This window comes from Mytilus edulis, chromosome 4, assembly GCF_963676685.1.
Source record: "Mytilus edulis chromosome 4, xbMytEdul2.2, whole genome shotgun sequence".
Lineage (NCBI taxonomy): Eukaryota > Metazoa > Mollusca > Bivalvia > Mytilida > Mytilidae > Mytilus > Mytilus edulis.
This window is the reverse complement of record NC_092347.1, coordinates 14,873,545-14,945,633: the sequence shown is the minus strand read 5'-3', so window position 1 is coordinate 14,945,633 and position 72,089 is coordinate 14,873,545. Positions and strand designations below refer to the sequence as shown.

General features: G+C 32.0%; 1 protein-coding gene across 2 annotated transcripts; it reads right to left on the bottom strand.

The window, feature by feature from the left end:
* Positions 1 to 12,508: 12,508 nt before the first annotated feature.
* Positions 12,509 to 54,318, bottom strand: LOC139521699 (arg8-vasotocin receptor-like). 2 transcript variants are annotated; one of them, XM_071315233.1, is made up of 3 exons: positions 53,984 to 54,318; positions 18,189 to 18,707; positions 12,509 to 13,315 (listed from the first exon to the last, which is right to left on the bottom strand). In XM_071315233.1, exons 2-3 carry the CDS (start codon positions 18,681 to 18,683, stop codon positions 12,623 to 12,625), a joined length of 1,188 nt encoding a protein of 395 aa, XP_071171334.1. In that variant the 5' UTR covers positions 18,684 to 18,707; positions 53,984 to 54,318; the 3' UTR covers positions 12,509 to 12,622. The 2 variants fall into 2 exon arrangements, with proteins under 2 accessions (XP_071171334.1, XP_071171335.1); XM_071315234.1 differs by lacking the exon at positions 53,984 to 54,318 and adding an exon at positions 18,962 to 19,096.
* Between the last annotated feature and the right edge of the window lie 17,771 nt (positions 54,319 to 72,089).

Genomic DNA, 72,089 nt, shown 5'->3' with positions numbered 1-72,089 from the left:
TACCTAAGTATTTGTACTCGTTAACAAATTCCAACTGATTCCTGCCCACGGTGAAATTGTTTAGATTTCCCTTTCCTAAAATGAATACATTTCGACTTTTCAGTGTTAATCAATACTCGCCATCGCTTACACCATTGGTGAAGTTTATCTAAAATACATTGAAGGTCCAATTCCGATTTCGCTAATATAGCTATGTCGTCCGCATACAATAAAACTGACTATTTTCTATTATCTAAATCTATTCCTACGTTTAGATCGTTCAATTCCTTTACTTGATCATTGATAAATATTGTTTAATCGGACACAAGATTCAGAATTCTGATAGATGCTTTTTCACAGAGTTGTACAGTTTGCCATCAATGTTGTGTATGGGTAGTTTATACAGCATCATATCTCTGTCTATGAAGTCAAAACATTTTCTTAGATTAATAAACGCAATAAAGAGAGACTTATTGTTACGGACAATACTGTACAGCGTGTAAATGTGATCCTCACAAGATCGATTTTTTCTGAAGCCGTTCTGTTCATCTGCGAGTATATCCTGATTTTCTAAATAATGCGTAATTCGCTTGTTAATGAAAGCACTTTACAGTTTGCTTATACACGATAGTAGACTAACACATCTGTAGTTCATAGGCAGCCGTGTATCTGAAGAAGTATCCTTTAGTATAGGACAAATGACAGTTTTCCTCCAAATTGATGGTATAAGGCTAGTGTCCAAAATGAGCTGAAACAGCTGTAACAGTGTCTCAATCACAACAGGGAATATCAGAACACTGTATAGAATTTCATCGAAACCACTCGCAGACTTTGATTTGGCGTTCATAACGATACTGTTAACTTCATCTAAAGTAATGTTGCGGTTCAAATATTCATTCGGAACAAATAGTAGGTCCTCCATATTAGATTCTAATTGGTACTTATGAGACTTTACATATCGTAATGTTCATCATCAAACTCGTCACTGTTGCTTCCGTTGTATAAATTTTCAAAGTCTATTCGCCATTTATCAAACACCAACTGTTTATCTTTTACAATATTTTCCATTTCATCGACAATTTCAACTGGTATAGACTTAGAATTTCTCAGACTAAGGTTTCGAATTTTCTCCCAAAAGTATATATACAAAAGCTATATACACGGGTCATAATCACAGGGTTGAAACTACTAAATTCAATCATTGTCACATTGCTCCCTATTGTAGTATTTCAATCAGTACGACTTTCTAAGATGACAATACGAATACTAAAAATCTGGACTTAAAATAAGGCGTATAGGTACAGGTTTCAATTTGTTAGCGGGCATGACGTAAAACAGCGAATCAAAGAATTCAACTTTATTTATAACTATTATAGGACAATGCTGTTAATTAAAAAAAATACTCCATTTCAGGCCCTTTTGTTTTCCAAATAATTAATAAATACCAACAATTGATAAGTTCCAGGTCGACGGGTTCAAACAGAAAGATTTTGAAAGCAGAGAAAACTGTGCATCTTATAATCGGCATGACTTTATCAGATGAAAATACCAATACTAAAATAAGGCTTACGCATAGTTATATACTTTAATTCAGTCACGGACCAGCGATATCACGGGTGTGTTCTAGTATATATATATATCTGCTGTTGTCTGTTCTATGGTCGGGTTGTTGTCTCTTTGACGCATTCCCCATTTCCATTCTCAATTTTATTTACTCTAAATATCAGCACTACAATTTTAAATCTGCAAATTTGCGGAAGAAAATTTATGTTCTTCCATCGTTGTTATTCAAGCTCATGCTATTGAAATGTCGAGACACAAAGCCTGTACAGAGTACAGCGCTATAGACAACTCAGCCATCTTGACTCAGGAACATATATTGATATACTGTTTCAAGCTTAACTGAACTACAAATTCAGCATTCAGTGCTTGTCGATATCTCAATAGTATCAGTTCGAATTCCGGTGAGAAAAGAACAAAAAATTGCCTCCGCAAATTTACAGATAGTGTAACATTGTTGTGCTCATATTTAGAGTAATTATGAATATAATGTGTTTTCAGTCGTGTATCATCTTTACTGGTGATCTAGTGGATGGATCTGGCCTTGGGTTGTCACTTGTTTAGACGTACTTATATATAAATACTAACCGAATAATTAAGTAAATACATCAAATCAAAAGCAACAGTTAGCATCGTAAGTCAGCTAGACTTTACATTTGTATTCCCTACAACGCAACCTATGTATTACTGGTAAATTATTAAACCAAGGATATCGTTACCATAAATTACTGAAAACCTTTATCAAATTTTTTCATAGATATAAAGAGTTGGTTTTGAAGTTTGGATGTACCTGTAGAAAACTTATTTCAAACGGGATAGCACATCCTCATTTTTACAAAATTTTGTTAACCGTGCCCGGAAATTTAGAAATGATCCATGTAAACTTGTCGCTCCTTCAAAAAAACTTATTCTAAAAGGTTACCTATTCAACACTGTAATAAGATCATTGAATATTGTTTATTGGAATAAATATTGATTTTGTTATCAGTAGATTAAAAGCTAACTAAATTTTACTAGTATGTTATATATATACATATTCATGGATCTACAATCTGACGATACCTGTAACTTGGCATTGCACAAGATCATGTTTTTCTCTGGCTGTTTATGATGTCTTTACACTAAATTCTTTGGATGTTGGATGTGTACGGATTGATAGTTTAGTCTTAGATGCATGATTTTTTTATTAGTTGTTAGTGGCTTTGAACTAGCTGTCAGATAACTGCGAGTACTCTCAGATCTGTTCATTGTGTCTTTTTTTGTCGGGATGTATAAGTACCCGGCCACGTCCACTTATATGTTTGTCCATCTGATGAGTAAAGCCTTTTTCAACTGATTTTTATAGTTCGTTCTTATGTTGTACTGTTATACCACTGTCCCAGGTTAGGGGGAGGGTTGGGATCCCGCTAACATGTTTAACACCGCCACATTATTTATGTAAGTGCCTGTCCCAAGTCAGGAACCTGTATATTCAGTGGTTGTCGTTTGTTTATGTGTTACATATTTGTTTATCGTTCATTTTTTTTTACATAAATAAGGCCGTTAGTTTTCTCGTTTGAATTGTTTTACATTGTCTTATCGGGGCCTTTTATAGCTGACTATGCGGTATGAGCTTTGCTCATTGTTGAGGGCCGTACGGTGACCTATAGTTGTTAATGTCTGTGTCATTTTGGTCTTTTGTGGATAGTTGTCTCATTGGCAATCAAACCACATCTTCTTTTTTTTTTTTTATATATATGCGTATCTGTGCAATGCTTCAGAAAATCCCGTGTTGCTGGGTTTTTTTTGTTTTTTTTTGGAAGTGGCAAACAATTTGACAATTGTGTAAGCAACGATGGAATAATGTTCTGACACGATTTTATCACAAGGTTTTTGAAATAAATATACATGATAAGAAAAAACTCATCCAAATCAATAAGATACAGATCAAATCAGCATTCAATTCATCGTAAAATATTAGTCGGTCGACAAAAAATAAAAACTATTTGTGGCTAGGGAAAACCCTCTACAATGTGACCAGCTGCTGCTAGAATATCTGTATGAAGAACACCCAATAATTTATACAATTATGCTGATGTAATGATACATTGTGATGGAACTAACAGATTAACAAGAAATCTTATAATTGTATAGTTGCGCCGTTGTGTTTTGAGCTAGTACTCGTTAAGTTTTTCAACAGAATGATGTGAAATGCTAGATATGTTATGCTTCACGAGATCAAAATATGAAATATAATATTTACTTTCTCGGCGATGCTTTATTAATGAAGTTCATATCTGTGTAATTGATGAGGTGAAGATCGCATCAGGTGCATTTTATTAAGTCAGAGAACAACTAAATGGTTTGTTAAATGGATTTTAGAATTTATCAATTAGCAATGATAAATTATATACATAAACTGATTTCATTTTTACAATGATGCAAATTTCTGTCTGAATAGAAACACTTTTTTTTTAAAACAAAAGCAATAAAGGTTGTTTTTGTTCCTCTAAATTATTTAAAATAAGACGGCACATCAATTATTATTTCATTCATTCTGTTATCAAAGACTGTTCTTTTGATATATTGAGGAGTAATTGATCTAAACAATGTTCATTTGTGGATATTTTCGTGGTGATTGTCGATACGGTCATACATAGAGAAGGTATAGAGAAGCTGTATATTGCTTTCGAGTATTTTTTTTGTACTCATACTTCAAAATCAACCAATCAAAATGCTGGATTTCATGTTTCGAGCATGATTTTTGTGCTCCGAGCACTGAGCAAAGTTTTATGACTTCAACCCATGGTCTCTGTTTTAATGTGACGCTTGTTTTAAACTTGTTACCTGATTATTATATACTTTTCACCTAGTTGTTTCAGACTTTTACCTGGTTGTTTCAGACTTTTACCTGGTTGTTTCAGACCTTTACCTGGTCGTCTCAGACTTTTTATCTGGTTGTTTCTGACTTTTCACCTGGTTGTTTCAGACTTTTTACCTGGTTGTTTTAGACTTTTTATATATGATACCACTTATGGAAATAATCACTTTAATCACCACAGGGAAATTAAGGTGGACAATTAGCCTTTATATATTTGATCTACTTTATGTATAGGAGTCACACAAATTGGAGCTAGTAATTGGTTCAAAAGACATTAAATATATCGGTATGGTCTACAGTGTCAGGTGGTGCAACCTAATTGTTTATCCTCTATTCATATTTCGATATAGGAATGTCTTATTCAATCAGTTTTACACAGATATAAATTGTCGTCAGTAAAACACAAACGAAACTCATTGTCTTGTAAGATCAAGTGACAGTCAGTGAATATTGCAGTAATACGCATAGAATTATAAGAATTGTCATGGACTTTAAAGCTTTCACACATCTAAGCAACAAAATGAGAAATACATACGATAGTCCCTTAATTGATTCTGATCTATTTGTGTCTTGTTAGTGGCGACATTTCTACTTTGTTTTGACATAATGTATCATCAAAATGAAAAATGTATGAAATAACACTGCAAAGGGACATCCAAAGCAATTCCGATTGTGACAGAAACGACATTTATCACATAGCTAGAGGTTTCCTTAATAAAAATTTATCACGTGAAATCTTATTGCAAAAGGGCTAGTCAGTATGCCAATCATAATAAAACAAAAAACTAGGACACTTTAGTTTTAAGTTCATATTAATTATCGGAAATGAGTGTGAGGTAATTTGAAAATTAGGCTGCATGTGATAAACAAAAAAACTAGGGCACTTTAGTTTTAACTTTATTTATATAATCGGTTATTGTAGTGAGGGGATTTAAGAATTAGGCTTCATTTATTAAACAAAAATTACTAGGGCAGTCTAGTTTAGGCTTCATTTAATTGTTCGTTCAGTTGACCATAAATTATATTGTTTGATTTAAGTACAAAATATCAAAATTCCCTATAATTACTCATCAATCCACATCATTTAAAGTTTGGTGGATAGTTGTCTCAATGACAATCATACCACATCCCCTTATTTATATATTTTTATACGATATCATAGAAATATCTATACGAATTCGATCATATTCAAGAATATAATATAATGGTTTACTTTAAAAAAAAATTGTTATTTGGATGGAGAGTTGTCTCATTGGCACTCACATCACATCTTCCTATATCTAGTCTATTATAATATGTTTTTTTTTTTATAAATTTACTGTTAATTGTACATTTCTTGGACACATACTTCTTATATATATGTCGTGTACAAGTTGTGATTTTGTACAGGTTATAACATGTACAAAATTTTTGTACATGTTATAATAATTTGTATAATGCAAAAATACAAGTTATAACATGTACAAAAGTACCTCAAACATGTTATAATATGTACAAAATATTGATTAAAAATGGTTTTAACTTGTAAAAAATTTGAAAATAAAAATATGTTTCTATTATAACAACACATGCCATTAACCTCAATAATATTTTCATCATTTTTTTGTTATTGTCCATTCATGTTAGTGTGATACCTTTTTGATACAGTTAATGACCAGCTTAATAGTTTTTATAATTCCTTAATACCTTAAAGACTTTTAAAATACACATGTAGTCAATAAACATTATTCGGTATTCTTACTTGGTTGATTGATTGTTGTTTGCTTAACGTCCAGTGGCAAATATTTCATGCATATTCACGACGAGAACAAGTTCACAATAAATACAATAGGTAGGTTGTCATAATGGAGGCCATTTGGGATGATGGTCGGGGAAATTTGGACTGCCACTGGAAAATGAGAGTATATTGGATAGGGACAGAAATTTTGCCTTGCAACTGGCCACCTACGGGCCACCAAAGAGTTGTTGCAAGGGTTCTTAACGTGCAAAGAGCGAGGCACTCTCTTTACACGAGACATCGGATTTAACGTCCCCATTCTGACTTATTGTTCAGAAATGTTACCATAAGAAAGATGAGGCAATTTAGATGTTGAAATATGATAGATATATGATGGTCTATACAATAATGTTATGTTGTGTGACTATTCAATTAATGTCATTTTATGAATCCATACCTGTAACTTCTATTACAAGTTTGTTAAATCTATAGTCCCTCTCCAGAAATATTATCCATTCCATCTATTTTATAACAAATAAAGCAATGACAGTGAGGTTATCGATGCACAATTTATATGCAGTTATTAATGGATGAATTCGATGGCGTGAAAACATTGCCCTATTTAAAAAAAAAAAACATGGGTTCATTTAGTATACCGGGGAAAACACAACTTATATTCAGTTAAAAATGGCTGAATTCGACGGGGCGAAAAAATGACCTACTTTTTAAAAGCATGGGTTCATTAAGTATCACCACGAAACTCAGCTTTTTAATTTAATGACATACAACATACTGACGATTGTGAAAATGGACCAGTCAGCAAGATAAATGGTCATTTAGAAGAGCATTTCATCTAATTGTCTCGGCTGTAAAAATCATAACGCAATATTCTTTGAAACTTTGAATAGGCGGTACAACTTCCAATAACATACAATTGGATATGAATTGCCATTCAGAAATTGTAATCTCCTAGAAGTTATTCTTGCAGAGTAGTAAAGTTTTGTCAATATTCATTTGCATGATGGAATTTCAATAACTTGTCGATGAAGTTTTCAGCCGATTTAACATTAAGACGAATGGGGAAATTGTAACCTTTCGAATCTTCATTTCTTATATTTAAAATAGATTTATCAGTTAAATCAATTTTTTACGTCAATTCATCTTTCTCCATTCTGTTGCCGATTTTGTGAATTCATTTAGTATTCGAATGCTCCAGTTTATTATATTGAAAACCACAATATTTATTTTCACAAGGAACAAAAGTACATCACAGCTTCACCACGGTCTCTATAAAAAATATACAAATAAAAGAACTACATGAAAAGGGTACTTTTATATAAAATAGTTGGAAAGTATATAAAAATGTAAAGAGGTTGACATGACCTGTGAGTTTCTTTTCGTTAATTTCAAAATGTTGACCTCTAGATTACTGTTATATTTCTGTCAAATCTGATTGATTTCAAATCAAAGTAGTGATATTTGTCTAGTTAAAACAATAAATCACAGAACAATCACAAACATCGTAAAACTATTGTTTTGGCTAAATGTGTTTATCATTTTTTTTTATTAATAATTGTAAAACCAGATTAAGACGATCGAAAGTGATGTGGCACAGAATTTTGTCATCTTGAGGTCTTCAACAATAAGGAAAAACGATACCATATATAGTAAGCTGACAAAATGTGAAACATTTCAAACGAGAAAACCAACGATCTAACTTGTTTGGCTTTATATATATTTTGATATGAGCGTCACTGATGAGTCTTATGTAGATGAAACTCGAGTCTGCCGTACTAAATTATAATCCTGGTACCTTTGATAACTATTATGATAAAAACAATTCACGAAACACAAACACAAACATGACATACGGCGACCAGCGAATACCAATAAATTAAGAGGAACGGAAAGCAACATAAAGGATGTCGCGGGTTTGAGGGACTCATTTGATTTACACGGAGCATAAAAATGTGCACAAAAACAAACAAAGTGATTATATTTTTTAAGTTCTATTTTTGTTTCCATGTTAGGTCACTAATAAAGGGTTCCTGTTTGAATTATTTGACACTAGTCATTTTGGGTACCTTTATTGCTTGCTGTTCGGTGTGAACCATGGCTCCGTGTTAAAGGCCGTACTTTGAATATAAATGCTTACTTTTTATACGTTGTGACCTGGTTGGAGAGTTGTCTCATTGACACTCATGCAACGTTAAAAAAATTATCTATAATTCATCTAGAGTTTTTAAATAGCAGCCGGTGATAGTTATTATATACGTGTACATATGAGTATTGAAAACGATACACAAATGTTCATCTTTGAAACTGTTACAATAAACTCCTAGTTTAAGTATAAATGGTCAGACATTTTTATGTACATTATTTCAGGTGGCTATAGCAATAAATTAACGTGGTTTACTTTTTCAAAAGGAATTCTACATCATTCTACTTTAAAACATCATAAAAGTATATATTTAATAGCTACGCGTTATAAAGTGACGATTATGGAACGAAAAGGATCTTATATGAATAATTAATGAGAAGGAAAACTTGACACACTGTCAGATAATGGAAAGATAAAGCAGGATAAACATCTGTTCAGACATTATCACCTAAATGTACTTCTCATCAGTGCAACTTTAAAAAAAAGTCTTCAGTTCCCCCAGAAAATCATAGTATGGCAACTTCATTTGTAAATTTTGTGGTGGTATAACATTTATGAAAATGGAAACAAATTTAAAATACATGTATCACCAAACTAAAATGGATCAAAACTGCAGTTTTGGTAGATTTTCTCTATATTTAGACGCTTTGTCATTTTCAAACAATTAAGGGCATATACATTGCTTTTCTGAAGTTCAGGCATAATCTTGTCATCATTGATAATTATTGCAGAATGGTTACTTACACCACGAACCTATATATTATATATCCTGTTTCCAGCTGGATGTTGGATGAGTACTGATTGATAATTTAGTCTTTGATGAACTATTTTTTTATTAGTTGGTATTGACTTTGAACTAGCTGCCAGCAACTGAGAGTACTCTCAAATCTGTACTTAGTGTCTTTTTAGTTGTTGAGATGTCCCCGTCCACGTCCACTCTATATTTTGGTTATAATATGTATTTCTATTTGTATCCATCTGATGAGTTAACACTTTTTAACTGATATTTTTAGTTCATTCTTAGTTATGTTGTACTGTTACACAACTGTCCAAGGTTTAGGGGAGGTTCTGGACCCCGCCACATACTGTATGTATGTGCCTGTCTCAAGTCAGGAGCCTGTAATTCAGTGGTTGTCGTTTGTTGCTGTGTTACATGTTTGTTTTTGTTCATGTTTTTAGTACTATACTTAGGCCGGTCCACGATGAGTATCATCAGCTCAATGTTTGTTTTGTTCATGTTTTCAGTACTTTACTTAGGCCGGTCCACGATGAGTATCATCAGCTCAGTGTTTGTGTTTGTTCATGTTTTTAGTACTATACTTAGGCCGGTCCACGATGAGTATCATCAGCTCAGTGTTTGTGTTTGTTCATGTTTTTAGTACTTTACTTAGGCCGGTCCACGATGAGTATCATCAGCTCAGTGTTTGTGTTTGTTCATGTTTTTAGTACTATACTTAGGCCGGTTCACGATGAGTATCATCAGCTCAGTAATTGCTACTTTGTTATTTACATGCTTAATGGCACACCATTCTAAAATTCTCTGTTGACTAATTTAGAAATTATTAAGAAACTAATGTTTCAACTCCCACAGGCAGCATTCAACTTGGATATATTTAGGTCTTTACTTATATCCAACCTTTGTACATCCTTATTAAGATGCAATATCTAAGGGGCAATATTTCTAAATTTTCTTTAACTTGTGAAATGATTTTGTAAGCATTAGTACTTTTTCAATGGTGGTATTTCTGTGTTTATAAAGTAGTAGTAACCACAAAAAAGTCGGTCATGATAGTCACTTGTTTATATGAAGCTTTTGCAGTTGCGAGATTTATAAAGTATTGTATCTTAGTTTTCTGGAACCGATTCGATAAGACTGTTCAGCTCATAATCAGTAATTCGATTCTGATTTCAATGCTATTTTGATAAATTAGGAAACAACGTACCAAAAAAACCCGCCTTTTTCACAAAATATTGTTCTGGGCTTGGAGCAGCTACAAATAGAATGTGGCGAGTTCAAACATTCTGGATTTAAGCGCTAATAAACGTTCATTGGACGGTGGTGTAACAATATATCACAAACACACACTACAGAAATCAGTTGGAAAGGGTTCAGTTCTCCTCAGATTTAGTTAATTCTTAACAGATCTGGTAGAAATATTTATCCAATTAATAATGACAATGCATTGAATGGAATATAAACATAAGCATAGCGTAACTAAACTGTCTAAAGCATGCTACATCCCCTCTTTAAAAGGTTATCCGCATTTTAAAAATCTTTTTATTCCTTCAAATAGCTGATACTTGATAGTTCATTCCTATTAATTGTTTAAAGTTGAGTTTGTTGATGCAAATTCTCTTTTACTCATTTGTTAGGTTTTTGTACAGTACTAGTATTCAATTTGTATCTTTTGGTCATATAATCTAAACGCATTTAAGTGCTTATTCACACCAGTGGCTTTCATGTTTTTTTGTTTTGTTAGATCGTTTCTGGAGCAGGTTAATCCAGAAAAGCAATTCTGACAAACCAAATTTCCAGCACTGGGACCGCTGCTTGTCCATGATGAGTACCATCAGCTCAGTGATTGCTACTTTTTTATATCATGATTTATGACATAGCTTTCTTAAATTCTCCGTTTTGAAATATTTAAGAAACTAATGTTTCAACTCCCTCAGGCAACCTTGAACTTCGATTGAATTGAGTATTCTTATATATCCCTTTTGGTCAAAAGGCTCCAAGTTATCCAAGCTTTGTACATCCTTATATAGATACAATATCTATACGGGGGAAATACATGGTAACCTGTGTAATCCGACACACTTGGGGGAGGGGGAGGGCAGACAAATGTCGGATTCAGCAGGGTTTCGGAATACTCATGTTTTTCTGCAAGAATAGGCATATTTTAGGACCATGCAAATGTGTCGGTTAAAGCAGGATGTTGGACCACTCAGGTGACGGTCTAGGCAGGTTACACTGTATTTCTAAAACAACTTTAAATTATGAAATGTTTTTGTATTTTTAACTTTCGCATTTCTGTGTTTGGTATTCATAAAGTAGTTTTTATGACAACAAAATATCGGTGATGATAGCCACTTTTTTAATTGAAGCATTTGAAGTTGCGAGATTTATACAGTGTTTTGGTTTCTAGAACCGAGTCGATAAGACTGCTAGTCCACGAGTGAATCCTCAGCTTTTTAATCAGTGATTCGGTTCAGATTTCAATTCTTCTTTGATAATTTTGGAAACTACGGACTAAGAATCGTTAGAATCCTCTCAGACAAAGTTGATCGTAGGTGAATTAAGATATTCTAGAATGCCAATTAACTTTTGATTCATGTAAAGCATCAATGCGATTTCTGTTCATTCAAATGAATATAAAGAGATATGCGATATAGTTCTGTGAGACAGCATCCCAACGAAAAAAAGAACTAAAGACATCAAGACATGTATAATATTGATTCAATGTTTGAAACCATGCACTTGCAGTGTTTGATGTGTTTGAGCTTTTGATTTTGCCATTTGATAAGGGACTTTCCTTTTTGAATTTTCCTCGGAGTTCAGTATTTTTGTTATTTTACATTTTGCTATAAAAAACCTGAAAGAACCTCCGACTTTATGAGGGGTATTAACAGTCAATCCACCAAGCTTTAGTTTCGTAGCTTCATTTAAAGTGGTCAACAAGAAATGTATCATTACTACATATATTAATTGAATCTCGCATGGGGACATAAAGATGTCTGTTCAAGTTGATTTTATCTATTTCGTGTCCTAAACATAAACACTATCCCCCCTTATTTATTTTGAAATTAGGACTGAGTGACCTACCAATGTCTGTAGAATAGGAATAATGCACCGTTTTTGTGGACTGTAAATGTACTTGTAAAAAATCCTTAAAAGTGCAAATTGTTCTAGTCAAGAATATGCATGTCTGAAGTATTTGCAACTGAATGTTAAGCAACCCATCAATTATCTATAACTGTCAGATGTTTCATTTATTGTAAACAAATACAACAAATGATCCACGTGACTTAATAACGCAGTACATACAATATGAGCTGATGAGAAAGTACATGATCTTTCTACTTGACGATCTTGATGATGAAGTTTCAATGGTGGACATCTATCCAGTGTAATTCAAATATTTCTCCTGATCGATTAAAGTTTAACATGACTAAGGGTTCAATTAAATAGTCTGTGAGTAGCAGCACCTATGTATGATTAATGAGTCTTGAATTTCAACACAAAATATATTTATTAAAATTAAATTTCACAGAAGTACATACATTTGATAACACCTTTACTAACGATGAATACATTACGATAACTAGCGTGTAAATGATGTACATTTCATCGAATGTTTGACAGTTCAACGTGATTATCTTTAATGGAGGACCATTTATAGTTGACAGATGCAGTTTTTGAGTCGTGAAAAGATCTCGTGCTAGTTGTTGAATACACGCAAGTTTTCTGTGTCCCAATGCCATCTGAAGGACCTCTCCTCAAATCACTCATTTTACAATTAGTGTTGAAAAGTAAGAAGACGTATGGATTCGCAGTTGAGTTAGCAACAGCTAAAGATCCTAACAGTCCATAAACAAGAGGTGATATGACACAATGATCCCCGTATGACATAATCATCTCGGCTATAAAGTACGGTAATCCACAAACAGCATAAACCGCTACTATAACAAATGTCATTTTCAGAGTTTTAACTTTTGCCTTTGGTAGTGAGCTTGACTGTGTACTTTGTAAATGAATTTTGCCAGGTTTTATTGCTTGTCTAGATTTTCTACCTTCTCTTGCTTTTCGAGCAATTTTTAAAAATATTCTTGTATAGCAAAATATTAAAATAACGAAAGGAATTACGAATACTATGATACCAATATAAGTAAGAAAAGCCTGTCGATGTGACTTTGGCGTTGTCCGAAATATATTTTCACATTGACTCCGGTCACCGTGCTCTACTAATCGAAACACGTAAAACATTGGCAACGAGGCTACAACTGCTACTGTCCATGCACAGCCAGACATTTTCCAAACCTGAAAAGAAATGAATATTATTTTATTATAAAGTTAAAATGGCCACTTGTCTATAAACTATTTTGAAGTGCAATGATTATTGGCTGTGTTTTCCTAGAGACAGTTCTTAATACAGCATGCATGTTTACGGACACATTCGATTGAAGTAATCTTCATTTTGTAAACTTGTTTGAAGAGTACAGTGCAATCGAAGGAAGACTTTTTATATGAATTACGATTTCCCACTGGGTTAAGAGGCTGTTAAAAACTATTTTACCATTGAGATCTTAGACAATAAAAGCAATACTTGTACGTCGTCTCTTTGTTAAAAAAGTCCTAACCACTGATTTTTCTCAAAAGCTATCTGTCTGGGTTAGACTTTAATTCAATAAGACAGTCATTGGAAAGAAATATTTTTAATTTATAAGATGGACGTAGAAAACGTTCATTACCTTTCTTCAAAACCTGTCACTTCGATTTTATAATTGATGAATCTATTTTTACCGAGTCTGGTAAGTTTGTTTGGTATGTTGCGATCTTACACATATGTACGTATTGCTTTCATCTGGTAATCAACGATTTACTCCGCTAGCTATGTTTGAATTTACTAGGGTCTTGAAAACGTTTAACAATAGGAAACGTTCCGGTTTGTTATGAATACGGAAGAATTACATAACTAGTTCTTATCACAGACACATCAAATCGGTTATTTTTGCGTTTGAAATTGTTTGATTTAAATCATTTATTGGAAAAGCTGTTTTCTTATCCGATGTTCTGACAGATTTTTCAAGAAATAAACACGGAACAAGCTCATCATCTACCAACAATTTCCTGACTTCAAGTTTTTAATCAATTACTATATTGAACTCGTAATGGTAATAAATCTCTTAAATACAGACTTATTATGTAGTTGACTTCCTTCGTATTAAACCATCGAATTATGTAACCAGGATGAGAAGACATTTATTGCATTGATATAGTAGTTGCATTATTTTTATTGCGTGATGATACTCTAGCCATATTAGGTTCGTGTCACTTAATTGGAACCTATGTCACCACACCCCGAATGTTTCTTAATGTAATTTATGTTCAAATTACATAGATTCATTTCGAGTTCATTTATTGTAGGAAAAATAAAGTTAATGCATCGTTTATTCAGGAAATGAACTTGGGCTCAAATTTGGTCAATTACCTGATTGTTCGTTATCAGGTGACGTAGACATGGTCACATGATTAATTACATTGTAAGTTTATACAATGGTAGAACATATGTTTGGACCCATACTGAAGTATTATGGCATGGAGAATCAATTGAAATCTTTCTGTTGTCTAATATAATGAAGTATCTAAACAAAAAAGATCTTTGATGCATCTTAATTAAGTAAGATCAAATAAACATCACGTAACGATGCAATCATCTTATACCATGTGGATTTGAGAGTACAAGAGGAGATGTAAATTAAGACATTCAGCTAACACAAACTTCAGTATGTGATCAGAATGGTAAACGTACATTTTACACTACTATTGTCAGATAAAACAGTTAGTGAAAAGATGGAAGCAAGAATAGAATAGAATAGAAAACGACAAGAAGTAAACATAAAATATACGATGAAATATCATGAGGGTCGAGTTCACAAGCAATAGTCATTTCCATAATACAAAAGTAAAATCACAAAATACTGAGTTCCGAAAAGGAAAGTTTTTAATCAAATGGCGAAATCAAAAGCTCAAACACATCAAACAAATGGATACCAACTGTCATATTCCTGACTTGGTACAAGAATTATCTTATGTAGGAAATGGTGGATTAAACCTGGTTTCAAAGTTAGCCAATCTTCTCAAAAGGGAGCTCCTGGTAATTTACAACTCTTTCAGTTGATCTCCTCGTAAATAGTAGTTCAATCCAGACAGCAAGCACACTTTCCACATCGTCATGTTATAAAATGATAAATAAATTTTATGTCAATGACACACACACATGGTACCTGAATTATTTGTTATTTTATTTCAATTTTCAGATATGTCTGAATTTAACCGTCAAATTTTAGTATACATTGGATTTATATTGAACAAATCAATATGCACAAAAATCATACAACTGATTTATTTAAACAAATACTACAGTCTAAAAGTGTCGGATCATTTTGTTTGGAAATAGTACTTGTTGCTTTTATCTGTTGTCTACCAAAAAAATGTTTTAAGCAACGCATGTGCTCATAATATTTGAATTTTGCCAAATAATGCTCCTAACATTTTCTTACTTTTCTGAAGATCTAAAGCAACTCTCTTATTCGTCATTTATATAACGTCTCATTCAGTCAATTGTGTAACGATATAGTGTGTGTTGGTTGTCGGTCCTTTGTCCAGAAAACAGTGTTTTTAATTTCAAACTTTCAGAGTTCATCACATAATTTGATTTAATTGAGATAATTGAGAATTACCAAATTGTTATGAATATGGTAAAGCACCTAGAGGAGAAGATAGACTTTTATCAATCTGCGAAAGTGTAATGCCTTTTCTACATGTTTTTCTTACAGACTAATCAACGGAAGTAACTGCAAGACGGATGCCTAGAGTGGAGCAGAAACTGCTGACTCTTCTGGAGCAATCGAGCATGGGGTTTCTGTTGTTAGTTTTCTGAGTTTTGTATGATGGATTTATGTTTGACTTTTTTGCCAAAACATCTTGATAAAAAGAGAACAAAAATTGTCTAAACTTTTAAGCAAATATTATTTCGTATTATTGAAATTAAACTCATTAGTGTTCTAAGATTATACAAATGCGGAACTAACATAGCGAAAAATATTTCAGAGCCATTATTTTCGTAATTAGAGCTAATATCTCGCATTTATTCTACATCAAAAATAAAGAGTTCGAATTTATGCCTGCTGACAGTGATTTAAAAGTTGGATAATTCAAAGGAGGTTACATTAACCTCCTTGATAATTGGAATACATAAGTAGAAAAAGTCCCGTGAATAAAATCCTAATAGTTTTAATATAACGTACAAATTAAAGTATGGAGACTTCGACAAAGTAGTTAGCAAAAAGAAGGCAAAGATTATTTATAATTGAAAGTCATATCAATCCATACGATATCAACTCACCCACAATGTCAGGTCCAAAGCAATTTTGTAAATTTAAAAATATAGAGTGTGGGTAATAAAATATAGCCACCAAAGGTTAAAGGACACATAACTAATTAAAAGAAAAATGTAAATTCAACAATGAAAGATAAAGGGCAGAAAACAACCCAAAAACCTGATACAAACGATATGAGTCGTCAAAAAGTGTGTATAGAGACCCACAGAGAACAGGTTGTGAAATCAAAATGCTATACATAAGTAAAATGCAAAAATATAACATCTAAAATATATACAACTCTTTCCCTTTCTTATTCCTTGTCGAGCAAAATATTTAATTCTTAAAATTTAAGCCTTTAAAACATCTAGTAGATTTCGCTAAGACTTTAGGGTGTTTTGATGAAGTAAATGACGTTTATAACAAAAAGTATTAAAAAAAAACCACAAGTAAACACGATTAAGAATTTAATTATCACTCTGTGCCGACACAATGTGTAAAACTCTATGATTCGAAACACAAAAAAGATTATAGCCCCTGCCGTTTGAAACCATCTTTGGCATACAATTTAGGAATGTATGCTTTTCAAAGTTCTTCACCTTAATAATTGATTTGAAAGTCCAAAAAGTAGCCATTTAAAAAGTCTTAAATAGACATAACGTGTGTCTGGGGTACTAAATTGTTTTTTACTACCACTGTGACATGTTTTATCGTCAACACTCAGTCTGTTTTGACATGAACGTTCATTAACACAGTAATTTCTGTGAAAACAAAGATACCAAGGGGACTGTTACATAGAAGTGAAACTGACAACACAGTTCAAATGAACGAAAGACGATATACGAGTATACCACATAGAACACAGAACAAAAAGGAATTAAAATATAAAACCCACCAAATTTGGGGGTAATCTCAGGTGCTCCAGAAAAGCAAGCATCCTCTTTTACTAGTGACAACCGTGATGTTGCCCCTGGTAAGTAAATTCGGTGGAAAATTGTAACTTTAATGATCTTAAGATTTAAAAATAAATAAAAAATCTATGGACTGTGTGCCCCTAGATAAAGCTAATATCTGTAGCCTTATTTGGACTTTTTTGTGATTTTTACTTAACTCTTTTGTATTGAGCGTCGCTGGTGAGTCATATACAGACGGCACGTGAGTATTGCATACCTAATTGTACAACGAGACCCGTGTGCATGTTTGGTATCTTTGATGAATTATCATTTCATGGTTTCATATTGAGTTTAAATTTTACCGGATAGCATCCGGAAATATTTCACCATCATTATTAATCAATTATTTAAAAAAAAAAAGAGAAAAAAAACCCGATGATTTTTTTAAATTGTCACACAAGAAAAGGTCTGACAGTAAGTTTGTAGATGGAAACATAAATTTACAGTCTAACTGGATTGTATTAAGTCCGGCTTATTAGAAGGATAAATAAAGTATGTATTTGAGATTTTGTATGTTTTATCAGATCTATATTTATACATTTCTATTGCAAATTTAGCAAATAAAGTATATATATGTACATGTATGCTAAAAGAATGAAACCAAGATTCATACTATCAGTAATCTTTTCATAGCAATAGCATAATACGTATAAAAGCGACGAACTAATACAGGTCCGAGAATGTTTCTACTGTCGGTAAAAGCATGCACTCACTCAAGAATTTTCGTATTTCGTATTGTGAATTTGTTGTGATTTATTTGTCTCTTTTTATGAATTATTGGCGGCAATTACAATTTGTTTGATAAAACAAAGTAATTTAAAAGGGGCAACTTATTTTTATATGAGGTAATCTACTTACGGATATTTTTTTGAGCGGAGCCCTGATAGCTAGATGACGGTCAATAGCTATCACAACTACAACGTTGGTGCTAGCCATCATCGTGAAACTTTGTAGAAACTTGATAAATTTACACATAAAGGCACCGGCATGCCATTCTCTCTGATCCTGATATTCCCAGATTAACTGTGGTAATATAGCCAGCAGAACAACCATCAAATCGGCAACTGTCAAGTTCAGTATGAAACTATTCACCCGTGACAGACTATTCATCCGTCTGTTCAGACGTCTATTGTTCCACATCCATAACAACACAAAAATTCCTCCTAATGTTCCAATGATTATCATTACATATAAGGATGCACGTCGTATAGTTTCATCATATTTCTTATCATGAACATTTTCACAAACGTTAGTAGATTTGTTACTTGGTTCTGTAGTGTTAAACATGTCTACTTGAGGAGTCAATGTTGAATAATTGGTAATGTTATACTGATATGTTGTAGATATGTCCATTTTGCTTCATACACCTTGAGCGTACTGAAAAATAACAAATGGATTGTGAATGGCTATGCGTGAATCGAATGCTGAAGAAAACATTGACAAAATGAACAACATGCACTCAAGTCAATACGTATTACTGTCACTGAATACTGGCAAAGAAAATATGTTTTACAAAATTGATTTATTTATTTGATCACCTAGAAAATCATTCTTTTAAATGTTCATTCAAAAATAACATAACTTCTTAAAACATCTTAATTTTTGGCAACAGCTTTTGAATTAGTCCATACTTGACTGACTGCAGACAGCAATCTCTACACTGGTTGTTCCTGTTCAACAAAGAGAAGCGTAATGAATCTACGGTAACTAACACAGATTACTTCAAAAATTGACAAGTCTTTTAATTACATTTTCATTTTCCCAAATAAAACGCATTAATGATGTACAGAACAATTATATCAAACGAATTTATTTTCAAGTATAATGACATCATAACATAGTTAATTAATAGCTTTTCTTGTTAAAATGATTGGTCGGCACACGTGTCAAACTCAGATATAGTTTTTCTGTTATTGATACAATGTTTTCTGGACATTAATCATACTTTCGTCAGAAGCTCGTGTAATTATAGCCCATTACAGTGTCAGAAAACTTTAAACAAAACAGAAAGTGAAAGAGGATATCAGACAACTTGGTAAAGAATTTAAAGCAAACCAACTCTTATAACTGACGCTCTTGAAATACTTTTATACGTACTTAGCTACAATGGTAATAGGTATGGATGTTTGATACATGTCCAATTTTAGTATTGCCATGGGTCCCAATTCGAACTTATGTAAACAGTTCACCTATATTATGATTCATCGATTGTTTACGCCAGATTATATTACTTACGTATTTAATTTAGCTAGTTTAAAAAAAGTAAAATCACAAAAATACTAAACTTGAGGAAAATTCACAACGGAAAGTTCCTAATCAAATGGCACAACCAAAGCTCAAACACATAAAACGAATAGAAATCAACTGTCATATTCCTAACTTGGTATATGCAATTTTTGTTTTATGTAGAACATGGATTACACCCGGCTTTGTAGCTAGTTAAACCGGTCACTTGAAAGTAGTGGAACATGTATTTGCGAAGAAATATAAAGAATACAATTTATCAAAAATACGTTCCAAATTAGTGTAATATATTTGCGAAGAAATATAAAGAATACAATTTAGCAAAATTAGGTTTAAAATTAGTGTAATATATCTGCGAAGAAATATAAAGTCGACAATTTAGCATATTTGATAAGTTCGAAATAAGTGGAACATATATTTGCGAAGACATACATGATAGTATACAATTAAAACAGTACATTCCCTCATTATTCTTAAATGGTTATGAAAACTTTATCACTTCCAGTAGATTAGTAATATGTTGTATTGTATAAATGGCAATATGAGAATATGCTTTATAGATATTTAATTAAATTCCAATTTTACAAAGAGAGAGAGGCGGAAGACACCAAAGAAGGGATATTCAAATTTACAAGTTTAAAAGTCATTGACAAACTTACAACGTCATAGCAAAATGAAACAACCATCACAAACAATACCAGGCCTAATAATGTTTACTAAAAGGTGTTGACTATTATAAGTGATTTATTTCATTTATCAGTTTTGGTTATTCCATCATCAACACGCTCATAGAATCGTAAACAAATATACAAAACATTGTCATCAACACCATAGAAATCAAATTATTATGTTAATTCTATTGTCTCGAGAAATTTTCAGTTCTTCGGGATCAAAATATAACAGTAACGATAAACAAAGTAATCATTAAGCCATTACCCTGTGGGAAAAATGATAAACTAGTTACCATTGTACTTTATACATAATATTAGATTCATCATTCAAACCATACATCACTTCCATTAATGGTTTCAATGTAGACTTCTAGTACTGAAAATTGAGAAAATTGATATACATGCTCCATATTGCTTTGGAAAATAGAACATCAACAAGACTAGTTTCAATATATCATTTACATATTGGAAACAAAGAAGGGAAACTCATTTATTTTATATTTCGGAGCTGTAATTACAAAGTTGATAGACTATTTGCATTTTGTGACTATAGGTATTGCAAGTATGTTAATGAAAAGTGAGAGAATACCTTACGTCAAGCCTTTACGCAAATATCTAAGAGGAAGTAAAAAGAAATAAATATGAATGCTTATGTCTGTACAGTCTGATGTTAAAAAGTAAAATCACAAAAATACTGAACTTAGAGGAAAATCAATTCGGAAAGTCCATAATCACATGGCAAAATCAAATAACAAAACGCATAAAAAAAGTGTAGTGTGTTTATTTGTTAATTAGGGGACGACCATTTGATATTTTGGAAGGGGAGGGGGGAGGCAGGAGGATTTGTTTTTGATCGGTTATTTATTTTTGTAAACTATGAGGACAGGTTATCTATTTTTTGCACTATTGAAGCAAAAATTTTCATTTTCATTAAAGCAAGGACTGATTATTTATTTTCACAACTACATTATAATATTCGAAAACATACAATTTTAAAATTATTTGTTTATTATAAATAATACATGTACATGTATAGTCAAGTCATTATGTACCATTTAATCAGACTTAATAATTATGCATATGCATGTATTGTATACTTACAGGGTATTAAAGTTTGGTTGTGTCTAGGCATTTTTAAAAGTATTGCGAAACATGTTTCGCCGAGCGAAACAAAAAGCGTTTTGGAGCTACTGAAGGCCCAAGAAGCTATTTAACAAATGATGAAAAATCATGCTTTCTGGATGTTTCCCCAGTCCCTTTCTTAATCTGAGAATGAAAGTTCTGTTTTAATAAACTTTTGACAATATTTTGGTCTCAAAGCAAAATGCATAGATTCAGTGTAAGACTTAAGTTTCTAGGGACAACATCAAAAGACAAATATGCATGATGAAGCAAACATTTAATTCACATAGTTAAGTCTGTGGCTTTTTTTAAAACTCCCAATGTAGTTTATAACAAAATTACTAAATTACAAAAGGAATGCAACACTAACAGAATACAGAAGGGCAATCAATGAAAAAAAGACAAATAAACATTATTCCCGAAAAATCAGGGGCTACGTCTGAGGGAGAACAGAACTCGCCATGAACACAATTTGATATGGAGACAAGCGTTTGGTTTTAAAATTCCCTGCATGAGGCATTTTCAAACTACCACAGAACAAACCATTTATTTTTGTGATTATCAAGACTGAGTTATTTATTTTCAAAATCCTCCTCCCCCAGCATATTAAATGGTCGTCCCCTTAGTAGATTTTTGATACTTTTTGACTTTTCAATTCAAGGATCCACTAAAACCATATCATAGTTAATACCTTCTCATTTGACCATGTATCCAGTACTTTGGTTCGAATTATGTGAAAGTTTACATCATGATTGTATATATTTATTTTCTAAATATGGGCCCTTTATAGCTTGCTGTTCGGTGTAAGCCAAGGCTCCGTGTTGAAGACCGTACTTTGACCTATAATGGTTTACTTTTATAAATTTTGACTTGGATGAAGGGTAGTCTCATTGGCACTCATACCACATCTTATTATATCTAATCATGTTAAAATGTTAAAACATTTCTTTACAGTTTTCTTAGGCAAAGTTTACCGTAGACGTAGTTGGGTCTTCGGCGTAGGCCCTTTTCTATTTAACGCTTCCTTACGCTATAGCTTGCTGCCTAATCACTTGATAAGTTGACCTATGAACGTTCTTAATGAGATTTACTCGAAAGTTTCACATGTGGTGCTGCTTACCCTTCCAGAACACATGATATCACCCCCGTTTTTTTTAAATTAACGGTTTGAAAATTAAAGTAAGAATTATTCGAAATACTAAGGATTTTCTTGTCACAGGCATATATTACCTTAGCCGTATTTGGCACAACTTTTTTCTTCAATGCTCTTCAATTTTATGCTTGTTTAGCTTTTTAACTATTTTGATCTGAGCGTCACCGATGAGTCTTATGTAAACGAACGCGCGTCTGGCGTATCAAAATCATAAGCCTGGTACCTTTGATAACTCTTTGGTAACATATCTTGGGTCAGTTGTGCATATGACTATTTTTATTAGATATAAACTGTTTAGAATATGGCTTATTTCAATGGGTCTTCGTCTTTTGTTAATTTTCTTGGCCATTGACTGCGCCAATTTTAACATAGCGAATTGATAGAAAATGAGTTTTAGTACAGTAATAGCAAATAAAAACCGTTTTTTAGAGCAGAGACGATGAATTGAAAGTTGCAAACGTTGATTGTTCCATAATATAAATCAGATTTCAGTAAAAACATCAAATTGTGAGATGCACTCGTAAAAAAATGAAACTCGACAATCGTTGAGGCGTATTTCAGTAGCTATTATTCATGTAGATGTTTCAGCAATCCATCTATTTGAAAGTAGTATTTAGACATTTTCATTTATGATTTATCTGTTCACTAGGATATTTTGAAAAATTCAATTTAGACGCAGAGTCAGTTATATAGTGTAAATGTAACCTAATCTCCCACCCCTCCTCCATATCTGATTTCAATGTCATTTTCAAGCTCATATCGGCTGTGTAATGTATTGTTATATCTTGACCTTTATTTTCTGGATGAAATATCGCGTATTTATTTTGTGATAAATGTAAATGTTGGCGGCATATTAGACTATTCGTTATTAGTTTGTCTTCAAATTGAGTTTTGATTTAAAGAACGTCTATTTTATCTTAGTAATATAAATTACACACTAAATGAAAACTATTTAAAATATTTGCTGCTTTCGATTTTTCAGTCTTCAACTTGTGTCTCTCTTGAAACTAAAAAAACATGTTCAAGTTTATTTTTCATTTTAAAATGGAGGATAATTGCATTTTGCAAAAGACCCTCTTCAAAGTATCAGCGTTTTTTTGTATTGAGTAGTACAACAAAGCCGTAACGACGTCAGATAAGTTTTATTTAAATCCATTCGGATGTCTTGTTTTCATCTTATTCAACCACTTTGTCAATTTGATTCAGACTATATAATACAGTTATATATATATATGTATATTTATGAAGAAACTTTCCCTTTACAACGGGGGCACTTGCGGACACAAATGCGTCTAACAACATATGCAATGAATATATACAGACAAGTAAACAATATTCATAAAACATTTTCAGACTTAAAATTGATACATTGTAAAATAAAACATCATCTTTACATAAGAAAAATAAATATTATGTACAGCATAAAAAAATATGAACTAAACTAAAAGTAACGTAATTGTCTCTTAGAGTAGTACATTTCACTGAACATTTTTTTATTAAACTGTCCAAAGTTTTACTTATGTAGAGATCAAGCTGATAAAAGCAATCACCAACCAGTATTTGTCTTTTATCGTAGGACGATAACTCTGTGAAGCAGAGGCTTGGGAAAGTAAAACTTAGATATTCATTTATATCAGTTATGTATTTATTACGGATTGAGGAGAAGCCAGAACACTCTAATAGGAAATGTTCAATAGGCTCTTCAGAGTTAAATAAACACAGTTAAGATCCTTTGAAAGTTATCACTTTGTTCCGATTATATTTACGCCTTCTGCGTCAATATACTGATGTTAATTTGAGATTTGAGTTTACAAATGATGAATAAGGAGACAAAACAAAAATGAAATAATTTCTGTTAATTATGTTATTTTGTCATAGTTATTTACATAAATAAATATCCTTGTTTTATTTCATATTTTATATTTATGGAAGGTTTGTGTTAGTGTCAAAAAGCACAGTATGAGCGAGTGCGCACTTGAAAGTGCCGTAGGTTGCATTTTGGTATTGTTCCAGTATTTGATGGCTTTACAAAATAAAGAAAATTTGAAGCAATCTCTATGAAAATAAGGAGATGTGGTATGACTAACAATGAGACAACTATCAACCAGAGTTCAAATGAAGTGGATGTAAGCAGGTATAGTTTGTTGGGTTTTAGCTGCCTGTAGAAATCTTGATGAACATATGTGGTTTTGGACTGACGTTTAAAAAACATTTATATATTGATTTTGAAAGCTTCTGTTTAAGAGTGTTTTATTCAGGTTTCCAGGATATCAGAGCAATTAAAATTATTCTAGATTCAAAATTGGCATAAGAGAGAAGATACAATATGAACATCCACGAGAAATCCTGTTCATTTCTTTTAGATAAAGGCAACAGTAGTATACCGCTGTTCAAAATTCATAAATCGATTTGAAAAAAACAAATCCGGGTTACATGCTAAAACTGAGGAAAACATATCAACTATAAGAGGAGAAGTACGACACAACAGAAACACAACACTAAAATGTAACACACATAGAAACGAACTATAATATAACAATGGCCATTTTCCTGACTTGGCACAGGACGTTTTAAGAAAAATGGTGGTTTAAACCTGGTTTTGTGGCTAGCATAACCTCTCGCTGTTATGGCAATTTTTATTATAACATTACAACTACAACATTACATGACAGGACTACAATAGAAATTAATGGGAGAATATATAGGACAGGGAAAAACACAAAAGTTAGCTATCAAAAGATATAGTTTAATACGCCAGACGTGCAATACGTCCACACAGTGACGCTCAGTTGAAAAAAGTTCGAAAGCCAAAACAAGTACAAAGTTGAAGAGCATTGAGGACCAAAAGTTCTAAAAAGTTGTGCCTAAAACGGATAAGGGTTTCTGCCTGGGATAAGAACATTCTTATCATTTAAAATAATTCATACTTTTGCAAACAGTAAATTTATAAAAATGACTATAAAATAGATAAACATGATAACACCGAAGTGCTGACTAACTACAGAATAAAAATAATACATAAAACAACCTAGAGCATGCACGATCGCATATCAAAATAAACTGAAACGCAAACTACCTACAGTACTTATCATACTGTCATCGTGTCTAAAAAGAAACAGTGCGCATCCAGCAAACGACAGACACAGCGAATACATCTGTATGTTTTATAGAAATTTAAAGGTACAATCACGAACAATTAAAAGAAGAGTTTACCCTACATTCATGTGACTTCAATTAGAAAATAATAGTTGCAAAGTTTAAAAATAACACGCAAACGGAAACATGACATCTCTAGTACAAAAAGAGGGACGAAAGATACCAAAGGGACAGTCAAACTCATAAATCTAAAACAAACTGACAACGCCATGGCTAAAAATAAAAAAGACAAACAGAAAAACAATAGTACACACGACACAACATAGAAAACTAAAGAATAAACAACACGAACCCCACCAAAAACTAGGGGTGATCTCAGGTGCTCCGGACAAGTGCGTATACCCACACGCAGCAAGATTGTTCTTCTAGCAGACACCATACCATCAATAAGGCGAGTATATTTTGTATGCGAATAATATATCTACCTCGTCAATAGTTATCTTTCATTATATCTCGTTTGTTTTGTTTTTTAGAAATCTTGACTAGTCATTGATAGTGTCTTTGAGTTTTAAAAACAAATATTTTAGACACAGTGCGATTAGCGATTATGGTTTTGCTATTGTTTCTATAGTCAAGAAACACGTTAATCTGTATCCCACCTTTACTACTAGTAAGACTTATTAGATGATTAATGAACTTTGGTTGGTTTCTGTGTAAATATCATATAATATATACCTGCATGCGGATTGTCCTTAGTGTTATGTTTCGCAGACAATATTTTTTCTTCTTTTCCTATTTCTTTTGACTAGAGACTTGTCGGCCACTCTTTGATTAAAGATTAGTGTTGCCTTTCTGAGAAAAAAAAATATATACCCCCTCACGTTTACTCTCCATGAAAAACATAAAGACAGTTTTAATTATTTGCGTTTTATCATACTTTCTGTATGAACATCAAATCTAATAAATCTATCCACTTCTTCATACGTGTTATTTATATACTTTACATGTGCATATTTAGATTGTGTTACTTAAAATGTTGCATCAAAATTCCTTTATCAAAACTGATTTTGTACGCTCAAACAATTGTCGTCACGACAAAAATAATCTCTACGACTCAAAGACGCTTCATTATCAAATCAAATATCTGTCTCCGAAAATAAATAAGTCGATAGACAAACTTCGGCAAACAGATGTTGACATATTATTTTATAAACATAATTAGCGGTCATACGACTATTTTTGTTATTTCTTTAGGATCTAAATATTATTCTTAAAACCATTTTTGTTCCATTAACTAATTGTTTTTACGACGAGAAATGTTCTAGATGACCATAAGACGCTTCTTTATCAAATTAATTAATAACTTTCTTTTCTCGAAAATTTAACTTTAGTACAGAGATACTTTTATACAAACAAAATATCCTTCAGCAAACGCTATATTTAGTGGTCATGCTGTCATTTTATTTTATTGTTATTCTTAGTTTGTTTCTGTCCTTGACTATAAAAACGCATCAAAGATACGAGGTATATAACTAGGTACGCCAGACGGAGTTTAAGGTAAAGTTTTTTTTTAGATTTCGTTAGAGATGCAGATAAACTTAAGGTTCGTAATTATATCTTAGCGATACGGTCTTTGACTATATAAACGCACCAATGATACAAAACTTATCTGTACCGAAATAATTCGGTACGCCAAACGGATGTTTCGTCTACATCAGAAGCATCAGTAGCGCTCAAATAAATAACAACATGTTGCATAAGTCAGAAATTAGAGCAATATTTTCTCCGATTTCGTCTGGAGAAATAGAAAAAAGCTAAGAATTTTATATTACCGGCTAATCTTAGCGCTAATACAATCTGACAGGTTATTGACATATAGTTAACTTGGATTTTTGAAGCGTCTGATTGTCCATTGTAGTCAAAGTCTTTCCTGCATACAATAAAATATATAAGATTTTTTTCTCTGGGCCTTATAGTGTTTCGTCATGTTCTAGATTTAATAAAAAAAAAATACAATAACCATAAGACCTTGTATTCAATAGACAAATCATTTTCACAATTTTTTCAATTAAGGTATACAAATGAACTGATTTCTATGGAAGGTCAATACCAACTGTTTTTGTCATGTCACTTTCTTCCGAGCTTTATCATGAAATGAAGGAAAATTGACTGTCTTTATAGGATTATGATGATCTTAGATATATATTCGCTATACATTTATTATATTGAACCATCGTATAGAATGAATACCAAGTTGATATAGAAATGAAATACTTAATTAAGTGTTTCCTGAATCGCACAAAATAGGTCGGTTAATGACAATTTCATAGATACAAAAATATCGTATTCATGTATCAGAGTGAATAACTAAATCTTTCATGTCACACAAATTGCAGTTCTTTCTTCTTTGTACTAAGCATTAAATGTAGAAAATCGGTTTTAATCCAGTAAGAGGTATTCAAAAACACACACAAGATAATTGAAATAAGTACAAGTAAAACGAAACAAAACACATAAAAATTAACTTTTTCAAAGTATCTTTCGAATTAGAATGAGATGAAACGTCTAAAGAATCCTTACATATTCTTTAAAATGATCAAATACAACATGTAAGTGCATACCTCGTTAGTGGTGATCTTATAGGTCAGCACTTAATGGTTTTTTATTTGGGGTATTAGGCAGATGACAGATATTCGTTCGTTTGGTGTAGAGCTTGACGTGTCGATTTTGAAGACTAGATTTCTATTGGATAATTGTATCGTTCGTTTGTTGTCTCATTGACGTATGTATACATCATATCTTATTTCATTGATATACATGATTACTAAATATATATTTCACAGACAAACAGCACCAAAAACCTATAATAAAAGAAATTTAATATATACTACCTTGATCTAATGACAAAACTATATAAAGTAGAAAAGAACAAGGAATCACTTTGATTGAAGAAGAGGCTGTGTCGTTTTGGCTTCAAACTTTGTTTATATATATCGAACATTAAAGATCTAAAGATAATACTTGTTCAACTTTACTGACCACCCAAAACATCAAAAATAGTTTGTTGGTGTAGTACTAATTTACCCCTATTAAGCAATCTGCCAAAAATGTTAATACAAAATTGATTACAAATGATGAATTGAAAAAATTATCAAAACAATATTATTTACCCCTGCATTAATCAATAACACTTCAGAAACTTATGTGTCATTATTAGTTTAAGGGTCAAAACCATTTGTATTCCAACATCAATATGTTTTCTAAATGAGTTAAATGTGTTGGCACCTTTTCGTCTTATACAAAGGAAATGATATTTGAATAAATGTTTGTTAAAGATGTCAGTGACATCGTTATGTGGAACAGAACATATATTTTACATTATAACACTTGCAAATCTGAATATAACCCGATTATGTTATAGGAGGGCGATATCACTTATTTCGCTGTGCTTAATCACTAATGGTCACTATGCGATTTTGATAGGTTCCTAATGCAGATATTTAGCTTTCAAATTATACATTCAGTATTCGATATGATCAATCTGTGAATGGTGAGTGAATCGGACAAATATAAGACACAAAACAATCACATCGTCTAAATAAAAACCAACTTTAATGTTGCAACTTAGAACTAACATTTATATGGTTTACCACAATATCAGATAAAACTGAACTATCTTTTATTTGGTACGCTTAGAACGATTTTTTGGTAATCATTGATTGTAAAGAATTGAAAGCAGATGGAGAAATACAAGCAATAGAATAAAACTTTAGATAGTCAACACAAGTGATCGTACTCTATGAAAATTAATACCTGTGTTAACACAGTATTGGTTACAATTTTGAAATTTTAAAAGGTATCAAATTAAAAGATTTGAGCATGAGGTGTAGACAAATGTCAGGTGAAAAATGTTACCAGGGAATCTAGTAGAAAGACCGATTTCACTGTGAATTCGGGTTCCCAAAATAAAAACCACCCTTATACAGGAACAAAATGTAAACGATGATTTGTTTTTTTTTTCTTGGAAATAACAGTGACATAATTAACCGTAAGCCGAAATTTTGACAGGCGAAAATATCGAAAATTTAAACGTACTGTTGCGTAATGGAGGATTCTAGTTAAACATCTAATTTGCGAAATAAAAAGTATCAATTGAAGAAGCCAAGCGATGCCAAAATCAACAGATATTGCCGCCCTTGTCATTAAAAGAAAACATTATTTGATTAAACCTTAGCTTTATTACTTTGCAGTATTGTTCATTTAATTTCTTTGATGCTATTTATTACAAAAGTTCCAATATGCTGCAGTGCTTAATATCGAACAGTGTATTATGGTTTTAAATTTAATTTGAAGAAATGGTGTTTTTAATTAAAGAGTTATTACAAAATTTTAAACGAAGTGAACCAAATGATTTTAAATCAATAGAAAGGTACTTGTTATTAAGTAACTGACATGCACACAAAACATCTCATAAAAACTATAGATAAATTGTATGAAAAACATGAAGTGAAGCTAACAATAATCTCTAATCAAATGGCAAAATCAATACCTCAAACACATCAAACGAATGGATAACAACTGTCATGACCCTTCCCGTAGAAATTTACATTCAGTTGATATATTTAGATGATTAACATTAGCATCGTTAACAAGTCATTTGTTCGACCCCTCAGAAAACATTCCTATGGTTTTAGTTAATGTGTATATTGCTAATAATAAGACACTTTTTGGTTTTCACGAAATGATAACGATAATTTACAGTCTTACAAGTTGTCCGATGTCTACCAACTAGCGTCAAGATATTTAATTATTACAAGTTGGAAGTCGAGGATGAACTTAAAAATTAGGTTTATATTTGATAAAAGTTTCATAAAGCCATTTAAGATGTTTTCAATTACTCATTTTTGTAATTATAATGGTATGGTTGTGATACGAAAAGCCCGTCTTTTAAACAAAGAAAACAAGATAAGACATATTAACATTTGTAAGGATTTTAAAATCAGACTTGAACACAACTCCTTGTTTATTGAAGAAAAAATAATTACCCACATTTATTTTCATTTCTATATAATGAAGCCACATAGTGATTCGATGGTTTCTACCGTTTTAAACAGATTTTGTTTAATTTAAAAGTTAATCAGATTTTTGTAAGAATAATTAGTTTTTGTCTGAAATGGATCACCATTGAGGTTAAAGCTTGCGAATGCCAATGATAAAACTAAATTATTCAACAATAAAAAAAAAATTCCGTATGTGTTAGTTTTCAGAACTATTTTTGATGTCATGTCATGATTGATCTGTAGCAATATATCCTTTTTAGTAATTACGTTTGTGATGATAGGCACGGTTTTGCCTGCTTGCTAAAATATCTATGTACTTCCGTATTGATAGTTATATTTATGGATCATGCACCAGAAAATGTCAAATTCTTTGCTGTATAAATATTACATGTTATCTACTGTTGATCAAAACTGATTATATATATGTCACTCATTCCTAAATAACACCTTTTATACATGGCATAATGTCGAAAACAGCCATTTATGTATTCAATTATTTAACAAAAAACATAATGGAAAGATGCGCCTACAGAGAAATGTGATCATCCAAAAAAGAACTTTCTTTCCAAGAAGTTTAATTACTAAAGAGAAAATACATTACAGGGCTGACAATTGTCCCTGTTTATTCTGGTATCAATTGACATTCAGCAGAAATGTACTTTTAGATTTCTAATAAATGTTCACAAGTGTGATTATATTCTCTAATGAAAATTTAAGTACTTTCTTTTTTTCCGGAACTCCTACGATGGTATAGCTTACTGGATATTAATGTGTCCGACATTTCAATTTATCAGTTTAATACATGTGTGTATGGGTATGTTCCGTTAGAGACATATAATATTGTTTTATATGGTTCTGTAAAAGAAAACGTTATATCAATACGTCTTAACAAGATATAGTGAACACAGAAATGTATGTTGTAAAAGACAGAATATGTTTTGTATACTGTTGTTTGTCTTTGGGTCTTCTTGTTTACCATGAAGTTTTCAGTTTTTTTTTACTTGTGAGTTTGAATATGCCTTTGGTATCTTTCGCCACTCTCAATGTTATACATTATGTATGAATTATGATTGATATTTCCATTAATCCCTAAGTTTTATGCAATTCTCCATTTTAAGAATTATTATCATCGAATGTTAAGTATCGATTTAACGAGCAAAACTTAACTTGTCAAGTATAAGTCTAACATGTTAAACAATCTATTTGAAGTCTACTAACTTGTCAAGTATAAGTCTAACATGTTAAAAAATCTATTTGAAGTCTACACAACACTCCTATTTGTTTGGAACCAACAAGATACAAGGTCACATATAATTGGAAGAATGTAAACGAAACTCGCTTTAAATACTTCTAAACCCAATTATAACTATTGAACATGTGGAGTAATGAGACAATTGAATTTGTCTCGCTCTATATTATGTGCAAATTAAGCAGTAATTGAATGTCAACATAACTTTACTTCAAACTGTTCCTGATGAAGGGTAATCCAAAAAGCACTTTTACAGCACGAAATTATGTATGTAAATTATACTTGGATTAAGAGCAGCTGCCTGATATGATATGAGCGTCACTGACGAGTCTTATGCAGACGAAACACGCGCCTGGCGTATCAAATTAAAAGCCCGGTACCTTTGATAACTATATTTATGACAAATTAATAAACGAAAAAAAAAAACGTGATTTATTTTCATTGGTAATTCGTTTGATCGGGCTTTTGATTTTGCCATTTGGTGAGATAATTTCCGATTTGAATTTTTCATTGGAATTCGGAATTTTTGTTGTTTTACTTTTATTTTATCATCCCGCACAGCAAATAATGAAAATTAATTTAATATTGCAGTGTAGAAGGGTGACTATAAACATGATGCGATATGATTATAGAAAGCCACTCGCCCTGCTCGTGTAAATTTATAGATAGTTCCGGATGTGGCATATTGAAGGGCAAAACTTGTGTTCTAATTCAATTGCAGTCATTTTCTTATTTATCAAAAGTCGATACACTCGTCATTCATCGAGAACAATTTATTCTGCAGGATTCCCCTTTTGCATTTAACGTTAAACAACAACAATAGATAAATTCTATCATTTTCACATATTAGCGAGATGTAGGGTCAAACCCATTAAAACATTTACGTTGGAAGGTAATTACAAAGTGATGTAAACGCAAATGTAAGAACGCTTGTTTACGAAGTTTCTTTTCCATTACACATTTGACAGTTGTATATAATTGTTCCTTTATCCACTGCTTTCTCAAAAGTTGCTAAGACAGGGCTATGAATCAATCAAATTAAGGTCATCACTCAAGAAATTTTACGGTCGCCATGATGAGCTGATTGGCCATTATGACAAAAGTGTGTCAGAAATCATATCTTATATTCTTCCTCATTCATGATAACCTTCCTTCATTACCGGACTGAACAAAGAAATAACACGACGGGTGCCGTAAACGGTGCAGGAAATGCTTACCCTTCCGGAGCACTTGATTTCACTCCCGGTTTTTAGTGGAGTTCGTGTTGTTTCTTAATTATTATTTATAACTGTTGATGTAAATGTCCTATGGTTTTTGTGAGTTTTTGTTTACTCCTTGGTTTTGATTGTTATTGTCTTTTGTTCATATTAAATCATTACTGTTTTTGCTGAAGTTTAATTTTGTTTTTCTTACGTTCGCAAGTAAAAATTGTACTTTTAAAGAATTTGTCCATGATAATGTGTGCAACTTATTCAAATGAGGTACCTGTTTTTCCTATTTCTTCGTTTTGACGACGTTCTATTTATGTCTGACAGAAAGGATTAAAGAATAATACAGTCTCGTTAATACTTTTATTCCTAGACAATCCTTCAAATGTACTCATACATATATATCTTATTTATATATAATGCAACACTCCTGTTAATGAAATCATTCTTCCTATTAATCTTTGTTTAATACAATTAGCTTGAAATAAATACATTGCAACTTGAAATCCAGAAAGATAAATACCATATGGAAATACATGTGTTTCAAAATCAAAGAAATAAATAAGTATTTTAATTGAGATACAAAACAATTAGAGTTCATTTGATATATTGTAAACATCCTGCTGATATGAAAAATAAATCTTCATTAGCGAATACTGAACGACGTGTTATTCGCTTATTGGTATCGTTTTCTATCTAAAAATTCAATTTAGTTAAACATTCGATGAATAGATGATTTTTCGATGTCGACATTAAATGATAAATGCACTTTCGTTTTGAATAAATGATTTTTTTCTGAACTACCAATAAAAAGCCTTTCAAACTTTTTTGAAAATTTTTAACCACGCATCAATTTAACTCTCATTGCTTTAAAGTACATGTACCGCAATGGTAGCGATTTACGCTTTCAAAGTTTGTATTATTAGTATTGTAAAAATGAATTGTAACTCTCTATAGCAATAAAGTACATTCACTGGCCTCGAAATTTATGACGAGCATGTTCTTCTACAATGTTTCCTTGGAACTTTCCACTTTTAGAGGTTTGATGCTTACTAGAAAGTTTTTAACCAATAGTTTTAAGTGGTAAAGTTGAAATTATACGATATCTTTACGGAATAGATTGACCGTTATGACATATTTGTTCTTCAGAAGACGATAGTAATGGTACAATTGTCGTAGCCACAACCCCGTCCCCTTTTTCTAGAATGTTACCTACCTAATTAGACTTGACAAATATATATCAAATCACTAAATATGCGTGTAACTAATACTTTATATAGAATTGAGTGTGTTAAATTTATAATCCATTTATTTTGTTTAGAAGACCTAATTTATGTATTACTGAAAAATTATTACACCAGGGTTTTCGATATCACAAACTAGTCAAAACATTTACTAAATTTTATCATCGGTATAAAGACATCATTCGTAAATATAGCTCAACATGCAGACTTCTAATACGTTCAGGTATTTCACATCCATTTTTTTATGGTAATATTCTTTATAAAGCACAAAGGTGTCAGTATTCACCTCAGAAATTTACAAAACCTTTGAATAGACTTATTAAGAAGGGATATAATTACGATACTGTTGTCAAGTCATTAAAGATTGCATATTTTGGCGTTAATATTGAGTCACTGATAAGGTCTTTGCATCGGAACTAAACACATTTATTCTAAAAACAGTTGTTGGCATGACACGGGTTATGTTCTTTTCATATATGTTATGATGGTATGATACTAAACCCCTAACAGGAAGGATTGTGCCTGATGTTCATATGATGAAATCATAATCTTTCAGTCAGTTTAATTGAAGTCTGGAGCTGACATGTCAGTTAACTGCTAGTAGTCTGTTGTTATTTATGTATTATTGTCATTTTGTTTATTTTCTTTGGTTACATCTTCTGACATCAGACTCGGATTTCTCTTGGACTGAATTTTAATGTGCGTTTTGTTATGCGTTTACTTTACTACATTGGTTAGAGGTATAGGGGGAGGGTTGAGATCTCACAAACATGTTTAACCCCGCCGCATTTATGCGCCTGTCCCAAGTCAGGAGCCTCTGGCCTTTGTTAGTCTTGTATTATTTTAATTTTAGTTTCTTGTGTACAATTTGGAAATTAGTATGGCGTTCATTATCACTGGACTAGTATATATTTGTTTATGGGCCAGCTGAGGGACGCCTCCGGGTGCGGGAATTTCTCGCTACATTGAAGACCTGTTGGTGACCCTCTGCTGTTGTTTTTTATTTGGTCGGGTTGTTGTCTCTTTGACACATTCCCCATTTCCATTCTCAATTTTATTTTTTACAGAGTTTGTCTTTAGTGCCGTGTGGAGGCAGTAGAGTGCCTCCCCGTGCTTCAGGTTTATGCTCTTATAATATACTAGATTATGGAGTGTGTGTCCGAGCGAGAACTGCTCTAATTCATTACTTTAGGATATTTATCAAAAAGTAGTATTTCAATATTCAGCCCCATTCTACTATTTAATACTGATAGCGTTTGACATTTTTAGCCGAACAAATTTATCCATTTTATATAACTTCAATTATTGTATGCTGGTTCATATTCTGGACGCCAATCTTTGCTCCTTTATTATATAATTCACTAACAAAACAATTATGAAACTTAGAAATGGAAAATTACTAAATACTAAACTTGTTCAAAGGGTATCCACACGTCTCAATCTTCAAAATCGGTTATCTAAAAATACTACCATCGCTAACATTTTTAACAATAAAAATCGTAGTTACCCTTCTATCGATAAGTGTCATGCCAAAAAATGACTTACATGTCCCCGTCTTTCCACCAACAATACGGTAAGGTCCACGTTTAATGGTCGCACATTTTCTTTAAATTTTGAAACTGATATAACTTGAAAAACAAACAGTATAATTTATTTACTCACATGAAACAAACCGGGGTGTGGTATTCAGTACGTAGGAGAAACTGGACGATATTTATCTAAACGCACTCAAGAACATCTGTATCGTTTTAAAAGACCCAATAAATTCAAAAGTATCATTTACCAACACCTTAAGAAGCACAACCATCCTTTTAAATATTTAGCAGTTCAACCTTTAGAAGTAGTAAATAAGCAGCCTGGTGAATCGCATTCAAAGTTTGTAAGATCACGGAAAATAATTGAATTAAATTGGATTAAAAAATTACAGACAGTTTACCCTCTCGGTCTAAATGATAATATCATGGGAATTGGTAATATATCTAGAACCAATTCCGTTAATATTTTGGATATAGTTTCTAAAACTGTTCGTAAAAAACGTTCTCACGGTCGTAGAACAAATCGCAATCAAAGAAAATTTCGGGCCAATCATACCAATATTTCGGACCTAATTTCTATTTCAAAAAACAACGGCAGACATTATCTGTTAACAAAACTCTGTTCGTTGCCGGTTAATAAGTTAAATAAAATTTTGGAGGATTGCAACACAATTTCATATAGCAGTCCTAAGTATGAAATTGTTCAAATTATTATGGCATATTGTTATTCTAAATTATTTCCCAAAATTGATCGCCCTGAAGATCATAAAAAACATTTTATTAAAATTAAGTATGTCAATAAAGGCTTTGATTTTGTAAATATTGCCGGTATATTTAACGACCATTCTGTTAAAGAACAAATTCCTGGATATTTTGACAATACTGAGCTACCTCTTATTTGTTATATTTACAAGAAATCTACCCGGAAATTTGTGTTTAATTATAGTCAATTGTGTAAAGATGTTAATATCAGTGAAAATACACCTACTTCGTGTAATTGCAGTAATTCCGAATATATTTATGGACCCATTTCCCATGTTATAACAGGAGATCTTAACATCGTTCAAGACCGAGAGTTAAAATCATTCCTCAGTAAAGGACCTAAATATCGCCCCCCGTCAATTATTAATTGGAATGAGTGTCGTAATATCATCCACGACTCACTCCATACTTACTGTATAAAATGGATAAAACGGGAAAAAGCTGACAAACAATCTTTGGACTCTTTTTTTAATTCAGTAATGAAGATAGTTGATATACGTATTCAACATTTTAAAGAACATTTTACTATAAACAATAACCACAATAAACCTATTTCTCGTATCAAACATAAACTAAAAGAACTAGCCAAGGAATTTGTTTTTGTCCCGGCAGATAAAGCTGCTAATAATATTATTATTGTTTGACGTAAATTTTACATTGAGGTTCTGAAAAAGGAAATCACCAATTCACCAACATTCCAACTGACTCTATTTTCAGAAAACGAAATCTGTAGCATACATAAACTTTTAGCCACTGCTTTACAAGCAGAGCCAAATACAATGAAAGTCCCAACTATGTATTGGCTTCCGAAGCTACACAAAACCCCTTACAAATATAGATTTATTTCGTCTTCAAGCCATTGTTCAACTACTAAATTGTCTATTCTTCTTAACAGCACACTTGGTACAATTAAAAACCTGATAATAAATTGTTCAAATAAGGCCTTCGAAAATAGTGGAATAAATTACTTTTGGAGTGTCAAGAACTCGTTGGAAGTACTTGATAAATTGCATGCTTATATTGGTGATTTTGAATCTGTTCAAAGTTTTGATTTTTCTACCCTGTATACCACATTGCCTCACATTCTCATTAAGAAAAAATTCACACACCTAATTAAATGGGCATTCAAAAAATCAGAATGTGAATATATATGTTCAAACTCTTTTAGATCATTTTTTAGTAGCAATAAACAAAAAAAACTATGTTAATTGGACATGCTTTGATACTATATATGCCCTTGAATTTTTACTAGATAACATTTTTGTTCGCTTTGGGGTTTCCGTATATCGTCAGATTATCGGAATTCCAATGGGGACTAACTGTGCACCACTTATTGCGGACCTGTTTTTGTATTGTTATGAGTTACAATTTATGACAAAAATAAGCAAAGACCCATCGAAACAACATCTGATAAACAAATTTAATAATACTTTTAGATATTTGGATGATATTTTGGCTCTCAATAATGACGACTTCCGTATGTATATTAATGAAATTTATCCTGTTGAACTTACTTTAAATAAAGCTAATACTAACAATGACCACTGCCCTTTTCTCGATCTTGATATCTATATCACTAATGGAAAGCTGAATACTAAAATTTATGATAAAAGGGATGATTTTTCATTTCCTATCGTTAATTATCCGTTTTTAGATGGTGACGTTCCCTTGTCACCATCTTACGGTGTTTATATATCTCAACTTGTACGATTCGCTCGTGTATGTAACACTGTTTTAGATTTTAACGAGAGAAATTTATGTATTCCTAAAAAATTATTACACCAGGGTTTTCGATATCACAAACTAGTCAAAACATTTACTAAATTTTATCATCGGTATAAAGACATCATTCGTAAATATAGCTCAACATGCAGACTTCTAATACGTTCAGGTATTTCACATCCAATTTTTTATGGTAATATTCTTTATAAAGCACAAAGGTGTCAGTATTCACCTCAGAAACTTACAAAACCTTTGAATAGACTTATTAAGAAGGGATATAATTACGATACTGTTGTCAAGTCATTAAAGATTGCATATTTTGGCGTTAATATTGAGTCACTGATAAGGTCTTTGCATCGGAACTAAACACATTTATTCTAAAAACAGTTGTTGGCATGACACGGGTTATGTTCTTTTCATATATGTTATGATGGTATGATACTAAACCCCTAACAGGAAGGATTGTGCCTGATGTTCATATGATGAAATCATAATCTTTCAGTCAGTTTAATTGAAGTCTGGAGCTGGCATGTCAGTTAACTGCTAGTAGTCTGTTGTTATTTATGTATTATTGTCATTTTGTTTATTTTCTTTGGTTACATCTTCTGACATCAGACTCGGATTTCTCTTTAACTGAATTTTAATGTGCGTTTTGTTATGCGTTTACTTTACTACATTGGTTAGAGGTATAGGGGGAGGGTTGAGATCTCACAAACATGTTTAATCCCGCCGCATTTATGCGCCTGTCCCAAGTCAGGAGCCTCTGGCCTTTGTTAGTCTTGTATTATTTTAATTTTAGTTTCTTGTGTACAATTTGGAAATTAGTATGGCGTTCATTATCACTGGACTAGTATATATTTGTTTATGGGCCAGCTGAGGGACGCCTCCGGGTGCGGGAATTTCTCGCTACATTGAAGACCTGTTGGTGACCCTCTGCTGTTGTTTTTTATTTGGTCGGGTTGTTGTCTCTTTGACACATTCCCCATTTCCATTCTCAATTTTACTTTATATCAATAAACGTTTGTTTAATACCTATTTCAAAGGCAACACTAGCATTTTCTAGAATCTTTTCTAGCATCGTATGAGTGAAATATAAATGGCTGAAAATCAGGGATATGTTTTTAACCAATGTTTTTATACTTATATAATAGCTTGTAAAGAATTCATGTATGGTTGAACTAGCTAACATAAAAAAAACTCAACTTGTATGTGGCCACTCATCTGAAAAGAGGTACAATATATAATGATCTATATATTATGTAAAAATAATCTGAAAGAGAACAGTAAAATCGCATACAGTTTTTGCTCTCGGTGTATTTATGTGCAAGTGGTGGTATGTGAAATGAACAAAATTTATACACCATATTGTTTTTCTTTAAAGAAAAAAACAATTAATTGAAATAAAGCCTGCATAAATGATGACGTATTTCATTACTTTGAATAACAGACAAAATGTTCCGAATAGATCTATAAACAAGAGGAAATGGTAGTTAACCGAGGTTCTTAACTCGATAAGGTTAATATTGCGTGATATAGGTAACCGTATGTAAGGAAACTGATTGTCTAGATAACTTATACTTTTTTACAGGATCACATGAGATTTCGTTATGACCAATTGACCTGTCGTGCAAAAGTAATCTGAAATTAAATCCAGTGATAAATTTAAGTTGATGTTATAAGTCTTGTAATTAATGTATAGACAACATGTTTTATGGCAGTTTAAATGGAGTAGTTTCCGTAAAGCATCCGAAATTGAAAGAATTTAAAGACGTAATAGGAAATTTTCCTTCTTATTTATCATCATGAATCTAAGATGGAGATAACTCGAATTTAACATGCAATTTAAAAACCAAAGGAAAGGAAATAAGGCCATCAGCAGCAATAACACTGTAATGTATTTCACTACCATTTATCACTGTATTAACTTCGTGTCGCAGTTTTTTTAGGTTTATTACACCTAATATGTCTCCTTCCTGTGGAATGCACTTTCAAGGGTTGTCATATTAAGAAAGAAAATATACCAAATTGGTTTTTCATCTGAATTGTTATGTACGGAATTGACCGGATTTGTTTTAGGTAGGCAACTGATATGAATCAAAGAAACTTAGAGTACTGAAAAAAAATATAATCACAAACGTCTGATAATTATAAAATAATGAACACAATGTTTTTTAAAACGTTTGCTTCCCTTTCATTGGTTGAAAAGAACTTGTTATTTCATATTTATGACTTTATATAATTGCTCACCATCAAAGAGAGTCGGGGGTAATTTTGTAGTATAGAGAATTTTCTGGTTTGATTTATTTCATTAAGACAGATCTAAATTGATAAATGGGAGAAACAGACACGAGGTATAGAAACGATTTAATCAAAATTACATACAGCTGTGTTGGGATTATATACGATATTATTTACTTTACTTTTTATTTCATTTTCTATTTGTGATTTTACAACTAAACATCCAGAATCTTTACTTATGACTTGTGATCGAAGGTCATATCAGAACAGCAATGTTGAATTTTAGAATGATAAAAAATGTTTACGTACTTACTATACTATACACGCTTTCTAACAAACAGTATCAATATTCCATTATAAAAAACACACCATACCTCCTTATTCTAATGATGTAAGTATACCGTGAAAGTATTTTTAATCGTGGTTAACAATTTTCGTGGTTTTAGTAAAAGTTACATGTATACGTGTGTTCATTATTTCGTAGATTTTAGTGTTCTGAAGACGAAAACATCGAGTGAAGCATTTGAAAGCACCAGAAACGAGGATTGTTTTATAATGATTGGTGGACATTTCAGTCTAGTTTATTGTTATACATGTGTGGCATTTTTCTTTGTTTATAATCTTATTCTATATAGATGGTATGATACACCGATGCATTTTAAGATTTCTTCATACAATTAAAACAGGACAAAAAATCAATAAACTCATCAAAGATACCAGCTAGGATTGAAATGCTATATTTGCCCCGGACGCGAGTTTCGTCTACAAAAAAACTCGCTCGAATAAATAAACGTTAAAAAGGCCAAATAAAGTACGAAGTTGAAGAGCATTGACGACAAAAAAATCCTAAAGAAATGCCAAATACAGCTAAGGTAATCTCTCCCTGAGGTAGAAAAGCCTTAATATTTAGAAAATTCAATGAATTCAAACAGTTTATTTATAATGATGAACATATCAATGATAACTCAAGTCAACACAGAAGTGCTGACTACTGGGCAGGTGATACCATCGGTGAATTAAAACTCTACCAGCAGTGGCATCATGTCACCTAGACTGAATTTAACAAATTAGACATTTCAAGGATCAATTATGTTTTAATGACGGACGAGCTCCCAAACTATACAAGATAATTTAAATCGTTTCTCAAGTTGTTTATGAAGACTGACAGGCAAACATCCGAAAACAAACCTAAATTAAATATCTATCACTAACAGAATCGCAATATCAGGAAATGTGCTCATTAAACTTTCGAAGGAATTAAAAACAAAACTGTCGCAAAGGAGTCGACACTTAGTTACGTTTCGAAACGATAATATATTATGTCCAAAAACAAGATTTAAAGTCAATTACACGTTTTTGATAATTTCTTTGTTTATGTATGTTGTTGTTCGAAAAAGTGCAACCTTCAAATATACATTGTAAATTTTATCTGTAAAGAATTAAATTAAGCGTGGAGTAATTTCAGACCATGTGACACTTTGTGCCGCCTAATCTGTAGTTAACATGGTATTTACGGAAGTTTTTCCTACACAACATTTAATGAAACTATTGCATGCAATTAGATGATCGGCGCTCAGACAATCTTGGTGCTACAGAACTATATGACTATTATTAACATTTCTAATTACAAGCACTTAACGAAAAAAAAAACTTCGAAGGTTTTACTTTCAATTTTCTTTGAAACACCTACGTTAACACTACAGATTTATTCCGCATGCATTTTATTCAAACTGCTTCTGTCTAACAATTCAAAGCATAAGGAGTTATATTAAATTAATAAGGGCAATTAGGATTTTATTTTAGTGAACATTTCCACTAATCTGATATCCAGCTGATTGCAATCTCCTAGTGATAAATAAATTTGTGAAATTTTTTCACGTTCTAGAAGAAAAATCATAAATTCCATTAGAAAACAATTATAGATTTTTAAGATAAATACATCTGCAAGTACAATTAATCAAATCAGTTTTGAATTATTTATTGACACCAGCACATGGAGTAGTGACCTATAAACAATATGTAGTAGTACGAGTGCAATGATTTCAAACTTGAAAAGGTAATTCGAAATGAAGTTAATAGAATCTTCTGAAGATGAAGAACTATACGACAGGAGATATTAATATTTGAAAATAGCACACCAGGGACTTTAAAAGACCAGGAACATAGACAATATTGGCTGTAAAAAGGGAAACATCAACTTGACAAGAAATTAGTATAATGTTAACTGTATAATAATAGGATTTTATTATCAAAATAGTTTGACAAGTACTGTCAACGTCTTTGTAAATTGTCTACGGTCGGTTCCCAATTAGAATTATGTCAGACAAAAGGAAAGAAGAAGCTATCCGATGAACTTGTTTGCAGCTTCATCGCTGTGGGGCAGAATCTGCTTCCCGGAAACGCTCGGTTTCTGGTGAGGTTCCGTTAAGTGATTTGTGAATAGTTGTTTATCCTTTCGATTGATTTTTCTTTTGGTCATGGGGTTATTTGTCAGTTTTTTTTTTAAAGATTTCTCCCTTTGTATCATCTTCATTTTTCAAGCAAATAAACTCATCATAGATCAAAAGAATGTATAATGTAACAGATTTATTCAAAGTTCATTTTTTTAATGAAGTTAAAAGAATGATTAAAAATTTAGATGCAAGATATTTGTATATTTACATTAATATATGTGCGTAGAAAAGTAAGAATGATAATTCCCTCCATTTTCTTTTCACCTTAAATCTACCAATCTGTCAGCATTTCATGCCATAAGTAATACTGACAATGCTCCCCTGTCCTAGAAATAAAATACAAATACAAATCGTTGCGAACCTAACAAACTTGATCTTCCCTTCTACACCAACAAAGGTAACAACGCTAAAGAATCGTCCCGAGGTCGTGTACAGAAAGTGTAACGCCAAAAATATATCTGAGAACAAAGTTTTTTTAGATGACCATAACATTTCAACAAGACACAATGTTAAAATATTTATAGTCTAAATCAATTTTTTTTTTTTTAAATAAGACTCATTCTACCATCGATTTATGAGTTTGACTGTCCCTCTGGTATCTTTCGTCCCTCTTTTTTTTTTAACAATGTTGAAGAATACAATTAATCACTTCTGAAAATTGTGAAACCTAAATGTTTTTTCAAATATTTTCGAGCTATTTAACAAAATATGCTTGACTTTCGAATAACTTCCTTGGAGGCATTATTATGCATAACTCTCATTTTATTTTAAGAGGCAGACTAATATTAATTCCGTAACGATACACAATAGACATTCACATCATTAGACTGAACAATTAAATCTAATCATCCATAGAACATTTTGTTATATTTTTGTTTCAGCATATTCACTTTCTTGCAAATTCAATGTTAACTTCTATTGAAATAACACTCTGGTTTTCTGAAAACCTTGTACATGTACGATATAGTAAAAAGTATGTCCAGCAGGAGGCCGTATGGCGTCAAATCGTTGCTTTGATCTCTGTGCATATATGTTTATTGGTGAAATATTAGCGATCGCAGCAGATCTCCACATTTGTATTTATGTAGTGAGTAGCATATCTATCAAAATTTATAAACATAAAATCATGACGGAGTAAATTTGGGTTCAAAATGGTCTAACTACCTTTTTCTATCGCCAAAACTTTGATTTATCCATTTTTTGGGAATAAGTTTTAGAAAAACAATTACATTATATAAGTCCTCTGTATATGGTTTTGATTCTATTTGGTAAAATTGATGGCATGACACTGACACAGATTTCGTCTTTATATACTTCTTTCGAATTTAATTACAATTTAAAAAAAAACCATTGCTAATTATGAAAATGGTTAAAATCTGCTATTGCATCAATAAACTTGTACTATAAATTTACGTATATATATATATTTTTTTTTCTTCGCAGAGACGGACAGCCACTAATAATTATTACTTTACAATGTTTCCCTTTTATACTTTACTAGAACACACCCGCGAAATCGCGGGCATTCAGAGCGTAGTTTAAAGTATGTAAAGTGTTGTTGGAAGAATTTTGTAAAATATTGAATGACTGGAGAATTTCAGCAAAAGTATCATAAGTCATAGGTTATTGGGGACAGGAAAATGCTTTTTTTTTTTATCCCTCCTCCTTGATTTCTAAAATTCCCAATTTTTGGTTTTCTATCAATTTCAATATGAACATACATTTAGTATGTTATGAACATTTAAGTAAGGAACCTGTAATTCAGTGGTTGTCGTTTGTTTATGTACGTGTTACATATTTGTTTTTCGTTCATTTTTTGTACATAAATATGGCCGCTAGTTTTCTCGTTTGAATTGTTTTACATCGTCATTTCGGGGCCTTTTAAAGCTGAATATGCGGTATGGGATTTGCTCGTTGTTGAAGGCCGTACGGTGACCTATAGTTGTTAATTTCTGTGTCATTTTGGTCTCTTGTGGAGAGTTGTCTCAACATGGCAATCATACCACATCTTTTTCTGTTGTTAAATGATAATAAATGAATTTTGTAAAAGATTTAATGACTGGAGAATTTCAGAAAAGGTATCAAAAGTTCACATGAAAAATCTTATCTGTATATTATGAACATTCATTACTATATAAATAAAGTGTATTTACTTTAACTTCCAAGTTTACTAAGGCAGCAACCATTTGATTTTCTGGGGGGGGGGGGCTATGGGTTTTTTTGGAAAAAAAAGTTTGTTTCCAGTTTTTGGAGAAACAAATAATTTGTTTTTGATTCTGAGAAAAAAATTGTTTGTTTCACCCTCAGCTGCCACTATATGTAATGTCTGTAATGCTAAAATTGAAAGAAAAATTTGTTTTCGACTTGTCGCGAAAAAAATAGATTGTTTTTCGCCACAGGCGAAAAAAAAAGTTTGTACAGAAAAAAAACCCATAGCCCCCCAGAAAATCAAATGGTTGCTGCCTAATCGAGTATACAGACCCCTCCATTTAATAAACTCTGTGACCGCCGTGGATAGTAATTTTGAAAATGATAGCAGATAGAATTAAAATACACTATATGTATGTTCAAAGTATACAGAAAAAAGAATTAAAATACACTTTATTCGTAGTATATGTATGTTCAAAGTATAAAGAAAAACGCAAACCGGAAGTCTAATCTGACTTAAAATTTCGTCCAATGACGGGACAATATCCGGATGCCTTTTTTCTCTTTTTTCTCCCAAAATAACTCAATCTGAATAATCATATAAATGGATGACAAATGGGACTATGCACTGTACCTATAGGACACAGAGCTGTGTTGATTAATTTATTGTGGAAAGAAGAGAAGCGACACCAAAAATGAGGTCTTCTCGTTTAATCGTAGTATATGTATGTTCAAAGTATAAAGAAAAACGCAAACCGGAAGTCTAATCTGACTTAAAATTTCGTCCAATGACGGGACAATATCCGGATGCCTTTTTTCTCTTTTTTCTCCCAAAATAACTCAATTTGAATAATCATATAAATGGATGACAAATGGGACTATGCACTGTACCTATAGGACATAGAGCCGTGTTGATTAATTTATTGTGGAAAGAAGAGAAGCGACACCAAAAATGAGGTCTTCTCGTTTAATAGTATAGATTTCATTAATTCATTTAAAATTTCTCTCTATGTTTATTATTTGGTTGATTTTATATATAAAATTCAAACCCAATAGAGAAGTAGAAAAATATATCTATTCTAAAGCAGAAACATATAATTACTATTAACTTTTTATTTACAGTATAACTACTCCTATATATTCGTTCAAAGTTTAATTATTCGGGTCAATATAATGAATTTTAAAACTGGACACAAACCGGCTTATAATTGCATGTTTGTCAGACTCTATCTCAATGTAAATTTTTGACATTTAATGGTAAATGATCAAGTTTCCTGATCAACAAGTGCAAAATCCAGAGCTATAGACTTGGTGATGGTCACTTAGGAAACAAAATCGCCTTTACATGAAATACGGTTTGACCAATATCCGTATGTTTTTATTGATTTTGTAGTTTTGATCTAAATATAAAAAAGAAGATGTGGTATGATTGCCGATGAAACAACTATCCACAAGAGACTAAATGACACACACAGAAATTAACAACTATATGTCACCCTTCCTACTTTGATATTACTTATAAACCACCTTCCCCCAACAGACTGGATGTAATTATGTGCATACCAGGCTATTTATTGCTTATTTCGAGCAAAAGTATTATCCTCGTATGTGGTTAATCATTATAACCCCTCCCCCACACATACTAGTTGTAATACTGTGCATGCTGTAGGTTATTTATTGCAATATGCTCTAAAAGCTATGTTGAAAGTTAAAATTTATAATACATCGGACTTCTGAACTATGAATAATTAAAACCACACACGAATACAACCGACGGACGTACACAAATATCATATCTTATGACTCTTTTTTGTTTAGCCAATTGTATGAGTAACGTAGTTTTTTATATATATATAGATTATGGCATTGTCAGTTTATTTTCGATTTATGAGTTTGACTGTCCCTTTGGTATCTTTCGTCCCTCTTTTATGAAAACAATATATCTTCAAGTATGGATTATGTAGAACATTACGAAAATACATATAATAAACTACTATTTGGCACTTTAAAAAATAGATCATTATTATTAAGTATTTGTACTCTTTTTGTGATTCTACATGGAGTTATATATCCACATTAAGGCAGGCGAAATGACAAAAGTAGAACCCGAGTACGCAGATAGAGGAGTTGGAATCATTGGTGTCAAGTACATGTATAAGCATAGTTTTTCCAATGAAATTTAAGTCGCAGGACCCGGATGTTAATCTCTTGACGGAATTTCACCTAGAACTTCCTTAATTAAAGATATATTCAAACGATCCCTTTTACTTTTTTGGCATCAACCAATTCGAATAAAAATTATTTTAATAAATGGAGGCATGTGGTATATGTCATTGAGAGATGCATAGTGTTTAACATGCGATTTTAATAATAGAAAACCAGGCGCGGATTCAGAGGGGGGGGGGGGGGGTTCCGGGGGGTTGGAACCCCCCTTTTTTTGGACGATCAATGCGATGATTTGAATGGGGACATGTAGTTGGAACCCCCCCCCCCCCCCCTTTGTCCTGGGTTAGGAACCCCCCTTTTTAAAATGGCTGGATCCGCTCCTGAAAACAGTCTTAACAATTACCAACCAGTATAAAAACAAATGCGAAAACAACAAATCATTTAACAAGAAAACATTTTACTTCAATGACAGAACAATATTAAGACCACGACAATCGATACTAAAATAATAGGTTTTTTATTTGTATAAAAGTCCATAAAACTCGAACCTTTCGAGTGCCAATAGGTTTTGCACTTCTTAAATTTTCTTATAAAGATGATGTATTAGTACTATATAGAGCACTTATAACTCTTACTTTATCATACTCGAACCTGTATCATTAGCAAAACGTTAATCAATTCTTGTTGTCTCCTTTCTGCTGTTATTTTCGACATCAAGTAATGTCGCAAATTAAACTAAGTGACTTTTATTTGTTGGGTAGTAATCTTATTCTTATTTTTGTCTTTGATGTTCTTTTCACAGAACCACAGGCGTTTAATATAATTGTATTGTAAGCATATAAATGACAATGTTCATTCTGGAAACTTAGCAGTTAATTTAACGAATTCCAAAACCATTTTGACCGAGACAGACCTCATTATATGATATATATTTCAATAAAACAAGAAAACAGTTTTAAGAGAATAAGTTAATGGCAATAAAGAGACATCCTTTCTACATTAGAATTCCATTTAGAATAAGAATGGTCAATTATTGGCCGCTTCATTTCCAGTGGCTAATATTTCATGAATTTCATGTCGTTTTGATATGTCAACAAATGTGTTCCTTGAAACGAGTGAAAAATTAGGAAGGGCTTAGAAACCAAAAATACAAAAAGTAAAGTAAAAGCCGGATTAACGTTACACCAGCAATATTGACGACAATATTAATAGATGGGACCAATATAATAGCTGAAATATGTGGATCATTAGTTTTGTAAGATGTTATAAATATATATAAAAGACTCCGAAATACTAAGGATTTTCTTATCCTAGGCATAGATTACCTTCCCGTATTTGGCACAACTTTTCAGGATTTTGGGTCCTCAATGCTCTTCAACTTTGTACTTGTTTTGGCTTTCTAGCTGTTTTGATCTGGGCATCACTGTTCAGTCTTTTTTAAAACGAAACGCGCGTCTGACGTATATAATTATAAGCCTGGTACCTTTGATTCTTTCATGCTAGCAAATATTCAATATTTATAAAATGTATATAGCATTTCAGTTGCATGCTTTCTGCATGGCATCACAGACAACCTCCCGACGTCAATTAATCACCCAAAACAAATTACATCAGTGGTAATGGGAGGTAAGCACATTAGCCTTTATTTGTAATTAGATTAGGCTACTGTTTAATTAAATATAATTGTTTTATCAGTCACATATATCTGTTTTGCATGTTTATCAATTATCTGCTTTTACAAATGAACCATTCAAATCTCATTGCTAAACTGTATCTCTAAAAATAAAGATAAATAATTTGCTTTTAGCTTTGACAAGTATTGTAATACGGACACGAAATGATGAAACACCGATAACACATATGACAGCACAGTGTACTTTAAGTGGAGGATAATTAATATTTTGTAAATTGCTCTAGCGAAGACACCGAAATATAAACGACAAGCCTCAAATCAACTGTTACATGCAACTTGTTTCTCAGATATTGAACTTACTCGTCATAAATGATTGTTCCATTTTCCGTTTTTTTTTTATAACATATGTATCCTAGCTGTTTATGTTGTTCTATAAAAAGAACAAATAATAATATGTAACAAAAGTGCAGCTTCATGACAATTCACTCTAGAATGTAAACATAACTTCAAAAGTTTATGTCTGTAATCAACGTTTACAATGCACTAAAAAGAACAAGCAAAAAGTGTACTTTACAAGACAGTACACTACGTTAATAATTTTCCACCCCCCCCCCCCCCAAAAAAAAAAAACAACAAAAAAAACCCAAACCAACAACATGAAATTTATTTCCTTCAAAACATGAAAATAATGTATTTTTGGTCTATTTAATTTGAAATAAGCAAAAGTTTTCTACAGTTGCGTTGCACTTTGTGTCTTTGATTCCCCAAATAAGGAAAATATTAAAGGGATAAAAAAAAGTCATTGATCGTTAACTCTTTCAAAGTCATCTGAACTTTCTAAGCACGTACTATTAGTAAGGAGAAACAAGCATATAAAGATCAAAATAATTGTTTGTCTAACTGCTATATATATCTAATTAAACTATTCCTATACATTGAGTGGATCAATTTTCTGGAATAACTCTATATGTTTGTCAACGGCTAAAAGATAAATATTTTGTGAAAATGTCTAAATTAAAGTTCCATTTAGTCTGCTGGGTACCCACTTATTTCAGTTAAAGCATTGTGTTATCAGAATCACGTTACCCTGCTGGAACCTGTATTCTGTATTCTTGTTGTTTTTTTTTTTATCGTTCAGACATATTTATCATTAGATATAATTCTGTAAAACAATCAAACCTTACTTAACTAGGAAGTGTTGTGTATACTCATATAAAAGCTAATCTGACAGCAAATTAAACATTTTTCTAATCGATGTTCCGTACGGACCTCTTGTCCATCCCTTGCCGAAGTCATTAATTAACAACCATATAATAAAGAATGACAGACAATCGCTGAAATGGACAATCAAATAATTAATCTTACAAACAAGCTAAAACATAGCTTAACCTTTCATATCTTACCAGATTAATATGCCAATAAATTGCAAATACTGACACGTGCACATTTAAAATGCAACGGAATACAAAAATACATCAGACTGAGTACATGATCTGAAAACAATCTTTGTAAAGGTTTGATTCGTTACTATGAAACATTAATTATTACCAAGATGTATTGAAAATAAAACGTGCAACAATCTACGTATATAAATTAACAAGATATGTAAAATATTTTGAACAGAAAAGGTCGTTAAATACAATGTACTGTTATCACGAAAAGTACTGAACTATCTCAAAGTTTTGATTTCTATAAATAATCGATATAAAAAAATAATTCGATGTTAAAGAGGATACATTAAATATAATGTATCTGACATGTGCATATCACAGAAAAGTGTACTAAAAGAACCAGCTTTCGTGTATCTTTACATTTTAACTTACAAAAGATTGTAATAGACGACTGTACGGCACATGAGATGATAATGTTTTATCTTACACGAAAATTTAATTCCTTTTAAGATTTGTGTCATATGCATCATGATAACTCCTACAACATGGTATTCACATCACTTACAGTTAATTCAATAAAGTAATTCGATATCCAGAGCTTTTGTCCAAATACATTTCTCACACTTCTATACAAAAGAAAATGCCATTTTGAGAAATCAGTCCATAGATATGAACGTATAAAGGTTATCAGTTTAGTATTGTAGAGGAAGAATTTCAATAGTGACTTTCTCTGTACTAACACTGATTTCATATGAAATAGATAACTAAGCAAGTTATTTTCTATTCACTGTAAAAGTTATGCTCAAACTGCGGATACACTTATAATTTTATCCGAAAAAAATATCACGAAACTTGCTTTTAGTTTCTACGATAACACATAGTTTTATTTCTTTTATCTTTTAGCTAGATGAGTGAGTGTTGTAGGCTTTTTGCAATCTTGTTGTTTTCTCCTCTTATCCTATTACAATCGTACAATATATAAATGCTACCCCTATTTGTTTTTAAATATATTATGATGGTATGGAATTGTATTGGTTTTAATGCCGAATCTGAGAAGGGGGAATAAGGCGACACTGTTTTTATATGTAATTATGGGTTAATTAAGAGAAGATGTCATTATTTGAATTGATATTTCAATAACGAAAAAGAAATTTTAATTTGACAAATTCCAGTTCCAGTTTAATCAGTTTAATCATGCTGAAATTGAAATCAGAATAAATTCATCATATATAATCTAAAGAACTAAGATTTTTCAAGTTTTTAATGAAAAGGACATTACGTCTGTTAAACAGCCTTCATATTGTCATTAGGGCCACGGATGCTCGATTTAATAGTCCAATTCAGTTATAAACTGTTCCATAAATTTTCTCTGTTCACTGAGCAATGTGGCTGAAAATCTGAATTCGTTTAGTTAATGTAGCATATAACATATGAAATGTTCGAAATAACTTTTACTGTTCTTTAGGAACAGTATTCTGTAGAAGATATTTATAGTCGATTACCAAAATAGAATCAAAGAATTGGTTAAGCGAACTTTGTTGTATATCCCATGCGGGCCCGTGATAAAATAGTTAATTTAGATATACTATTTTATTTGAATAGAATCTGTAGGACGGCACTGATCATTTTTAGATTTATATGCTCATATCATAAACAATAAACAAAATAGTGATCAGAATAAAAAGAAAAAAGTTACAAAAGCAATTTCCCAAAAATTACAAAGTTGGCATTTATGGTATTTGATTAAGGAGTAGGTTCACGAAGGGCAAAAAATGGCCATAAAATTACCATGGTTAATGTTTTTAAGTAATCAGCATACACATAAAAAAAATACAATCAATCAGTCATTTGGATGTCATTGTGATGTCATAACTATGTACTTCTTTACATGTATTATGTTAGGTAAGAATATTTTTTAAAAAGTCCTCTTTTCCTCGAATGAGACCTTCCGAATTTGAACGGGTTTGTGCTTACATGAGAAATACGACGGACACCATATTAAGCAGGATCCACTTACCCTTTCGGAGGACCTGGTGGGGTTCGTGTTGACCAGTCTATCGTTATCTGTTTGTCTTCTGGTCGTTTTTTCTTATTTCTATGTCAGTTTGATTACGACATATGAACTATAACATGACGTACATGATGTGCAATTACGATTTTTATCTAAAGAGTTCTAATCGACAGAGTTTTAATATATGGCCTTTTCTGTGGTTTATATCTTTGTGATTGTACAAAATGTATGATAATCTTTGTGTTTACTTTATTTCCTTATTTTACAAGATATTGATAATGATACAGTCGCCTTTATGTATTTTTAGAAATTATTTCTTTTAATCTTGGGATGTAAAAAGGCGCACACGAAAATGATATTGAAACCAAAGGATATAAAACGTACCCAATTTGTCAATTAAAATATAATCGGTCGTACAGATTTGTTTCGGAAAGAATCTGACGCATACTTATAACTAAAATTGTTATATACAATAACGGCAAATTAGCTTCCTTCATATGTTAATGTTAACACGTACTTGCTGTCTATGCAAGCATAATGTACTACAGAGCCTTGCAGTGTCTAGACTTTCTGTTAATCTGAGATATGTTGATAAAATTTGAAGTGTAAATACCATCATATTTGTATAGATCAATGACGGGCAGATAGTCTTCTAACGCTCATTTCTTGTTGACCGCATAGTTTATTAGACAGATTATATTGGACTCATTACCACGAATCAAGATTAGAATTTCCTATAAAAAAAAAACCGTGGCCCATGGCTTATTTAACTTTTATGTATACATACATATGAGTGTAGACTTGTTTGCGATTGAAAATTAAATTTTAATCTTAAAAACACATTTTACATTTATGATATGTACTCGATGAAAAACATGGAAAGAGGTAGATAAAAAGTTAATAAAATTTGAAATATTGCAGCTCGCAAATATACAACTTTAATCATCAGTAAACAGTCTAGGTGTCATTACCACATTGAACATATATATTTGCACATTAAAAAATCATCGAAAACGTGTCACTTGTCGTTATATATCTGATATTCGTAGTACCAGTATTACAGAGTTGTGAATATAGCGATGGTTAAATGAACTCATCATAGATTCAAGCCTACCAATACATACGTAAGACGCGCATTATGTCCATAAAAGACGCATCATACGACGCTGAAATCAAATGAGTTTAAAAAGCCAAAAAAGTATGAAGTTGAAGGGCTATAAGGACCTGACATTCTGAAAGGTTTTGCCAAATACAGATACAGTTTGTCAATTTATTCCCGGGTTTGAAAATTAGAAGTATTTGAAAAATTTAAAGTTTTGTAAACAGTAAATTCAAAAGTATGAACACATTAATGATAACACAGAAGTACTGACTACTGGCCTGGCAAATAGAAAGATAGAAACATCGATATTTTAACTCGTGACGAAAATAAATTTATAAAAATAAAAAAAATAAGAAACATGCGTCTACTCGATTAATATATAATGTTTATCATGAAAGTTATATATGAAAATAAAGTTGACATCTGTTGATATTTAAAGACTTACCTCTAACTCTGTAGTTGCAAAAACTTTTCACTTTTATCGATAATAAATGGTAAACATTTGTTTATTTTGCACTGATGTCCATTTCATAACCTCTAATTAAAGTAGGAAACCTCTTGATGTAATTTCTTTATCGATGTCATTGCTCCGTTCAACAAATAAAAGTTTCCCAATGCTTTCACAGATATCCAATCAAATCGTTTCCTTGGAGCTGTTGATTACTCCATTTTAACAATGTCATAACTTATTTAATATTCATAGTTTATAAGTATACAATATATAATTATCGGAAAAGAAAGATCTGAGAAATTATAGTTAATGCTGAAGCTGTAGTATCGTGTACTGTCAGATTGGTAATTATTGGAAACAAGAAAAACGATGTCAAGTCAAATATTACAGTCAATGTTGTTTATACAACAGGGATCAAAACTTAATACCTCAAATAACCCAATGTCTCATACTAATTATTCTATATGTTTGTTATACGCCAGCCAGTAAAATTAATTATAATTATCTTGATATTATTACATGGGGAACTATGTCCATGGTTAATAACTACCTGATAATACAAGATAGGTTTTAGTTTATTTTAATTACAAAAATATATTAATAAAATCAAAGGAAGAAACAAAAGGATGAAACTTTACCAGTTTTATTGGAATGTTTAATGCAATGCAGAAACACATGTGTAGCAAGAAAGTTGTATTAAATCAAACAGACGATGAAAATTGCGATATCTGTCTAAAGGATGGAACTAAATGCATAAATGCAAACTAATTAAACATGCAGACATCTTTTGAATATAAAAATACTTCAACTATAAAAGAAAATGGTTACAATCATACCTTGCAGCTTTGTTTGAAAAATTGTGATTTTTTTTCTACTTCCTTAAACTACATATTGTAGGCTTCATTCACTTACAAATTTTATGTTAATCGCTTGTTTAATCTCTAAGGTTTTACAGATTTCTTGCTAAATTAGAGCGAAAAAGATATAAGTAGAAATTATTGATATCATTTGAATCTTTACTTCTGTTGATAATCAAATGAAAAGTTAAATGACAAAAATCCCGAACTCCAACGAAAATTAGAAATGGAAAGTCTGTTATCAAATGGCAAAATTTAAGCGTAAACACATAAAACGAGTTATATTCCTGACATGGTACTGGCATTTTCTTTTTATAGAAAATGGGGAATTAAACCTGGTTTCATGTCTCCGAAATCGGACATTTCAACCGACCTGTAAATATCCCTTTTGTGTGAAGCTATATAGAATAAGGGGAGTTTTGAAAGCTATGAAAGAGTGTAATCCAGTACCAAAATTTAAGATTAAAACTCATTCAGTATTATCCATGGCTATCACTCTGTTCTGTAAATATTTTGAAAGTCGTCCTTGCCACGGCTATTTGTTTACAACAGTGCAGCCAGATTTCAAATGATCAATCGGTAGAGCAACATTTATAAAAAAGGGGCAAGACGCATAATTGTTCTCTTTAATGCGGTTGTATCGATGTGTCTTTTTTTCACTTTTAGTTTTCATTTATCAGCAACCTTTTGTTATTTGATAAAAATTGTATCATGAGTTATTATTATTTACTAATGAGTTTTCTTTTGAGTGAGTGTCTATAAATTTATCTGTCATTATTAAAAATTACAGTTGAAATCTCATACAACCTACGATAGATTTAAGTGTGATTTAACCATGAATATGCTGAAATACTGTGTTGGCTTGTTTGTCAATTCTTATGTTGAAGATGTCAATAGTGTAGTGTTAAGATTGATTCTGCTAAACTTAAGTGTGATTCAATCTAGTCGAATCACACAGATATAATCAATTAAATTCATCATACTAACTTCCAACCAATCATATTAGACAATCCTGCAAACCATGTCTAATGGAGTTCAATGTACCCAACTGACTCCAATGATCTCTATAGTAGAACAACAACAGTTGACTAAATTGCACTTCCTTTGTATGAGCAGTACAGTGAAACCAACACATGCTTATTTGTTTTAAAGTTCAAGACCATTTGTTTTAAAGTTCAAGACCAATTGCCTCAATTGATTCAATTAATCTCAATGATACATTAAGTTGAACTGATATCATTATTGTCTTGTTAAATCAGTCAAAGGAACACATTTCTTTAGTTCAATTTATTTTTTAAAATTAATTGTACTCCTCCGTTAAGTCAGTGAAACTTTACCAGCTGTATTGATAGTGTAATATGTCATTAAACAAACGGGATTCTAAATGTGTACCTTTTGCACATTGATAAACTACTGTTGCCTTTCATATGACAACAAAGTGCAATTGATTTAAATGACCTAATGCATAAATATACCACCACCCTTTATGGCGTTTAGTGTGTCGAGTAGTCCTTTATTGTCTATGTTTTGTTTTGTAAACTACATTTTTGTCGTATTTAGTGTTTTGCTTTTTTCAGTTATTGATTGACGTTTTTAAAAAGTAAAATAACAAAAGTACCAAAATTCCAAACTGAAAGTGCCTTATCAAATAGCAATATCAAAAGCTAAAATTAATGGAAAACACCTGCAATATTCCTGACTTGGTACATGCATGTTGTTCTTCCCTTTAATATAATAACCTCTTCCTTATATGCCTTATTTGGTTTGTTACCATTCTCTTTTATATCTGAGTTATTTGATTCAATTGATCTGCATCGTACACTTGTATCCATTTAGATAAATTAAGACAATTCCAGTCCAATCATTCAATTAACCTTTCTCACCTGGTTTGGTATACAAGTATTTCATTTGACTTTATAGATTCAATTAACCTAATTGTACCGCCCATGTCATGTCAATCCAACCAGTCGATATTTCACATCTGTCCAATCATTCAATTAACCAACCTTTTTTTCACCTTCAGCTCTTTTGATAGATTTCAATTGACTTCATTGATTCAATTGGTTTAATTGTACCGCCCATGTCATGTCAATTACGCCAGCGTTGTCTTACACTCTGCTCATTTATTCATTCAGTTAACTAATGTTTCTCACCTTGTTTGATAGAAGTCATGTGCCTTTATTTATTTCATTGACTTTATTGTACCGCGTATACCATCAATCTAAACAGCCGATTCATTCTGCCAACCTTTCAATCTTTCATTTACTAAGTTTTTGTCCTCCTTGGTTTGATATTTTACATTTGACTTAATTGTATCGCCCATATCATGTCAATTAAATAAAGGCAACAGTAGTATACCGCTGTTCAAAACTCATAAATCCATGGACAAAAAACAAAATCGGGGTAACAAACTAAAACCGAGGGAAACGCATTAAATATTAATAATTAATAATTAATCCAGCCGAATCTTTTAATTTGTTCAACCGTTCAATTAAGTAACCTTTCCCACATGGATTTGTAGATTTCATTTGACTTCTTTGATTCAATTGAACCAATTGTACCGCCCATGAAACGACAATTGAACCAGCCGATTCTTAACATATGTACATTCATTCAGTTAACTTATCTTTCTCACTATGTTTGATAGATATCATTTGACTTCATTTATTCAATTGACCTTACTGTACCGCCAATAACATTAATTTAAACAGCCGTTTCCTTCAGCTAATTTGTCAAATCATTCAATTACTGAACTTTTTTCACATTTGACTTGTTTCGCCCATATCGTGTCAATTAAACCAACTGATCCTATGAAGTTTTCCAATCATTCAATTACCAAACTTTTCTCACCTGGTTTGATAGATTTCAATTGACTTCATTGATTCAATTGGTTTAATTGTACCGCCCATGTCATGTCAATTACGCCAGCGTTGTCTTACACTATGCTCATTTATTCATTCAGTTAACTAATGTTTCTCACCTGGTTTGATAGATTTCATGTGACTTTATTTATTTCATTGACTTTATTGTACCGCGTATACCATTAATTTAAACAGCCGATTCCTTCTGCCAATTTTTCAATCATTCAATTACTAAATTTTTGTCCTCCTTGGTTTGATATTTTACATTTGACTTAATTGTATCGCCCATATCATGTCAACTAATCCAGCCGAATCTTTTAATTTGTTCAACCGTTCAATTAAGTAACCTTTCCCACATGGATTTGTAGATTTCATTTGACTTCTTTGATTCAATTGAACCAATTGTACCGCCCATGACACGACAATTGAACCAGCCGATTCTTAACATATGTACATTTATTCAGTTAACTTATCTTTCTCACCTGGTTTGGTATCATTTGACTTCATTTATTCAATTGACCTTACTGTACCGCCAATAACATTAATTTATACAGCCGTTTCCTTCAGCTAATTTGTCAAATCATTCAATTATTATTATTTTTTACATTTGACCTGTTTCGCCCATATCGTGTCATTTAAACCAACTGATCCTAGGAAGTTTTCCAATCATTCAATTACCAAACTTTCCTACCTGGTTTGAAATATTTCATTTGACTTCATTGATTCCACTGACTGAATTGTACCGCATATGTCGTGTCAATTAAACCATCCAATTCTTTCCATTTGTCCATGCATTCACATACTTTTCTTACCTGGTTTTTATAGATTTCAATTGAATCCATTGATTCAATTGTATCTCCGTCAATGAAACCATTTGATTTGACCGGTTCTACTGTAAACGAAGATTGCATACTATTATGATACGAATGGTTTGACAATAGTTTCAACCAACTTAATCGACAACTTCATTGATCTGCTTCATTGAAATCAGTGAGACAAACCAACTCTCCTTACTTTATTTGACCAAGTTTAATTGATACAACTGATCTCCTACATTAAATAAAGGAGTAGGTCCGGTGAGGACCGATTTTGGCCTCAAATTTCAGGTTCATCTGACGAAAGATTTTGACCACTTTTTAAACACTTAAGTGTCTATTTTATTTGAATTAATTAGTTTATGTGAAAGATTTTAACATATTTAGTCATTAAAAACGATCCGATTCAAGCTCAAATATGAAAAATCTACCTAATATGCCGAAAAATGTCACTTTTCAGATGGTTTTTGGTAAAAATGAAAGTGGCCGCATCCGTGTTCATCCTAAACCTTTATATATTTTATGTATTATCATAAAATACAACTTACATTTCAATATTAAGGATGAACACAAATGCGGCCACTTTCGTTTTACACAAAAACCGTCTAAAATTTAACTAAAATGCTAGAAATATGAGGATTTCAGTAATTTAGCATGACTTAATGGTGCTAGTACCGGATATATGTGCATTGTATTGTCAAAAACAGCCCATATTTATGTAGCAGAAGCATTCTACTGTCCAATAAATAACTAAAGGTTTACATTTTAACAATATATTTAAGGGCCAAAAAGGGGTCTTACTGAACCTACTCATTTGTTTTCCTCAATTGTATTTGCCATGTCAAATCAGTCAAACCGGCAAATCAATCTTATTCAGTTTACTAGCTTGACTTCTTATTTCAGTTGAAGTATTTGATACTGAAAAAAGTTTGGTCAGTTTGCTTAAACATTCAATGTCTTATGATATTATGAAAATCGTAACATATCTATTTGATTGATCAGCCTCCTTCGAATAAGAACTAATGTTTCTTACTTGCAATGTGTATCAATAAACTGCACTCCTCGTTTCAAGTCAGTCGGATAAGGTAATCCTTAATTACAGTTTGTTTTTTTTTACTTGGGACAGGCTCATAAATTATATGGAGGGGTTAACACATGCATTAAACTTCTACTATTTATCTCTTATACCTGAACAGTTGTTTTATTACGTTACATAAGAACAAACTATAAAGGCCAGTTATATGGCTTAACTCAATAAGATCAATACTAAACATAAAACAATGGGCACATTATAAAAGAAACATTTTTATTAAGTTGTAGCAAATACCTTTTTTGTTTAGATTCCTCATTTGCGGTTAGCTGATTCCTCATTAATGAATGTTGTCAAAACAAATATTTACATCGATAAGATTCGTTAATGTTAAATGTGCCTTGTCATTTATTTTTTATGCTTCAGTATAGTTTAATTAATTTGGAAATATTTACATTGATAGCAAATGTGTATAAAAAGTATTTACACAAATACCAACTACAAAGTTTATTGAAAAAGTCCACAAACAAAAGCAACATTAGTATACAGCTGTTCAAATGTCATATATCGATTGAGAAAAAAACAAATCCGGGTTACAAGCTTAAACCGACGGAAACACATCAACTATAAGAGAAAAACAAAGAAACAACAGAACACTGAAGTACAACAAAAACAAACGACAATGCAACATACACAGAAACGAACTATTAGATAACAATTGCCATGTTTCTGACTTGGTACAGGACTTTAAAAAAAATGAAGGGTAAAACCTAACAACAAAACAGTTCGACTATAGCATCCAAAAAAACAACTGTCAAACTGAAATGTTACAGGACCTTTCTGAAGAAAATGGTAGTTAGTATCTATACCTAGCTTATTCTCCAACATGTTTGACAGTTGTTTATGGTTCCGTTATATTGAAAAAACTGAGTGACCAACCTTAACAGACAAACAATAATTGTGATATTGGGATCCAGCACCCAAAACCTTGTTATCGTAAAGTGGTTTTACTAAAACTGCATATGTAATAAGAAAGATGTCTAAACTGTATGAATTGGTATTGATGACTTAAGTGCAAAATAACGTCATAAGTACTCGTCGTTGGATTATACAATAATGCCGCGTTGCGTTAACGTTCTCTTCTGTGCGTTATTTCCAACATTCTCCGGCCCACGAAAAGTGAAAAATTAAAACTTGTTAAAATGATAATCATGAAATTAACTTTAAAGTCCATAGTTAAAATTAAAAACTTTTACCACAGTTTGTTATATATAATTATAATACGGTGTCACATTTATTTCGCGTTCTTTTTTCTTGTAAGTTTCTCCCTGTAATCCAATTCCTGATATGATTCAAGCCGTTTGAACTGAGATATTGATTTTTCTATTCCTTGTAAATCATCGTAAAAGTATTTGTTTTTGTTAGTGTCTCTTGTCCACATTAAAGCTGATTTGTCTGTTTCATTTACTGTCAACGGACAGCGGTTCTTTGTTTTGTCCTTGAAGTGTCTATAATAGTATTCCTCTCTGTTTTATCCTCGGTAGTGTGTGTCTCTTCTGTTTCTCCTAAAGTAGTACGAAAGAGTGTTTCGTCGATCGAACTGGTTCTTTTGAGTGGTCCCGGGAGTAGGTATCCCAGTTTGGACTTAACTGCTGTTGGTCCCTCGCCCCTAATGATCTCATCCTCGACAACATCCCTGTATTGGTCAGCTCCAACAAGCAGTCCTATTTCAAATTATGTTTCCTGAGTTACGACGTGTGTTAATCTTAAGTCTTGCAAATACGGCAACTTTTTGGAAGTTTCAATGTTAGTCTTGAATGGTGCGGCGATGTTAGGTACAATCAAAACATCGACTGGTATTTCATGACCATATATAGTTTGTATCTTTACTGTTGCTGTGTTTAGCTGTTCGATAGAGTTGTTCTCATTATCGTCTCCGAATCTCGATAGTGTAATTGCTTCACTTCCTGCGGTTTTTAACTCCTATTTCTCTGCTAAATGTCTTGTAATAAATGACCTTGTGGCGCCTTCGTCAAAAAGGATATTTGCATCAATCGTTTGTTCTTTGTAGCTTAGTGGTGCTATTGCCGTCTTTAAAAAAACATTTGGGCGATCACAATTTAAAGTTGAATATAAAACTGTTGTCTCAGCTTCCTCTGCGTTGTGTGTTTGTACTGTACATGTACTACTTGTAGTTGCAGTTTCTTTATCGTGGTCTTTGTTGCATAGGCTTGTGTGGTGACGTCTTTTACATTTCTTGCAGTTTGATATTGATTTACAATCTGCAACACTGTGTCGCCCTTAACAATTAAAGCATAGTCTTTCCTTTTATACAATTGTCATGCGGTCGTTTGGATCCGTATATTTAGTACATTCTGACGAATAGTGTGGTTCTTGCAGTATGCACAGCTTATGGTATGACATTTCTGTGTTGAATTGGTTGAATTGTTTTTTGGCAAGATTTTACGTGATTTTGTATTTGTGTAAAACGTAGCTGTAGCTCTCGGACTCTCACTTGTTTCTGTACTTTTACCAGACTCTAAAATGGCAAGCTCCTTAAAGACAGATCTCCTAAGATCACCGAGAAACCAATCTTATGAACCGTGCTCACGTGTTAAGTTTTTTCTTATTTCACCAGGCATTTTGTTGAGTATGACAGGTACTAATAACGAGCCGTACGAGTCTTGAGCGTGTCCAAGAGATTCTAGTCCACGTAATATGTATGTTTCTGTTCTGTCATAGTAACTTCTTAGTTGTTAAAGCGTGTTCTTTGGTGCGGGTATGTCTAATAGTGCCTGCATGTACGATTGAATTATCTTATGCTTTTGTCCGAATCTTTCATGAATGAGTTTTATAGCTTTGTTGTAGTTTGTGTGTGTAAGAGCAAATACGGCAATGGTATATGACGCTTCTTCTTCTAGTTAAGATTTTAGGTAGTTGAACTTTTGAACTTCGGTTTTTGTGTTGTTGTTGTGAATTGCGGAATCAAAAGAATCCCAAAAGGATCGCCATGCAAGAACGTTTCCATCAAATGTAGGTAAATTAATTTCGGTAGTTTATAAAAGTTGCTGCTATTGAAGCTTGAATTTGAACGTAAAGACGTGAAATTGGGGCCAGTATTTTGTGAGTCATCTCTTATGTTATATACGGGGCCAATATTTTGAATGGGTTGCAGTGTCTCATTGTGCGGCGAAAAACTTCTAGTGGCTGCATTTTGACTAGATGTTTGAACGTGAATAGATTTACGAAATTTACGTATGTTCGTGTCTAAATTAAATTTATACTCATCTGTGTCAAGTATCTCTTGCTCTATATCCTCCTCGTGTACACTATCTAAAATTTGTTTATCCAAATCCTTCAGAATATCTTGCTTTTCCTTTAATGTATCCAGAATAGTTTCCAATTCATCCTCTTCCAGTTTTTCTTCTGTTTCACTTCTCTCCTCAAATCTTCTTAAAATCCTAGAAACTGGGCGTCTGTGTCCAGCTCGTAAAGATTTCAGCTTTGAAGTCATCTTCTTCTGGTCACGGTACCAATATCGTTAAGTGGTTTTACTAAAACTGCATATGTAATAAGAAAGACGTCTAAACTGTATGAATTTGTATTGATGACTAAAGTACAAGATGACGTCATAAGTACACGACGTTGGATTATACAATAATGCCACGTTATGTTAACGTTCTCTTCTGTGAGTTATTTCCAACACTTGTAAACGTACCTTACAGACAAACAAGCACAACTAACTTAAAAACTCATACAATCTTAGAAATAATTCAGACAAAGATGCTTACAATAAAAGTTCTAGAAGTTGCTAGCATATATGTAATTGTGTAACATACTTTCATATACACTTTCCCAATACATGTATATTGAAGCTACTGTATTGAATGGCTTCGGTACTAACAAGATTGATAACTCACCTTTGACGTAAATCATTCGTTGGTAACACGGTCCAAAATTTGGTCTTTTAGTGACATAGCTCTTTAAGAGCTTTTGAACTTATATATCATTGGCTTTCAAATGTTGGTTTTAAGTGCGAGTTAGCATGTCTGACGAGGTTCATAAGAAAAAAGAATCGAACGTAACCAATTTATAAATTGTATTTTTTTTTTATTCAGCTGTTTAATAAAGAAAACTGGCTGTGAAATAAAAACAGTATATGTTTGAAGTCTATACATATCACATCTAAAACAGAAAAAAAGCCAAATCACAAAAATACTGAACTCCGAGGAAAATTCAAATCAGAAAGTCCCTAATCTAATGGCAAGATCAAAGGATAAAAGGATTTTTTGGTAAAAGTTTTTTTAATAACATTGTGCAATTTAAATGCATTTTTTGTGATGTCTTTCAATCAGTAGGGTTTCTTACCTCTTATTGTCCATATTGTTCAACACAAAACAAACATTCATTTTCTTTACATCGATGTATATAGCTATTTCAAATACGCATTTAGAATTGTTGTTCTGTTAAAGTTTATATCGACAATGAAATTGCTGATACCGTGATATATTCTATAGTTTGTTTGCTTCCGGTTTTTTAAAACCTTAACGACATCTAAAATGTCCTATCTTAATTATTGTACAGAGTTTGAAAAAAATATTGCGTTAGAAATATTTACAACTTGTAGCAAAACAACATTATAAAATTAATTGTGTAAAAAACGTCCTTAATTATCAAATATCACGAGAAAATATCAAGGTGAGAAATGTAACCTTTAGAAATACAACGTTAATATAATGTTATAGCTGAAGCATTTTGTACATGCATCGACTATAAAAAAAACCATGCACAAAACTTGTAATATAATGTTCATGGAATATTGTATACCAAAAGAAGAAGAAGATAAGCATGTGACTATGGCACATAGGTTTATTAAAACCTCTGTCATTTATTAAACGGTATCATTTTCTGTGATGTACGGCTCCTGACAACACAAGTATAACCTGTCTATGAAATTAAATTAATACAAGTTAGTTTTAAATAAAAAAAAAAACTTATTCATTTACTTACTTGTGACTCTTTGAAAATACTGTCATTACTTGATCAGACGCCTCAGCAAAATGTTTGCTATACTCTCATGGTACTATCAATGGAAGTCCCTAAAACAGCAAGCACATTATCAAGATCTATTTGTGTCTAAACTATGAGGGCATATCTTTCTTATCCTTGCAACCATTTAACTTTCATTGCAACATCACTGTAAAATCGATAAAAACAAAAAACTTTTTGGTTTCGGAGCTTTATTTTTTACATATTTAAATGGATAACTTACCAGTTTCCTGTTTTGTTTCAAATGATAGTCGCAGTATCTTCTTAATCAGCTAATGGATCATAAATTGATAATACTTCCGCTATACACGACGACGTATAAGGTCTGTTGGTAATTTGACATTAGTTATGATAAAAGTGGGACGAAAGACACTGTCCCAGTCAAACTCATAAATCTAAAACAAACTGACAACGCCATGGCTAAAAATGAAAAAGACAAACAAACAACAGCACATATGACACAACATAGAAAACTAAAGAATAAACAACACGAACCCCACCAACAAACTAGGAGTGATCTCAGGTGATCCGGAAGGGTAAGCAGATCCTGCTCCACATGCTGCACCCGTCGTGTTGCTTATGTGATAACAAATTCGGTAGGTTACATTCATGAAAAGGAAGGGGATTGAAGTTACGACGTAAGGAACATATCCGATATCATTTGTGAAACGGTTATTCCATAACGGTCAACCAACTCGTGATGGCGTCCGTAAAATTTACGAAGGGATGATTTCAACTTCACCATTTAGAACTCTTGGTTAAATAGCTTCCTTGTGAGCAGCAACCCTCTATCAAGAAAATCATGATAGGAAATGCAAGCACGGGAATATCGTATCAATTGGGAGATATATACCCCGTATGCAGGTGCTGCTGGAATGTTGCTACTTAGAAATGGAAAGCTGAAATCATCTCTTTTGTCGTAAAGATTTGTTTTCAACCGACCTTCATTGTCAATTTCTAGATGTAAGTCAAGTTATGAGGCCGACTTAACTGTATCTGTAGTATCCTTTATCTCTAGCTCAATTGGATTAACAAATGCATTATCTTTGTATTTGTCTGACTTCAACTAATCAAACAGCTAAACAAGACTTCAAATCTGAGAAGAAAACATTAGTTTAACCGATATCTGATAAGTAAACATTTGATATTAATACCTTATCATGCCCTGCAGCTGAAAGTTCGATTAATTTTAGCTTTCTAGTACTCTTTTAATTTCTTTATTTTGAAATGCAAAACAACAACAAATTCTTCTTAAAAATGGGGTTATCCTGTTCCTTCAATTATCAATTTAACCAATTTAAGCTGTTTTAGTAAGGAATCAATTCCTTTTCTAGTGTAAAATGTAGGCTATCTACCTTGTTGTCGTCTTATATGAATAAACTACCCCTTTTGAAATCTGAGAATGATATCGGATGTTGTTTAATATATTTTTGTTTCAGGTGATTCTAGTCATAGCAGGCATGTAGCTATCATACTTAATGATGTCTAGTTTATACATGCTAAGATGTTTAACCTAAATATTGTTTATGATTCTAAATTAAAATTAAAAGAGATCAATATTTCAAGTACATGAAATACACATCAAATTCTTTTCTTGACTATTGAATCGACCTTTATTCCTCCAAACGCCGCTTTTTGAAATTTTTATTAATTTGATAAAAGTTTCATATATAACTTTCATTTAAAACCTGTGCGTCTCTGATTGATAGTTTAAGTTTCCTATAACATTTTTTGCTTAGAAGTTTCTATATGATTAAAACAAATGCTGAATGTCAAATTAAATTGAGATTTTTACTACAGGATTAAAGGTAAAGGCGCTCAATGTATGAATGTGTATATGAGTGTTTGTAAAAAGCAAAAAAGAAGAAAAGTCTACACAACCCAATAGTTTAAGGTATGCAGTATGTAGGTAGCTACATTAGTTTTTTGATGAATGATGTATGAAAGCTTTTTATTGGTTTAGATAAAATAGGAATATATATATTGAAAAGAGAGGAGAACCATATCTAATCTGCATTCATACCACATCTTCCTTTGAAACAAAATTATCATTGAAGTCAACTAACAAACTTTAGAAATGCTTTTTTAGAAAGTAAATGTTATCTCTTATCTTTTTTTAATCCATCATTTTAACTTAAGGGCATACGATACAGTTTTGATCCTGTATTTACAGTTTAATGAAAATTTCCATATAGGCTATTTTTTGCCTGATTAAATCAAATATGTAATAAAAAATATACCTCCACGTGCTACTTTTTGAGGTAAATGAGGTCGAAATTTTGTATATTTGCTCAAAATTCAGATTTGTGGCCGTATTTTTCTTTTCGAAAGAAAGACATAACGTGTTTGTTTTAAAAGATAAAAACAAATTGTTTTTTGTTAAATAATTTGTAATTTCTGTATTTTATAAGTATCCTAAACATTTATGCTTTTTTTATTCAGCAATAACTTATATTTATCAAATGGTCATGAATTGAGAAAAAAACGTAATTGTTTGCTGTATATTTATCAAAATTAAAAAAAATTGCACTATTTACAGTTTTATAAAATTTTGTCCACATAATCTCCCTGGAAAATGAAACCAAAATGTCGTTTTAAAAAATAGGGGTCCATGTACTTGTTTTCAAATTAACTCAGTTTGAATGATAAAAATCAGTCGAAAAATGCATCTTTTCCCGATATGTCACAGTTTGACGTCGCGAAAGTAACATTTTACGTTAGCAACGTGATTACCTCCCCTGTAACTGTATCGTATGCCCTTAAGTTACAATAGTTTACCGATGTTCACATCTCCTAGATTGGTTTAGACAATACAAAATGAAGGTGCCCTTCATCTTCGTAATTTAAGATTTTGCCGTATCTTGTATTCTTATATTAATTAGATAAGCTTAATAATAAATGAATTTTAATCAAAGACGTGTAATACATCGGGCATCTTGATGATACTTTTATTGTGGAAATGCATCATGGCACAGTGACAGTGTAATACATACCGTTAATGCTGTTATATATATAGAACAAGCAACGGCCAATAATCTTATATCTAAAAAGCTTGTCCATATATATTCCATTGCAAAAATCATCTGAAAGTTAAAAATTAAGTGAAGAACTTATCAATTAAGGCATTACTATCGGGAAGGTAAAATAGTTTACACTCTTGAGATCACTTCCTCTCCTAACAACTGATACACAATTGTTTGTTTTAAATTCCTAATTTTTGATACTTAACTTTATTCCGTGCTAATACGATTATACTAATTTAAATTAGCTGTATATTTGTTATTAAGAAAAAGAATATTTATATGAAAATTCAAATCGGACAACATCAAAAGAGAGACGAAAGATACAAAAAGGTCATTCGCACACATCAGGCGACTGTTAATTCGGATTCGAACGTCACTGATGAGTCTTTTGTAGACGAAACGCGCGTCTGGCGTAAATACAAAATTTAATTCTGGTATCCATGGTGACTTTAATTTATTGACAACGCAATGGGTAAAAATGAAAAAGGCCAACACAGTACAAAATACAAAGCACATTACAGAAGACTAAAGACTAAGCAACCCGAACCCCCTCCAAACTGGGGGGATTTCATATGCTTCAGAAGGATAAGCATATTCTTGATTCACATGTTGAGCCCGTCGTATTGTTTATGTAAGTCAAGAAATAGCAATATCATAAACAAACATATAGAAGACTCGAACATACAAACACCAGTTACAAAATCATCTCACACACCGAGCAACGCGAACCTATTGACAACTGTATGTGATTGTAGGTGCTTATGAAATAAAATAACACTTTATTAATTGTACGCGTTTGAAGCTCATTTTTTTACCTTCACCAGAACCCAATAAATTTTGGAAGCCAAGTTCCGACATTCCTAAAAGGGAGAGCAAAAAATACCACAGGGATATTCATACTGAAAATCAAAAATATAAGAAGGCCATGCAAAAAACGAAAAAAGAATAAAAGGACAAACAAAAGTACACATTCGGTATTATTATAATCCAGTAAAAGAAGTTGGTTTGTGGCTATGATAATCGGAACATACCCGTTGGTATTCTCGAGAACGAAATTCCATAATGGTCAACCACTTCATAGTTAAACCCTTTGGAAGTATAATTAAATTTTAAAAAATTGTTTAAATAGCATCGTTTCACAAAAGTTACAGACGGTTAATTCGTTAAATAGTTACCTTTAATATATTCCAAAGACGTTTGACGAAAAAATAAAAATATTAATTTCCAACCTTATGACATTCAAATAGTTTATTAATTCGAAATGAAACATAGTGGCTAGATATAATCATTTCTAAGAGCTGCTACGATAGCGTTTCATACCTTCACCACCTTCACTTTCCTTAAAAAGAAAAGAAAACGAAAGACAATTTTATTTATTTGATCGGTAAAGCAACTCGCGCAGATCATATGAAACCAGGTGGACCAAGATAAAGGATTTATATAAAAATAATTAATTTAAGTCTACTGATTACGCATGTGATTATAGATTCAAATGTAAATGGTATCTCTTTGTAGTGGAGCGGCGAATGTTAAAAAAGTCGCTTAGTTAACGAGTTTAAATTACCTAAATACCTCATTTTAATGGCTTAAAATGTCTATCGATTATTCAACTTCAGAAAAATGTTTGTCGTAAAAATTAAATGTGGTACAAATGAAGTTAAAAATAGCCTTAACTGACGTACGACGTATTACTATCAGTCAAATCTAGTGAAAGAGAACGAAGGTCGTCAAAAACAGGATGTTCAGGACTTTACCAGGTCATTGAAAGTGACTTGGTAAATATGTCACATCAAATGTAAATTTGACTTGCCGTTTCCAAACGCTTTGTACATGGCTGGTTGTTTTACTGATCCGGAAATTGCACAAAAACTGACACACAGTAGTGTTATAAGTTGTCCGACATTGCGTTGTAACCATGAAGAAGCAGATACCAGAATGATTTTTCATGCTTTTCACGCGGATGGGATGTTTGTTGGGAAAGACGTCAAGGGTAGAATTGTTATAAAATCAGATAATACTGATGTTCTTGTTCTGGCTGTACATTTCTACCCAATTCTTAAAAGCACAAAAGAGTTATGGGTTCAAACTGGTTCAATAGATAGCTTGAAGGATAATAGACATTTTATACCAGTTCACGACATTGTTTCGGCTATTGACCCAGGTGTCACCGGTATTCTGCCTGTCGTTCATGCTCTGAGTGGGTGTGATTGCACTTCAAGTTTTTTTTTTTAATCGGTAAAAAGTCGGTATTCAACCTCCTAAGAACAAAACCAAGCCGTTTCAGTCATCTTGTAGCCTTAACACACGATGATGTTGATAGTGCAGTAGTTGCTGCTAGGGAGTTTGTTGCTGCTTTATACGACTCAAAGTACAAATTTAAGAAATATCACAACGATTTAAATTTGCTGAAACATCAGTTGGCTATCAATAAAGATAAAAGTCTTATAAAGCTTCCGCCATGTGAATCCGTATTTAAGCAGCACGTACTGCGTGCAATGTGGCAAGGCAAAGTTTGGGTGCCGGCAAGTTTAGCCAACCCAAATAATGGCTTCCCATGTGCTTTTGGTTGGAAAACTGCAGAAAATGAAAACTTAGAGCCAGTTTTCATTGAGGGACAAATGGCATCAGACTTTCTACAAGATCTTATTTGTTCGTGTAAGGGGGAAAAGCATGCCAGGAAGCATGTGTTTGCAAGGAGCAGGGTCTTCCTTGCACTGATTTATGTTTTTGTCAATTGGTAGGAAGTTGTTATAATGTCCAGTCAGTATCCGCTGACATAGCTGATGACACAGATGAAATATCATGAAAATAGTTCTTGTTACAATATTTGATAGCTTTATTTTGATTTGCTTTATTTTTTTCCATGTTTCATATTTTTATGAAATTAAACTCATCATAGAAACTAGTAACAAAACGTTCATGTCTTAATTATTGAATAATTTTTACAAAATGCTTGCTCTCATTGTGTAGTTAACCACTCCAATAACTATATTATATGAAAAGGTATCTTGTATTGAGAAAGTTCATTTAAGGAAAACTCAGTGACATGTCTAATCCTTGAAAACTGAATGGAAATTTAACACGGCTGCACATTTTGATTGTTTGATTTATAAACTATGCATTTCGGATACTCTTTTAAAAACTTTTATCCTACAGTATTCAAGAAATGCTACTTGTCGAGGTGATATATCAAGGTTATTATGCTACTGTTTTTTTTTATTAGGCTTTAAAATTTGTATACCACGGACTACCTTCAAAAAAGTTAAATATAACGTTCTGACGTCATGTCCAAATAAAAAAATATGTTGTATGAATTAACACATTGATACATAATAGTACTCATTCAATTTATTGAATAGATTATTAATTTTGAAAAATATCAATGGTATTGTTTCTCTAGATGAAAATAGGATTTTTTTAAGTGATGACCGTTGACCTTGATTTTCGGCATAATGGTACCAGCTTTCATATTTACGACACATATTTTTAAAAAGTACACGATTTCAGCTTTCCAATGAACTATTAAAATTCCATTAGGTATTTAGATAATTTAAATTTCTGAAATTGTCATTTCCGCCGCTCCACTATTGTTGCCTTGATTTAGTAAAGTAGAGGCAATTTATTAGGCAGATACAAATTAAGGTATAATAAACTGATAGAATAACATAACCTTAAGTCAGATCGGGTTCGTTGACAGGGTAAACATCTACAAGATAAGACTATATCTATTATTCTCATCGATTGTATTCTATTGATCTATCTTGAATACAGTTATAAAAGGTACCAGGCTTATAATTTGATAACGATCAAATTAGTTAAAAAGTATAAAAATGAAGATCATTGAGGACCCAGAATTCCAAAATTCCAAAAAGTTGTGCCAAATACGGCTAAGGTTATCTATGCCTGGGATTAGAAAATCTTTAGAGTTTCGAAAATTTATACTTTTGCAAACAGTTAATTTATAAAAATTACCATATAATACACTCATCATAGATAACATCATAACAGGATTGAAAACAAATTGAAAACAGCACGTTCAATAATTTATTGCGTCCGAAGCGCTTTTCTGGATTTACCTTCATCAGGAACGCTCAAAACAAACATTTGAAATCTGAAGATGTATAAGTACCGAAACCGTTGAAGAGCTATATGTCAAAAATACCTAAAATAAATGGCCAAATTCCTCTAAAGCCAACTTTGCATGAGGGAGTTGAAACCTTAGTTTCTTAATAATTTCAAAATTTATAAACAGACAATTTTAGTAAAGTTTGAAATATTATATTTACGCCAGACGCGCAAAACACTCATCAGTGACGCTCGAATAAAAAATGTTAAAAGGCGAAATAAAGTACGAAGTTGAAGAGCATTGAGGACCTCAATTCCTAAACGTTTTGCAAAATGCTGCTAAGGTAATCTGTTCCTGAGGTAAAAAAAACCTTAGTATTTCAAAAATTCAAAATTTTGT

Excerpts from the sequence above, each read along its gene's own strand:
- LOC139521699 (XM_071315233.1), bottom strand. The coding sequence starts at position 18,683 with ATGGACATATCTACAACATATCAGTATAACATTACCAATTATTCAACA. Across the intron at positions 13,316-18,188 it reads CTCCGCTCAAAAAAATATCC|GTTTGGAAAATGTCTGGCTG; the intron begins GTAAGTAGATTA and ends ATTTCTTTTCAG.